We start from the raw sequence: 66,794 nt of genomic DNA, 5'->3' as shown, positions 1-66,794 counted from the left end.
AATGTTTAAAAGAGCTAAGAATCCTGCTAACATTGATGAATAGTATGGCTAAGCATATTAATAATGGAAAGAATTAATAATAGAGCTAAGAATCCTAATAATATTGAGTAATGGGGCTAATAACCCTGTGAATAATTAATAACAGAGCTAATACTCCTCTTAACAACTAATTACACAGTGAACAGTAATACTAATACTTAGAAGAGCTAATAATAATTAATGCACCTAATAGTCCTGCTAATACTGATAAATAATGTGCCTAATAGTCTTAATAAGATAATAAATAATAGAGCTAAAAGACTTCCTAATAATAACTAAGAGAGATAATTACTAATAGAGCTAACAGTCCTGCTAGGGGTTAATTATAGAGCTATACTCCTAATAGTGGTAATAATTAAGAACAGAGCTGGTAGTAGCTACGGAAAACAATTGACAGAGCTAATAACCCAACTCATAAAAATAGATAATGAGGCTAATAATCCTGCTAATAATGATAAACAATGTGGCTAACAGTTATAGTCTCAGTAGCAGGAGTAATATTTAATAATGATAATGATAATGATAATGATAATGATAATGATAATAATAAAGCAGATAACAGCGATGTTAATGACAATAGGGCTAATAATTCTGCTAATAATTAATATCAGGGGATTCCCCCCAGAGCACCTCACAGCCACCCAGAGCTGTCTCCAGACCAAGCCCTGGCCAAACCCTTCCCAAAACCTCCCAAAGTCCTAGGGAGGGCTCAGCCAAAGCAGAACAAATCTTGCCCCAAACCTCCCAAATCCTCAGCTGAACCTCACCAAATCCTGACCAAAACTCCCAAAACCTTCTGAACCCTTCCCCAGTCCCCCAGAACCTGACCCGAACCTCCGAACCTCAAACCAAGACCTCCCAAACCTGGCCACAACCTGACCAATTCCTGACAAATTCCCCCCAAAACCTCCCAAATCCTGCACCAACCCCCACAACCTGACCCAAACCTTCCGAAGTCCCAGGGACGAAATTGACCAAATAATAATTAATAGAGCTAATAATCCTGCTAATCCCTATAAATAATATGGCTAATAATCTTAATTATGAGTATAATTACTAATAGAGCTAATTATCCTTGTAATAATAATTAAAGGAGCTAATAATCTGGCTAATAATCTTAACTATGGCAATAATTAATAAGAGAGCTAATAATACTGCTAATAATTATTAATAGATCTAAAAATCCTGCTAATAGCTATAAAATATATGGCTAATAATCATAACTATGGCAATAACTAATAATAGAGCTCATCATCGTATTACTACTAATACCTAATATTGCTAAGAGTAGGAATTATAATTAATGGAGCTAATAATTCTGCTAACAGCAATTCATGGAGCTAATAAACCTGCTAATAATGATAAATAATATGGCTAAGAGTCTTAATACTACTACTACTAATTATAATACTAATAACTAAGAGAGCTAAAAGTCCTCCTAATAATAACTAATAGAGCTAACATTCCTGCTGGGGATTAATACTAGAGCTAGAATCAGGCTAAGAAAAACAATATGGCTAAGAGCCTGAGAAATATTAATAAGAACAAAGAATAGTTAATAATAGACCTAATAACACCACTGATGCTAATGTTTAAAAGAGTTAAGAATCCTGCTAACATTTTTAGTAATGGTGCTAACAATCCTGTTAATAATTAATAACAGAGCTAATACTCCTCTTAATAACTAATAATACAGCTAATAGTAATACTAATAGTAATACTTTAAAGAGATAATAATAATTAAAGCAACTCAAATTCCTACTAATACTGATAAATAATGTGGCTAACAATCTTAGTAAGAATAATAAATAATAAAGCTAAAAGTATTCTAAATAATAACCAATACAGCTAATAACTAATAGAGCTAATAGTCCTGCTAGGGATTAATTCTAGAGCTATAGTCCGAAAAATGGTAATAATTAATAATAGAGGTGGTAGTCCTGCTGAAAGTAATTGCTAGAGATAATAACCCTGCTAATAATGATAAATAATTAGGCCAATAATCCTAATACTAATGATAAACAATGTGGCTAATAGTGATAGTAATAATAACAACAACAACAACAAAGCAGCTAATTGTGCTGCTAATAACCATAGGACTAATAATCCTGCCAATAAGAAACATCAGGGGATCCCCACAGAGGACCTCACAGCCTCCCAGAGCTGTCTCCTGACCAAGCCCTGACCAAAACCTTCCAAATATTGAGCAGAACCTGACCCAAGCCAGACCAAAACCTCCCAAATCCTTCCCAAACCCTTCCCAAAGTCCCAGGGAAGAACTTGGCCAAATCCTCACCAATTCCCCCCAACACTTCCTCAATCCTGCCCCAACCCCCCACAACCTCACCAAAACCTCCCAAATCCTCAGCTCAACCTCACCAAACCCTCACCCAATCCACACCAAAACCTCCCAAAACCTCCTCAAGCCTTTCCCAACCTCCCAGCCCCTCACCAAAAGTATCAAACACTTCCCAAAGCCTCAGCACAACTTGCCCAAGTCCTGGCCCAAGCCTTACCACAGCCTGCACAAAACCTCCCAAATCCTCACCTCAGCCTAACCTAATCCTGACCCAAGCCAGACCCAAACCTCCCAAATCCTTCTCAAACCCTTCCCAAAACCTCCCAAAGTCCTAGGGAGGAACTTGGCCAAAGCCTGGCCCAATGCAGAGCAAATCTTGCCCCAAACCTCCCAAATCCTCAGCTGAACCTCATGAAATCCTGACCAAAACTCCCAAAACCTTCTGAACCCTTCCCCAGTCCCCCAGAACCTGACCTGAACCTCCCAACCTCTAACCAAGATCTCCCAAACCTGGCCACAACCTGACCCAAACCTTCCAAAGTCCCAGGGAGGAACTTGGCCAAATAATAATTAATAGAGCTAATAATCCTGCTAATAGTAATAAATAATATGGCTAATAATCTTAACTATGGCAATAACTAATAATAGAGCTTATAATTCTATTACTACTAAGACCTTATAGTGCTAAGAGTAGTAATTATAATTAATGGAGCCAATAATCCTGCTAATAGTGATAAATAATATGGCTAAGAGTCTTCATACTACTACTACTACTACTCATACTTATAACTAGGAGAGCTGAAAGTCCTCCTAATAATAACTAATAGAGCTAACATTCCTGCTGGGGATTAATACTAGAGCTAGAATCAGGCTAAGAAAAACAATATGGCTAAGAGTCTGACAAATATTAATAAGAACAAAGAATAGTTAATAATAGACCTAATAACACCACTGATGCTAATGTTTAAAAGAGCAAACAATCCTGCTAACATTGATGAATAATATAGCTAAGCATCTTAATAATGGAAATAATTCATAACAGAGCTAAGAATCCTACTAACATTGAGTAATGGTGCTAATAACCCTGTTAATAATTAATAACAGAGCTAATACTCCTCTTAATAACTAATAATACAGCTAATAGTAATACTAATGGTAATACTTTAAAGAGCTAATAATAATTAAAGCAACTCAAATTCCTGCTAATACTGATAACTAATGTGGCTAACAATCTTAATAAGAATAATAAATAATAGAGCTAAAAGACTTCCAAATAATAACTAATAGAGCTAATAGTCCTGCTAGGGATTAATTATAGAGCTATAGTCCTAAAAATGGTAATAATTAATAATAGAGGTGGTAGTCCTGCTGAAAGTAATTGATACAGCTAATAACCCTGCTAATAATGATAAATAATTAGGCCAATAATCCTACTACTAATGGTAAACAATGTGGCTAATAGTGATAGTAATAATAACAACAACAACAACAAAGCAGCTAATTGTGCTGCTAATAACCATAGGGCTAATAATCCTGCTAATAATAAATATCAAGAGATCCCTGCAGAGGACCTCACAGCCTCCCAGAGCTGTCTCCAGACCAAGCCCTGACCAAAACCTTCCAAATCCTGACCAAAACCTCCCAAACCTTGGGCAAGACTTGGACAAATCCTGCTCCAACCCACAACGTATCCTGACCAAATCCATCCCCAAACCTCCCAAAGTCCCAGAGAGGAAGTTGGCCAAATCCTCAACAAATTTTCCCCAAAGCTTCCTCAATCCTGTCCCACCCCCCCAAAACCCCCCAAGCTCTAACCAAAACCTCCCAAACCTGGCCACAAACTCATCCAATCCTGACAAATTCCCCCCAAAACCTCCCAAATCCTGACCCAAACCTCCCAAAGTCCCAGCGAGGAACTTGGCCAAATCCTGACCAATTCCCCCCAACACTTCCTCAATCCTTTCCCAACCCTCCACAACCTGACCACAACCTCCCAGACCCTGGGCACGGAGTCCTCCAAATCCTTCTTCCTGGAGCTGAGAGTCCTGCTAAGGATTACTAAAGCTAATAGCCCTGCTGCTGAGAATGAATGCTGCTAATGATCCTGCTGGGAGGCATCAACACCATGGCTGGATGATGATGATGATGATGATGATGATGATGATGATTATTTTGAGCTAAAAGTCTTCCTAATAATAACTAATACAACTAACAGTCCTGCTGATGATCAATTCTGGAGCTATAACCAACTAATAGAGCTAACAATCCTGCTAATATTGATAAATAACACGACTAACAATCCAAATATGGCTAACAATTAATAGTAGAGCTAAGAGCCCTGATAATCATAGCTAATAGAGCTAAAAGTCCTGCTGATGGTTAATAGAGTTAAGAGTCCTGGGAATAAAAATCAATATAGCTAATAATCCTGTTCATAATTAATAAGAGAGCTGATACACCTGCTAAGAATAATTAATAGAGCTAATAATACTGCTAATAATCAAAATTAAAAGAGTTAATAATCCTGCTAAAATATATAAATAATATGGCTAATAATCTTAGCTATGGGAATAATAGTTAATCAAGCTAATAATCCTGCTAATACCTATAACTAAGGTGGCTAATAGTCATAACTATGGCAATAATTAATAATCGACCTAACAATCCAATTATCCTGGCAATAATAATTAATGGAGCTAATAAACCTGCTAATACCTGTAATGACATTGGCTAATACTCTTAACTATGGAAATAATTAATAATAGAGCTAATACCACTGTAAAAATAATTAATGGAGCTAATAATCCCGCCAATACCTATAACATGGCTAATAATCTTCATTATGGTAATAATTAATAATAGAGTTTATAGTCCTATTACTACTAATAACTAATAGTGCTAGTAATAATATGGAGCTAATAGTTCTGCTAACAGTAATTAATGGAGTTAATAATCAAAAGAGCTAATAATCCTGCTAATACCGATAAATAATATGTCTAACAATCTTAACTATGGCAATAATAAATAACAGAGCTAATGATGCTGCTGATAATAATTAAGAGAGCTAATAATCCGGCAAATACCTATAAATAATGTGGCTAATAATCTTAACTATGCAAGAATTAATAAGAGCACTAATAATAGAGCTAATAATAATTAATGGAGCTAATAATCCTGCTAATACCTATAAATATTATGGCTAATAATCTTAACTATGTCAATACTTACTAGGAGAGCTAATAATCCTGCTAAAAATAATTAGTAGAGCTAATAATACTCCTAACACTAATAATATGTCTAATAATATTAATTATGGTAATAATTAATAATAGATCTTATAGTCCTATTACTACTAATAACTAATAGTGCTAAGAATACCAATTATAATTAATGGAGCTAACAATTCTGCTAACAGTAATTAATGGAGTTAATAATGTTGCTAATAGTGATAAATAATATGGCTAAGAGACTTACAACTACTACTACTACTAATAGTACCAATAACTAACAGAGCTAAAAGTCCTCCTAATAATAACTAATAGAGCTAACATTCCTGCTGGGGATGAATGCTAGAGCTATAATCAGGCTAAGAATGAGAAACAATATGGCTAAGAGTCTGAGAAATAAGAACAAAGAATTAGAGCTAATATTCCTGCTAATAAGAAGTAATGGAGTTAATGTTCCTGCTAATACTGATAAATACTATGGCTAATAATCTGACCTATGGTAATGGTTAATAACAGACCTAATAACACCCCTAATGCTAATGTTTAAAAGAGCTAAGAATCCTGCTAACATTGATGACTAATATGGCTAAGCATCTTAATAATGGAAATAACTAAAAATAGAGCTAAGAATCCCACAAACATTGAGTAATGGTGCTAATAATGCTGTTAATAATTAATAACAGAGCTAATACTTCTCTTAATAACTAATAATACAGATAATAGTAATACTAATAGTAATACTTTAAAGAGCTAATAATAATTAATGCACCTAATAGTCCTGCTAATACTGATAAATAATGTGGCTGATAGTCTTAATAAGAATAATAAATAATAGAGCTAAAAGTCTTCCTAATAATAACTAACACAGCTAATAACTAATAGAGCTAACAGTCCTGATAGTGATTAATTATAGAGCAACAGCCCTAATAATGGCAATAATTAATAATAGAGCTGGTAGTTCTGCTGGAAATAACTGATAGAGCTAATAACCCTGCTAATAATTATAAATAATGTGGCTAATAATCCTGCTAATAATGACAAACAATGTGGCTAATAATAAACAACCAGCTAATTGTGCTGCTAATAACAATAGGGCTAATAATCCTGCTGATAATTAATATCAGGGGATGCCCACAGAGGACCTCACAGCCTCCCAGAGCTGTCTCCAGACCAAGCCCTGACCAAAACCTTCCAAATATTGAGCAGAACCTGACCCAAGCCAGACCAAAACCTCCCAAATCCTTCCCAAACCCTTCCCAAAGTCCTAAGGAGGAACTTGGCCAAGTCCTGCCCCAAGCCAGAACAACTCCTGACCAGATCCTGCCCAAAACCTCCCAAAGTCCCAGGGAAGAATTTGGCCAAAGCCTGACAACTTCCCCCCCAAACCTACTAAATGCTGTACAGAACTTGGCCAAATCCTGGCCCAAACGAGACCAAAACCTCCCAAATCCTACCCAAAACCTCCCAAAGTCCCAAAGAGGAACTTGGCCAAATCCTTACCAAATCCACCCAAAACCTCCAGAATCCTGCCCCAAATCTCCCAAAGACCCAGGCAGGAACTTGGCCAAATCCTGACCAAATCCTTCCCAAAACTTCCTCAAATCCTGCCCCAACTCCCCATAATGTGAACAAAACCTCACAGAGCCCAAGCAGAACTTGGCCAAATCCTGGCCCAACCCACACCAAAACCTCCAAAACCCTCCCAAATCCTTCCCAAATCCTCCCAAATTGTGGCCAGGATTTGACCCAAGCCTGCTTCAATCCAGAGACCAAATCCACACCAAATCCCCCCAAAACCTCCCAGAGTCCTAAGGAAGAACTTGCCCAAGTCCTTGCCCAGTTCAGAACAAGTCCTGACCAAAACTGGGCACAGTCTGGCAGAATCCTGCCCAAATCCCACCAAAACTTCCCAATTCTGCCCAAACCCCACCAAAACCTCTCAATTCTGCCCAAATCCCACCAAAACCTCCCAATTCTGACCAAACCCCACCCTAATCCCACCCAATTCCAGCCCCAATGCTGCTCCAATTCCATCCCAAATCCTGCTCCAATCCCACCCAATCCCACCCCAATCCTGTCCCAATCCCACCCCAATCCAGCTGCATTCCCAGACCATCCCCAGCCCTTTCCAGCAGCTGCCCTCCCCCCTGCCCATGCCCTGCCTGCCCCCAGCCCAGCTCTCTGTCCTTGCCCCCTGCTCTGGGGGGCCTCAGGGGGTGTCCGCTGGCAGCCGGCAGGGCCCTGCAGCTCTGTCCCCGCCGAAGGGCAGCTGGCAGCTGGCACAGGGCACCAAGGCTGGCCCAAGGGCTTCTTCCCCACGGCTGGAAGCGTGGCTGGGCAGCAGCTCCGGGCTGAAGGTGCCTGTGGGAAGGAGAGGTGCCAGGCTGTGGCCTCCCTCAAGGTCCCCATGGCAGGCTGGCACCTCAGGAGGGCACCTCCCTGGCTCCAGCTGCAACCATGACCCCAGCTGGAGGCCACCTTGCAGCTGTGGTGGCTTCATGTCCTGCTGCCACCCCATGCTGTCCCTCCCTGGCTCCAGCCCCAGCCATGGGACCAGCTGGAGGCCACCTTGCAGCTGTGGTGGCTTCATGTCCTGCTGCCACCCCATGCTGTCCCTCCCTGGCCTCCAGCCCCAACCATGACCCCAGCTTGGGGCCACCCTGCAGCTGTGGTGGCCTGGCTTGATGCTTGGCTGGACAGACACAGCTCCAGAGCTGAGCTCCAGGAGCTTGCCTGGTGCTGGGGTGCCAGCCAGAAGGACCTACCTGAGCAGCTGGCACACAGCCTCATGTCCCTGCTGGCCCCTCTGCTGGCCTCTCTCCTGGCCTCTTTGCTTTGGGGGATGAAGGTTCTTCTGCCTCTCCTTCCTGCCCTGGAGGGAGCTGGCAGGGCCCTGCAGCAGGGCTGCTGCAGCTCGGGGGAGGCTCTGCTGGTTCTTCTTCTCAGCCACTAGGCAGAAGGAGCAAGCCCCAGGTGAGGACTGGGCTTGGCACGGGGCAGGCAGAGCCCTAGGCATCAGGTGGGAGGAGGTTGGCAAGCTGAGGGAGATGCCTGCTGGGGGAGCTGGAGGCTCTCTGCCTGCTGCCCAGCTGCTGGCAGCCTCCTGGGGCTGGGGGGACATCTCCAGTGGCACCTGGGGAGGGGGGCACAAGGAATGCTCCTGCCCTCGGGCCAGAGCCTGCCAGGGGCAGGGGACAGCTGGCAGTGGCATGGGCAGCAGGACATCTGCCTGGCACCAAGCAACCAGCCCCAGCCCCAGCTGGGGGCAGCAGACTCCTGCAGCCAGGGGATGGCTTGCAAGAGACCCTGGAGATGCTGCTGGCCGACCCAGCACCCCCCCAGCACCCCCAAGCTGTGGCCCTCAGCACCACAGCTCCAGGGCTTGGAGACCCCCCCAGGCCTGGAGCCTTCCCGGGCTGCTTCTGAGCCCAGGGCAGGTCCCAAGGCTTGAGCTGGCTGCCCCTTGGGGAGCAAACCTCACAGGAGGCTTGGTGGGGAGCAAACCTCACAGGAGGCTTGGTGGGGAGCCCTCCTTGCACCTCAGCATGGCCTCCAGCTGCCTCCCCTGCTTCTGTGGCACCTCCTGGCTCCTCAGCTGCCTCACTCCAGGGGCCTGTGCCAGGCTGGGGCCTCCGTGCCCAGCTGCGTGCCGCCGGCAGCAGCAGCTGAGAAGGCCTCCAGCTGCCTGCTTCCAGCTGCTGCAGGAGGTTCTTCAGCTGCTCCTCCTCCAGGGAGCTCCTGCAGACAGGGATCCTCAGCTGCACATCAACCAAGCCCATGGGGATCAACCAAGCCCCTGGGGAGATGAGCCCGTGGGCACCTCAGCAGCCCCCCAGGGAAGCTCAAGCAGGCAGCCAGGGACTTGGGGACACCACCTGGAGCTGTCTCCAGGCCTGCAGACGGAGCCCAGCAGCCTACTCACCAGTGTGCTTCTGGAGCAGGCAGGGCTGGAGCTCCAGGGCTTCTCCATGGGCTTCACATCCTCCCGTGGGGCAGGGCAAGCTCAAGGAGAAGACAGCCCAGGACTCCGTGCCCCCAGCCACGGCCACGGCCCCCTGGGGGCTCTGCATGGGGCAGAGGAGAAGCCACAGCAGCTGTGGGGAGGAGAAGACAAAGAGTGGTGGGGAGAGGAACCTCCCAGGCTTGGCAGGGAGGGTGAGGACCTCCGGGGGGACCTCTGGGGGTCTGCAGGAGGTTCAAGCCCCCCTGGCTGTGCTGCTGGAAGGCTTGGCTGCAGCTCCCCCCCAGGCAGTCCCTCCTCTGCCCCACCCCCAGCGCTGGGAAGTCCTCTGTGGGGAGGGGACCTCGCTGCCCCCTCTGCTCTTCACCTGCCAAGCCCCTCCACGCCAGCTCTCCTCCAAGCCCCTCCATCCCAGCACCTCCACCCCAAGCCCATCTTTCCCTTCCTTGCCCACTCAGGAGCGGGGAAGGGGCGGCTGAGGCGCGGGGTTGGGCGGAGGGAGCGCTGGGGGCTCGGTGGGAGAGGGAGCGGGGGGCAGCGGCAGGCCCTGGGGGGCGCTGGGACTGGGGGGGGGCACAGGAGTCGGGGTGGGCGCTGGGGGGGCTCCGGAGCTCCTGGAGCAAGGGAAGGCAGCGGCCGAGGCGCCGGCAGTTGGCGGACGTTTGGGCTCCGGGGAGCGTTAGGGCTGAGGCTCCCTGGGCTAGGAGGACTTCGGGGGGGGTCCCTGTGGCAGGGGGGTCCTGGGAGCTGCCGAAGGCCTTTGGGGGAGAGGCAGAGAGGCGGCCCCGGGCCAGGAGGCTGCTGGCAGCTGGCGAAGGGGCCGGGGGCAGGGGGACGTGGGGGGTCCCTGGGGCGGGGGGAGCCTGCAGCTCCCTGGGGCTGGAGAGCTCTGGGGGCTTGCGAAGGGGCCGGGGGCAGGGGGACCTTGAGGGGCCCTGGCAGAAGGAGTGCTGGGGGGCTGGAGGGTCCCCGGGAGGGCTTGGGAGGCCCTGGGCAAGGGCAGGAGGAGCTGGGCTGTACCGGCAGGAGGGGTCCCGCAGAGCCTGCAGCGGTGGCCTGGCAGCTGCTGAGCACAGGGAGATGCTTTCGCTGCTTCCCCTCCCGACTCGCTGCCTTCGGCTTCCCAGCCGCTTGGCCTCGGAGCTTGCCTTGGAGCAAGTTGGCTGGCTGGAGCCGCTGGAGCTCCCTGCAGGCAGGGCTGAGGGAGAGGAGGGCAGCTGGGACGCTTGGCTGGCAGTTGCTAGGGGCCAGGGAGGTGACCTCACCAACCGCTGCCCCCTGCCCCCCGGCTGCCTGCCTGCCCCCGGCTGCTGCTTGCTCTCCAAGCTGCTCTCGCAGCTCTTCTCAGCTCTTGCACTTGCTGCTTTCCTCCCCAGCCTTGGCAGGACCCTCAGCAGCTGCTGGGGGACCTGCTTCCAGTCCCCCCTGAAGGAGAGCTTTAGCTTGAGGCTGGGGAGAGCCCAGCCCAGGTTTGCTCACAGAGGTGGAGCTGCTCCCATGCTGGGGGGCAGGGGCCGGCAGGGGCCAGGCAGCCCAGCCCCTTCCTCTCCAGCCTGATGCTCCTGGGGCTTGCTGGACACAGCTCAGAGCCCTCTGGCCACCAGCTGGAGGTTAGGCTCAAGCTTGCAATGGACATCTTCAGCTGCTTCTCCTCCTCCTCCATCAGCCCTGGCCAGGTTGTCTTCCTCCTCCTCCAGCACCCCTGGCCAAGTTGTCTTCCTCCTCCTCCACCCTGGCACCACACTGGTGTCCTCCTCCTCCTCCACCACTCTGACCCCCCCTTGGTGTCCTCCTCCTCCTCCACCACCCCTGGCCCCACTCTGGCCACCCTGGCCACCCTCTCCAGGTGTTCCAGGCCAAGCCATGTTTGTTGTCCTCCTAGCAGGGGATGCTTCCTCTTGGCCATGCCCCTGGTGGCCATCACTGGGCTGAGGTCAGGGTAGGGCTGGAAGCTGGGCACCTCCTCACCCTGTCTGGTGATGCTCAACTGTTTCAGGCCTCTCCCTGAGTGCAGCAGCAGCAGCTTGGCCTCCTAGCCACCCAGGCTGGCCGGCAGGGCCCCATCCCCCTCCCACCAAAAGCCGAAGCTCGGCCCCCAGGGGTGGGAATCGGAGGCTGAATGTTGAGGAGCAGCAACTTGTGGCTTGCTTTGGGCCACAGGTGGTCACAAAAGGACCTCCAGAACCACAGATGGGTGGCTGGGGGCAGCCCCCCAGGAACTGCTTGGGGTGGGAGCATTCCCTCCAGGAGGAGCTGCTTGGGCTGGGAGCCCCCCAGGAGCTGCTTGCTGAAGGCCTTGGTGCATGAGGGGGGAGGAGGTTGTGTCAAGGTTGTGATTGAGGAGAAGACAAAAAGGCCAACTCCAAATCAAAGCTTTAGATATTTTCTGTCTATTGGAGGAGAACAAGGAAAAAAACCAAGAAAAATACAAAGTTGATAGAATTTGGAGCTTCTCTGCCTCTGCTTCAGGGCCTGGGTAGGGGAGGAGTCATAGAAGATGAAAAAAACCAAACCACCTCCCAAAAGCAGAAGCTCATCCCCCAGGAGTGGGAATCAGAGGCTGAAGGTTGAGGAGCAGCAACTTGTGCCTGGGGCAGGGCCAGAGAAGGGCAAGGAAGCTGGGGAGGGGTCTGGGGAAGGAGGAGAAGGCTGTGGAGAAGTTGTGAGGAGCAGCTGAGGGCCCTGGGGGGGTTGAGGCTGCAGCAGAGGAGGCTGAGGGGAGACCTTGTGGCTCTCTGCAGCTCCCTGAGAGCAGCTTGCAGCCAGCTGGGGCTCCAGGGCTGCTCCTGAGGGCTGGGCCAAGAGGAGATGGCCTCAGGTTGTGGCAGGGGAGGTTGAGCTTGGCCCTGAGGAGCAATTTGTGCCCCTTGAGGGGTGCCCAGGCCTGTGGCAGGCTGCCCAGGGCAGTGGTGGAGTCCCCATGGCTGGAGGGGTTGGGAAGGTGTGGTGCTGTGGTGCTGAGGGCCATGGGGTGGTGGTGCCCTTGGGCCATGCTTGGCCTCCATCCCCTTGGAGCTCTCTCCCAAGCCATTCCCTGACCACCCCTCAGCATCCTGGGGACATTGTGGTTACCCCAGTGCCAGGCTGGAGACTCCCAGGAAGGACAGAAGGTGACTGAGGTTGGGCTCCAAGCTCTGTGATGGAGTCTCCTGGGCTTGCCTTTGGGAGTTTGGAGCTGCTCCAGCCCTGGAACCATTCCAGGTCATTCCAGAACCCCACTGGGGGCTCTGAGTAACCTGCTCTGGTTGAAGGTCCAGATGTGACCTTTGGAGTTCCTTTCCAACCCAGATGTGACCTTTGAAGGTCCTTCCCAATCCCTTCCACGCTGCCCTCCCCAGGCACCACCCCACCCCCACACCACTGCCCCCCAGGGCTGCCAATTGTCCAGGGGAAGGGCTGGGTAGTGGTGGCCTTGGCAGCAAGGTCCTGCTCCTGGGGAAGTCTCCTTGGGAGACATCTTGGGAGGCTTCCAGAAGGTTTCCTGGAGGGAGAGGGAGGGAGGTGTGGTGGAGGGGGAGGGAGAGGGAGGGAGGTGTGGTGGAGGGAGAGGGAGGGAGGTGTGGTGGAGGGGGAGGGAGGGAGGTGTGGTGGAGGGAGAGGGAGGGAGGTGTGGTGGAGGGAGAGGGAGGGAGGTGTGGTGGAGGGAGAGGGAGGGAGGTGTGGTGGAGGGAGAGGGAGGGAGGTGTGGTGGAGGGAGAGGGGTGAATTCAACCCCAGCTGTGGGATCAGTGGTCCCCAGCCCCTGGCCCCAGTGGGCAGCTGGGTAGTGCTGGTGGCACAGCTGGAGCCCCATCCAGCCGGGGGGCTCTAGCTTCAGCTCCATCCTGTTGTTTGGACCTGAGCTTCTGCTGGCCGGGCCTCAGGCCTCGCTGCTGCTGTGGGCTGGGCTGGGGAAGTCCCTGCTGGCCATGGTGATGGTGAAGGGGCTGGTGGTGACCTCCCTGGCCGTGCCCTGGCTCCTGGCTGTCCTCCAGGAGCGCAGGGGCCTGGAGGCCTTCTGGAAGCGCTGGAGAGGAAGGGCTGAGGGTGAGCTCCAGGAGGTGACCCCCTGAGCCTCCTTGGGCTGAGGGCAAGGCGGTGGGGGTGGGAAGAGGCATCCCTGGGCATGGCTGTGCCAGGCTCCAAACCAAACCTCTCCTCCCCCACCCCCATGGCTTCAGCTCTGCTTCTCTCTTGAGGGCCTCCAGCACCTTTGCTCCAGCCTTGGTGTCTCCCACAGGTTACCTTCTGGCCCCTTGTCCCCATCCCTGTCTCCTTCTCCCCATCCCTGGCCCCCTGCCCCCATCCTGTACCCTTATCCCCATCCCTGGCCCCCTGCCCCCATCCTGTACCCTTATCCCCATCCCTGCCCCCATCCCCCTCCATGCTCCCCCTCCCTGTCCCCATCCCTGTCCCACTCCTTCCCCCCCTGTCCCCACCCCACCTCCCACACTCACCTGGCTCAGGGTCCCTGACTGTTGGCCCAGGGCCAGGGTGGCCCAGAGGGGGAGCTGCAGGCAGGTGAGGAGGTTGATGCAGATCCCCAGGCTGGTGGCCCAGGCTGGTTCCTCAGAGCTGCCATAGCCCAAGGCCAGGCTGGGCAGGTCCAGGAGGATGTAGATCAGGGCAAACTAGTGGGCAGAGGGGACAGGACCCAGGTGGTACCACCACACCCCCCTGGCCTGACCAGAGGTGGGGCTTGGCCACCTTGGGCACCACAAGGACATTCAAGGCCACCTCAAAGTCCCTTCAGCAACCATAGGGAAGCTTGGGAGGGCAGCAGGAACAGGGAAGTCCTCTGGGAGGAGAAGGAGAGGTGGTGGTGGGACAGGAGAGTTTTTGCCCTCCACCCCCAGCCCCAGGTGGGTGCTTGGTGCTCACCAGGAGGGTGCAGGGAGTGAGGAAGGCCCAGCAGAGCCTGAAGTAGGCCAAGATGTGGCTGCACCAAGGAGGACATCTGCAGATCATGGCTCTGATGTCCTGGCAGAACTCAGTGACACCTGCAGGGAGGCCAAGGGGAAGTGAAAACCACAGCCAGGGGTAGAGCCAGGGGGGTGTGAAAGGGATGGAGCCATGGTGGGATGGGGATGGAGCCAAGGTGGGACAGGGATGGAGTCAAGGTGGGGCAGAGATGGAGTCAAGGTGGTGGGACAGGAATGGAGCCAAGGTGGGACAGGGATGGAGTCAAGGTGGGACAGGGATGTCCTCATGGCTCACTCCTGCCCCACCCCAACTCCAAGCTCTGGAGGAGGAGCTTGGCCACGAGTCCCAGGAGCACCAAACCTTGGCCTGGTGGCAACCAAGAGTTTTTCTGGGCCACATCCACCCCACTGGTGGTAAGGTCCCAGTACCCCCAGGGGTGGCTCCAAGTTAGTCCAGGCCCCCCCAGCTCCACTCACCATAGCAGAAGGCAATTCCCAAGCACATGGAGATGGTGACCAGGAGCAGCCCAAAGCTGGTGCTGAAGGTGTCCAGCAGGGTCAGCCAGAAGATCCCACCCTGGGTGGGGGGCAGGGACAAGGTCACCATGGCTCAGGCCAGGGGTGGACATCACCATCAGCTCCAGGGTCCACTCAACCTCCCCTCCAGCCTTGGGTAGAGGCTGGGTGGCAGAGGAAGCAGGTCCAGGTCATGCCAGCAGGGTTCAGAAGAACCTTCCATACCTGGGTGACCAGCAGGAGCCCCAGGAGGTAGAAGCAGGAGCAGAGAGCAGCCAGCAGCAGAATCTTCCTCCTCCAGCCCCGCAGGGCTGGGAGCTGCTCCAGGATGGAGGTGGTGATGACATCAATGGTCCTCAGCTGAGGGAGAGCAGATAGCAGGGGGGGTGTCACAAGTCCATCCCTCTCCTTCCACCCTGGCTCCATCCCTCTCCCTCCACCTTGACTCCATCCCTGTTCCTCCACCCTGGCTCCATCCCTCTCCCTCCACCTTGACTCCATCCCTCTCCCTCCACCTTGGCTCCATCCCTGTCCCCCCACCATGGCTCCATCCCTCTCCCTCCACCTTAGCTCCATCCCTGTCCCCCCACCATGGCTCCATCCCTCTTCCTTCCACCTTGGCTCCATGCCTCTCCTTCCACCTTGGCTCCATCCCTGTCTCCCCACCATGGCTCCATCCCTCTTCCTTCCACCTTGACTCCATCCCTCTCCTTCCACCTTGGCTCCATCCATCCCTGTCTCCCCACCATGGCTCCATCCCTCTTCCTTCCACCTTGGCTCCATCCCTCTTCTTCCACCCTGGCTCCATCCCTCTCCCTCCACCTTGACTCCATCCATCTCCTTCCACCTTGGCTCCATCCCTGTCCCCCCACCATGGCTTCATCTCTGTCCCATCTCCTTCAGCCCAGCTCCATCCTGGTCCATGCCCATGGTGCCACCTTCCTGCCCAGGCCAGGGGACTTGGAGTTGCCCAAGGTGACACTCACCAAGGTTTCCACTCCCAGCATGAGGAACATCAAGAAGAAGATGATGGCCCAGAAAGGGGAGCCTGGCAGCATGGAGAGGACCTCAGGGTACACCACAAACACCAACCCAGGACCTGTGACAGGGGTGGGGAGGAAGGTCCTGGTGAGATGAAGGTCTGCAGAAGGTCCTGGTGGGCCAGGTGGAGCCCAGCAGGGTGGTGGCCAAGCTTGGCTGTGAGCTTGGCTGAAGCTCTGTGGTCTGATGTCCTCCACCAGGACACCACTGACCTCCTGCCCAGGGCCACACCTGAGTCAAGGACACTGCCCACAGGGACCTCCTTCCTCCAGGCCATGTGGCCCAGCACAGAGAAGATGGCAAAGCCTGAGAAGAAGCTGCTGCAGAAGCTCCCCAGGGTGATGGCCAAGGTGTCCCTGTCGAGGAGAGCAGCACAGACCCACAGCCAGGGGTTAAGGATGGAGATTGAGACATCTCCATGGGGGTTAGACCTCCCTAGGATCATTCTGATCCTCTCCAGGTCCACCTTGGGATGTCCCAGTTGAGGACAACCTCACATCCATGGGGTGAGGATGGAGATGGAGACATCTCCACGGGGTTTAGACCTCCCCATGATCACCTTGATACTCTCCAGACCTCAAATCCATGAGGTGAGGATGGAGATGGAGACATATCCATGGGGGTTAGACCTCTCCATCATCTCCTTGCTCCTCCCCAGATCCATCTTGGGGTGCCTCTCTTGAAGAGATCTTCACAACCATGGGATGAGGATGGAGATGCAGACATCTCCATGGAGGTCAGACCTCCCCATGATCATCTTGCTCCTCCCCAGATCCATCTTGGGTTGTCCCTCTTGAGGAGATCTTCACATCCATGGGGTGGGTATGGAGATGGAGACATCTCCATGGGGTGGGGATGGAGATGGAGACATCTCCATGGAGACTAGAGCTCCTCATCATCACCTTGCTCCTCCCCAGCTCTAACTTGGAGTGCCCCTGTCCAGGACAACTTCACATCCATGAGGTGAGGATGGAGATGGAGACATCTCCATGGAGATTAGACCTTTCCATCACCACCTTGCTCCTCCTAGACCCAACCTGGGGTGTCCCAGGTGCCCCATGTCCTGCCCCCTGCTCACCTGATGACATTGGTGTTCAAGTGGTTGTAGGATGCCATGGAGAGGAGTCCCCCAAAGCCAATGCCCAAGGAGTAGAAGACCTGAGAGGCTGCATCGCTCCACACCTGCAGGACAACAGTCTGGGACTGGCTCAGGGCTGAAGGGCTCCTCCAAGCCAAGGCTGAAGGTCTTCTCCCACTCAGGGCTGAAGGGCTCCTCCAAGCCAAGGCTGAAGGTCTTCTCCAACCCACTCCCTCTGCTCCCCCATGCCCACTTCAGAGGGTTGCCCTCATGGAACCCTCCCACCACAGGGTTGGAGCTACCTGAGCCCTCTGCAGCCTGCTCCAGTCTGAGGAGAGGTAGAAGTGGACCCCACCAAGAGATCCCTCCAAGGTGGCTGCTCGGATGGTGAGGATGAGGAGGAGCAGGTAGGGGAAGGTGGCTGTGAAGTAAAGCACCTGGAAGAGACACAGTGGGGCTCAGCCTGGCTCCAGCACCCTGGAAGCCCTTTGGTTGTCCCCATGGGGGTTGCTCCTCACCTTGCCTGAGGTTCTGATGCCCTTCAGTGTGCAGAAGAAGACCAGGACCCAGGCCCCCAGCAGGCACAGGGCCAGAGGCCACTGCACAGGGCCAGGGGAACCGAGGCCAGAGCTGGGAGTCACCCCCAGGACCTCCTGGCTGAGATGTGGGCGACAGTGGTCAGGAGCTCAGCGACCTTTGGCCACCTCCACAAGGTCCTCTCCCAAACTTTCTGACCCTGGAGGTCACCCAAGGAGGCCACCAGCAGCCTGGGCTGGAGCAGCAGTGGTGGTGGGCAGCAGGAGCAGGGCAGGGATTGTCCACCCTGGACCACCTCAAGTCCTGGGGGCAGGGTTGGGCCCTCCCTGCCAGAAGGATGTTGAGGGCTGGGGCAGGGCCAGAGAAGGGCAAGGAAGCTGGGGAGGGGTCTGGGGAAGGAGGAGAAGGCTGTGGAGAAGTTGTGAGGAGCAGCTGAGGGCCCTGGGGGGGTTGAGGCTGCAGCAGAGGAGGCTGAGGGGAGACCTTGTGGCTCTCTGCAGCTCCCTGAGAGCAGCTTGCAGCCAGCTGGGGCTCAAGGGCTGCTCCTGAGGGCTGGGCCAAGAGGAGATGGCCTCAGGTTGTGGCAGGGGAGGTTGAGCTTGGCCCTGAGGAACAATTTGTGCCCCTTGAGGGGTGCCCAGGCCTGTGGCAGGCTGCCCAGGGCAGTGGTGGAGTCCCCATGGCTGGAGGGGCTGGGAAGGTGTGGAGCTGTGGTGCTGAGGGCCATGGGGTGGTGATGCTCTGGGGCCATGCTTGGCCTCCATCCCCTTGGAGCTCTCTCCCAAGCCATTCCCTGACCACCCCTCAGCATCCTGGGGACATTGTGGTCACCCCACCCAGTGCCAGGCTGGAGACTCCCAGGAAGGACAGAAGGTGACTGAGGTTGGGCTCCAAGCAATTTGATGGAGTCTCCTGGGCTTGCCCTTGGGAGGTTGGAGCTGCTCCAGCCCTGGAACCATTCCAGGTCATTCCAGAGCCCCACTGGGGGCTCTGAGTAACCTGCTCTGGTTGAAGGTCCAGATGTGACCTTTGGAGTTCCTTCCCAACCCAGCTGTGAGCTTTGGATGTTCTTCCCAACCCAGCTGTGAGCTCTGACAGGGACCTGGGGAGCTAGAGCCTGGTTGGGCCTCCAGCCACAGCCCAAGGGTCCCACCCAGGGACTTACCTCCAGAAGACCTGACTGGTGCTGGGCCCTGCTGTCCTCTCCGAGGCGTTCTGCAGCACAACAACCCCTGGCAGGTCACCACCTCCACCACTGCCACCAGCCCTGGGGGCCCTCATGGCCACCAGCTCCACCCAGCCCCCTCCCATCCCCTGCAGGCCATCCTCCCCAGGATCATCTTGATCCTCTCCAGATCCACCTTGGGGTGTCCCTGTTGAGGACAACCTCACAGTCATGAGGTGAGGATGGAGATGGAGACATCTCCATGGGGGTTAGACCTCCCCAGGATCATCTTGATCCTTCCCAGACCCCAGCCTGCTCCTCCTGGGGTGAGGTCCTCCCCTCCAGACCAGGTTCCACAAGGCTGGGGGAGGTCCAAACACCAACCTGGCAGCTGTCCACGGCCCCTGGAGCACCACAGGCCCAGGGCAGAGGGTTCTGGAAGGAGGAGCCCAGGTAGAAGAGAGCCCAAGCCAGGATGACATTGGAGTAGAGGGACACCAAGGAGGCCACCACCAGCATGGCCACACCAACGCCTGCAGCAGGAGGAGGGGGGGTCAGAAAGGGGTCAACCCCACATGGACCTCTGGTCCTGGCCTACCACCACAATCAACCTACCAACCACCATGATTAACCTACCAATCCCCATGGCCAACCTTCCACCATGCCCATCTTCATCCATGGCCAACCTTCCACCATGCCCATCTTGCACCATGGCCAACCTTCCACCACGACCATCTTGCACCATGGCCAACCTTCCACCATGACCAACCTTCTACCATGACCAACCTTCCACCATGGCCAACCTTCCACCATGATCATCTTGCACCATGGCCAACCTTCCACCATGACCAACCTTCTACCATGACCAACCTTCCACCATGGCCAACCTTCCACCATGACCATCTTGCACCATGGCCAACCTTCCACCATGCCCAACCTTCCACCATGGCCAAGCTTCCACCATGGCCAACTAACCACAATGACCATCTTCAACCATGCCCAACCTTCCACCATAACCATCTTCCCCCATGGCCAACCTTCTATCATGACCAACCTTCCACCATGACCATTTTGCACCATGGCCAACCTTCCACCATGACCAACCTTCCACCACGACCATCTTGCACCATGGCCAAGCTTCCACCATGACCAACTAACCACAATGACCATCTTCAACCATGCCCAACCTTCCACCATAACCATTTTCCACCATGGCCAACCTTCTACCATGACCAACCTTCCACCAAGACCATCTTCCATCATGACCAACCAACCACCACAGGTGGCCCCAGGTAGCCCAGGCTCCTGGTGGCCCCAGCAGCTGCAGGACCAAGCAGGAGAAGTGTTCCCAACCCTACCTTTCAGGAGAGGACAACACTTCCAGACTGTGATGGGTCCAGCAGCTCCATAGTGTCCCAAGCTCAGCTCCATCAGGAACAGAGGCAACCCCACCAGGAGCAGCAGCAGGAGGTAAGGGATGAAGAAGACTCCTTGGGAGGAAGGAAGGAGAAGTCAAGTTGAGCAGCACCACCTTCTGGAGCTCACATCTTCAGGGCTTAGAGCCATGGGTGGGGGATGGGTGGCCAAGGAGGATACCAAGCAGAATAGGAGAGGTTGCAGCCATCCAAGGAGGACCTTCCCCGTGGAGGAGGAGGAGGCCAAGGGTGGGAGGTTGAGGTGGGAGCTGCTGGGATCTCAGGGGCTTGGGGGTGGGGTGGGTGGAGATGCTGAGAGGTCCTCAGGGATTTGGGAAGGTCACAGGCAGGGGATCCTCATTCCATGGGTTGGTTGTGGATGAGAGAATCTCATGCCAGGGGATGGTCATGGATGAAGGATCTTCAGCCCATGGGGTACTCAGGGATCTGGGGTCCTCATCCCTTCTGGCAGGGAGGGCCCAACCCTGCCCCCAGGCTTGCAGCTGTGGGCTCCCCAGTGCCCAGCCCAGGGGCACAATCCCTGCCCTGCTCCTGCTGCCCACACCATTGCTGCTCCAGCCCAGGCTGCTGCTGCCCTCCTTGGTCCCTGCTGGAGCTGTTCCAAGGCTCTCTGCTGGCTCCCATCCATAGGACCTTTGAGCAGTTCTGGGAAGCTCCTGGATGGGAAGTCCCTGGGCAGGGCTCTGCTGAGCTTTGTCCCTTGGGTCAGAGCTAGGTTGGGTGCTGGAGATGCTATGTTCTGAGGTGGGGCTGCCTCAGGACCCTCCTGGGGAGGCCTCTCCTCCATCCTGAGGAGCAGACAGGGGAGGAGAAGTGAGGTCCTTCCTCCAAGAAGGACCTTGAGGGCTGGAGCAGGGCCAGAGCAGGGCAAGGAAGCTGGGGAGAGGTCTGGGGAAGGAGGAGAAGGCTGTGGAGAAGTTGTGAGGAGCAGCTGAGGGCCCTGGGGGGGTTGAGGCTGCAGCAGAGGAGGCTGAGGGGAGACCTTGTGGCTCTCTGCAGCTCCCTGAGAGCAGCTTGCAGCCAGCTGGGGCTCAAGGGCTGCTCCTGAGGGCTGGGCCAAGAGGAGATGGCCTCAGGTTGTGGCAGGGGAGGTTGAGCTTGGCCCTGCGGAGCAATTTGTGCCCCTTGAGGGGTGCCCAGGCCTGTGGCAGCTGCCCAGGGCAGTGGTGGAGTCCCCATGGCTGGAGGGGCTGGGAAGCTGTGGAGCTGTGGTGCTGAGGGCCATGGGGTGGTGGTGCTGGGGCAGTGCTGGGCTCATGCTTGGCCTCCATCACCTTGGAGCTCTTCTCCAACCCAACCTATCCCAACTCATTCCATGACTCTACAAAACCACCCAGGCTGGAGCTGAAGGCTGCTCCAACTTGCCTGGGGAGGTGGTGGAGTCGCCATCATTGAAGGTGTTCAGAAGGAGACTTGATGGGGTGCTTGGTGCCATGGGTTAGCTGTTTGGGTGGGTTGGATTGGTTGATGGGTTGGACACGATGATCTTGAAGGTCTCTTCCAACCTGGTTTGGTTTATTCTAATATTCTAATAACTTTACCCTAGAGCCAACCACACCTCTGGCCTGCATGGCCCAACCCCAGAAGACATCCCCTGGAAGCCCCAGGGGAGGTTGCAACCTTCTCTGTGGTTTTCATGGTGGAATTCAGGTAGTGGTCACCAGCTGAGCACCACAAGACCCCCACCCCAAATCCCACCCAGCTCTTGGAGAAGACAACCCCTTAGGCACCACCACTTTGTCCCTCCCCATCTCCTCGTGCTCTTGGCCTGCCCTCAGGAGGTTGGAGCAGTTCCTAGAGGTCCTCCTCCACCCACCTGGACCTCCAGCAGGGTCTCACCTCCTCCATTGCGGTAGCACAGGTAGGGGAAGCGCCAGATGGTGCCCAGCCCCAGGAGGTGGCCCAGGGTGGTGACCAGCACCTGACATCTTCCAGCCCTGGTCTCCTGTGGTGGGCTGGAGGCCAAGATCTCATCAGCTTGGGGTTGTGGTCCTGGCCAGGGCTGGTTGGTGGGGCCAGCAGTAGGACCTTCCAGCTGGGAGATGTGGAGTGGTGGAGAGGTGGTTGGACCATCCAGATGGAAGATGTTGACCTCTGGAGATGTGGTTGGACCATCCAGATGGAAGATGTTGACCTCTGGAGATGTGGTTGGACCATCTAGCTGGAAGATGTTGACCCCTGGAGAGGTGGTTGGAGCATCCAGCTGGAAGATGTTGACCCCAGGAGGGGTGGTTGGACCTTCCAGCTGGAAGATGTTCACCTCAGGAGAGGTCTTTGGACCATCCATCTGGACCTGTGGATGGAAGGAAGTCATCAGGAACCATTTGGTTGCATCCTCAAAACCCCTTCAAGGTTCCTTGTCCAAGGTGGCCATGAAAAACCATCTTGGTTCCTCAATGGCCTTTGGAACTCTTCCAGAATCCTGCCCAGAGGAAGCCCATGGTGGGCCCATGGTGGTGCAGAGCTCCATGGTCCTCTCTAGGCTCCAGCTTTGGGTGGATTAATCCAGGAGGTCCTCTCATAGTGTGGAAGTGTCCAGCTGGCCTTCCCCCACCCCTCCTGGTGGGTGATGGACACAGGAGAACCTAAAGCCTGCACCAGGTAGATCATGGAACAGGTTGGATTGGAGAAGACCTTGAAGATGATGGAGGCCAAGCATGGCCCCAGCAGAGCCCCAGGGCACCAGCACCCCATAGCCCTCAGCACCACAGCTCCACACCTTCCCAACCCCTCCAGCCATGGGGACTCCACCACTGCCCTGGGCAGCCTGCCACAGGCCTGGGCACCCCTCAAGGGGCACAAATTGTTCCTCAGGGCCAAGCTCAACCTTCCCTGAGGCCAACTTAAGTCCATCTCCTCTTGGGCCAAGATGTCCACCTGAGAGGACATCTGCCCATGATGAGAGGTTGCCAGCAGAACCATACCTGGTTGAGAAGACTCAAAGATTCCTCCTCATCTTGATGTGTTGGTGGTCAAGGGGGAAGCCCTGTGAGATCCTACAGTACCTCCCAGGCCCAGCATGGGAGGGGTGGGAAGGAGGACCTCTGGACCCAGGAGCAGCTGGAGAAGCTCTGCTGACCCAGAACCCCTTGGAGAGGCTCTGGTGACCCGAAAGCACCTGGAGAAGCCCTGATGACCCAGAACCCCTTGGAGAGGCTCTGGTGACCCAAAAGCACCTGGAGAAGCTCTGATGACCCAGAAGCAGTTGGAGAAGCTGTGGTGACCCAGAAACCCTTGAAGAAGCTCTGGTGTCCCCCACCCACCACACCCATGGCTCCCTGCAAGTGGCTTCCTGGCTGGAATGGGGCTGGGAATGATGACCTCCAGATGGGAGGTCCTGCAGCATGGGGGACAAGCAAGGTCAGGGAGATAAAAGTCCCTCAGGTCCTACCTGGGCCTCTGTTGGGGTGCTGCTGGTGGTGGTTGGTGGCCCTGGCATGCAGAGTTGCCCTGAGCCTGGCATTTCCTGCTGGATGGCATCAGGAAGAGGGAGGGACAGAAAGTGACAAACTTTGCTCCCCTGTGCCACCTGCAGCTCCACCCCAAGGCAAGGTCTGGGAGCTGCTGAAAGGAGATCCTCAAAAGGCCTCCCAGAAGCCACAGCTTCAGACCTGATGGTTCAAGGAGAAGGAGAGAAGGAGGAGGAGAGAAAGAGGAAAAGAAGGAGAATGGGAAGGAGAAAAAGGAGAAAGGAGGAAAAAGAGAAAGAAGGAGAAGGAGAAAAAGGAGAAGAAGGAGGAGAAGGAGAAGTTCAAAGGACGGGGCAAGCTTGATCTGTTGGTCAACCCAGAGCTAAGGGTCCTGCAGTGGGGTGGTCCTGGTCAGCACCAAGCTTCTGGTGGGACCTGATTTCATGGAGTTATGGAAAGGGTTGGGTGGGAATGACCTTCAAAGATGATGGAGTCATGGAAGGGTTTGGGTGGGAAGGGACCTTCAGAGGTCATGATATCATGGAATAGGCTGGATTGAAGGCACATTCCAAGGTCATGGAATGTGTTGGGTTGGGAGGACCTTCAAAAGTCATGGAGTCTTGGGATGGGTTGGGTTAAAGGCATCTTCCAAGGTCATGGAGAAGTTCTTCACCAGAAGGCTGGGGAGAGCCTCAAGTACACCTTGGTGTCCTTCTGAGCCCTGTCCCTAGCTCTTCACCCTCAAGTTCTCCTTGGTGTCCTTCTGAGCCCTGTCCATAGCTCTTCAGCCTCAAGTTCTCATTGGTGTCCTTCTGAGCCCTGTCCATAGCTCTTCAGCCTCAAGTTCTCATTGGTGTCCTTCTGAGCCCTGTCCCTAGCTCTTCAGCCTCAAGTTCTTCTTCTTGGTGTCCTTCTGAGCCCTGTCCATAGCTCTTCAGCCTCAAGTTCTCCTTGGTGTACTTCTGAGTCCTGGTCCCCAGGACTTGGCCCTGGAGAAGCTGAGCTGTGAGCAGCCACCTTGGGCCACCACATCTGCTTTGGGCCCTTCTGGAGCCCAAAGTCTTGGTTGCTGATTCAGCTCTCAGGGTGCTTCCGTTGCGTTTCCTCAGCTGCCTCAGCTGTATTGGTCCATACTGGGATGTACAGGGCTGTACTGAGCCATAGTGTGTTGTACTGGGCTGTACTGAGCCATACTGGGCTGTACAGGGCTGTACTGAGCCATAGTGTGTTGTACAAAGTGTCGTGGGACAAAGCCCTGGAGGGGAGAGGGAGCCAGGACAGCTGGTCAGTATTCAAGGACCACCTCCTCTGTGTCCAGGAGCTCTGTATACCAACGAAGAGAAAAGCAGGTAAGAATGCTAGGAGGCCTGCCTGGATGGGCAAGGAGCTACTGGACACACTATTACTTAAAAGGGAACTCTACAGGAAGTGGAGGGAAGGACAGGTAGAACAGGGGGAATATAAGGAAGCTGCCCGAGCAGCAAGAGTCCTGGTCAGGAAAGCCAAAGCAGAGTTTGAGTTGAATCTAGCCAGGGAGATTAAAGGAAACACTAAGAACTTTTACAGGTATATTAATGGGAAGAAGAAGACTAGGGAAGGTGTGGGCCCCCTCAGAAAGGAAAATGGTGACATGGTCACCTGTGATGAGGAAAAGGCTGAGGTACTTAATAACTTCTTTACCTCAGTCTTCACTGCAAGGGCCTCTAGCCACACTCCTGATGTTATGGAAGTCAAAGCCAGGGACGGGGAGGAAGAACTGCCCATTGTAGGTGCAGATCAGGTTCGTGATCATCTGAAGAACCTGAAAGTGTTCAAGTCCATGGGACCCGACGGGTTACACCCACGGGTACTGAGAGAATTGGCAGATGAGGTTGCTGAACCCCTCTCTATTATATTTCAAAAGTCATGGCAGTCTGGGGAAGTCCCCACAGACTGGAAAAGGGGAAACATTGCCCCCATCTTCAAAAAGGGTAAGAAGGAGGAGCCAGGGAACTACAGGCCAGTCAGTCTCACCTCTGTGCCTGGAAAGATCATGGAGCAGATCCTCCTGGAGTCACTACTCGCTCAAAAGAATAGTGAAGAGGTGATTGGGAACAGTCAGCATGGCTTTGCCAAGGGCAAATCCTGCCTGACCAACCTGGTGGCCTTCTATGAGCAGGTGACAAAATTAATAGATGAGGGGCGAGCAACTGATGTCATTTACCTGGACCTGAGCAAAGCCTTCGACACTGTCCCGCACCACATCCTGGTCTCCAAACTGGTGACACATGGGTTTGATTGGTGGACCACTAGATGGATAAGGAACTGGCTTGATGGCCGCACCCAAAGAGTGGCTGTCAATGGCTCCATGTCCCAGTGGAGGCCAGTGACAAGCGGAGTCCCTCAGGGATCAGTCCTGGGACCTGTCTTATTCAACATCTTTGTGGGGGACATGGACAGTGGCATTGAGTGCACCCTCAGCAAGTTTGCTGATGACACCAAGCTGTGTGGTGCAGCAGACATGCTGGAGGGAAGGGAGGCCATCCAGAGGGACCTTGACAGGCTGGAGAGGTGGGCACAAGCCGACCTCATGAAGTTCAATAAGAGCAAGTGCAGGGTCCTGCATCTGGGTCGAGGCAATCCCAGGCACAAATACAGGCTGGGCAGTGACTGGCTGGAAAGTAGCCCTGAGGAGAGAGACTTGGGGGTGCTGGTGGACAAAAAGCTCAACATGAGCTCTCAGTGTGCACTTGCAGCCCGCAAAGCCAATCAGATCCTGGGCTGCATCAGGAGAAGTGTGGCCAGCAGGTCGAGGGAGGTGATCCTCCCCCTCTACTCAGCCCTGGTGAGACCCCACCTGGAGTACTGTGTCCAGTTCTGGAGCCCCTATTACAAGAGGGATGTGGAGGTGCTGGAAGGTGTCCAGAGAAGGGCCACGAGGATGATCAGAGGGCTGGAGCACCTCTCCTGTGAGGACAGACTGAAGGAGTTGGGGCTGTTCAGTCTGCAGAAGAGAAGGCTCCGAGGTGACCTAATTGTGGCCTTCCAGTATCTGAAGGGGGCCTACAGGAAGGCTGGGGAAGGACTTCTCAGGATATCAGGTAGTGATAGGACTAGGGGGAATGGAATGAAGCTGGAGGTGGGGAGATTCAGGCTAGATGTGAGGAGGAGGTTCTTCACCATGAGAGTGGTGAAACCCTGGAATGTGTTGTCCAGGGAGGTGGTCGAGGCCCCATCCCTGGGGGTGTTTAAGAGCAGGCTGGATGAGGCTCTGTCCAGCCTGATCTAGTGTGGGGTGTCCCTGCCCATGGCAGGGGGGTTGGAACTAGATGATCCTTGTGGTCCCTTCCAACCCTGAATGAAACTATGAAACTATGAAACTATGTACTGGGCTGTACTGAGCCATACTGGGCTGTACAGGGCTGTACTGGGCTGTACTGTGTTGTACTGGGCTGTACTGAGCCATACTGGGATGTACAGGGCTGTACTGGTCCGTACTGTGTTGTACTGGGCTGTACAGGGCTGTACTGAGCCATACTGGGCTGTACAGGGCTGTACTGAGCCATAGTGTGTTGTACTGGGCTCTACTGAGCCATACTGGGCTGTTCAAGGCTGTACTGGTCCATACTGTGTTGTACTGGGCTGTACTGGTCCATACTGGGCTGTACTGGGCTGTACTGGTCCATACTGGGCTGTACTGGTCCATAGTGGGATGTACTGGGCTGTGCTCCACTGGACCGTCCTGGACGTGCCTCATTTCACTGCATTATACTCGGCTCCACTGAGCCAGTTGGTACTGTCCTGTTTCTGTTATCGAGGACAGGGATGCTTTGTCCCAGCTCGGCCGCCGTACGCCGCTCCCGCCAGCCGCTCCGCGCGCTCCTTCCCGCCCTGCACTGCATTCCTGTCAGCCGCCGGCCGCCATTTTGGAAGTGGGCAAACGGTTTGGTCCTTCCCGTGCGAGCTGCTGTTCGCCGGGAGGAGAAATGGGGAGATGTGGGGAAGGAGGAAGGGCACAGCTTCAACTTACAGCGAAAGGCAGCGCCGGACTCGCGGCGGTGTGGGAAGAGGAAGGGAAGAAACAGGGAACGAGGTGCCCGGAAGCAAGATGGCGCCCGCAGCGTCACGGGGGTGGATAAAAGCGCTACGGCGGCGCGCCGGGGTCAGGACGGTTGGCGGGAGCGGGAAGCGGTGAAAGGAGCTGTGGAGAGAGGCCGGCCGGAGCCATGCACGTCGTGAAGAGAGGTGAGGGAGAAGCCCTAGGCTCCGGGGAGGGCATCAGCCGGGCATGGGGGAAGGTGTCCCCTGGCACCGGGGGGGAGGGGAGGGGAAGAGTGGGGTCACCTCTTTGAGGGGGGGGAAATGTCCCTTCATGGCAACGGGGCTGGGGCTGACCCCTGTGATCTGGGGGGTTGGGGGCCCTCTCGTGGGCACTACGGGACCCCCTCTGCTTTGCGGGTTCCTTCTTGGGGTACCTGGTGCGAGGGGATGAGAGCCCTCTGCTTTGGGGAGGGGTCCTCTCATGGCACCTGGGTCCTCTCTGCTTTGGGGGTCCCTAAAGTGGCATCTGGACCCCCTCTGCTTTTGGGGGTCCCTAAAATGCCCCTTGTGCCCCTTCTGCTTTGGGGTGGGGGTCCCTAAAGTGGCCCTTGTGCCCCTTCTGCTTCGGGGGGAGGGGGCCCCTCTCATGGTGCCTAAGGTGGGGACCCTCCTCTGCTCTGGGGAAGGTTGGGTGGGGGTCCCCCTAGTTTGATTTAAGAGACCCTCCCCCCCCAAACCCTTTGTGCTTCCTCCTCCCCCCTTGGCCAGAAGAGAGGTCTCCATCCTCTGGGGGGCCGCTGAGGTGGCCCTCGAGTGGCTTCTCTTCCCCTCAGGGTGGGGGAAGAAGCGGGCTGCTGGGGGGCAGGGCAGGCTGCTGGGGTCCCCTGGGACTGCAGGGGCAGTGACCTGGTCCCCCTCTCGCCCCCCAGATGGGCGCCAGGAGAGGGTCATGTTTGACAAGATCACCTCCCGCATCCAGAAGCTCTGCTACGGCCTCAACGCCGACTTCGTGGACCCGGTGAGTGCCCCCTGGGGCCTCCCAGAGCCTCTGGAGGCCTCCCCCATAGCCACAGCAGGGGGGCAGAGGAGGCTGCTGGATGGGGGCTCCACCTTCTTCTCCCTGGCCTGGGGAGGACGGTTTGCCCTCCGTGGTTTGCCCACCTGGATTGGCCTCCATAAATTGGCCTCCCTGAAGTGGCCTCCGTAACTTGGCCTCCTCCTTGCCCAGAGAAGCTGTGGACATCTCATCCCTGGAGGTCCTCCAGGTGAGGTTGGAGAGGGCCTTCACCAACCTCTTAGTGGGAGGGGTCCATGCCTGTGGCATGGGGGTTGGAGCTGGAGGGCCTTAAAGGTCCCTTCCAACCTGTTGTAGGATCCTCCTGAGTCTTTGGTGATGATGAGGAGCAGGAAGGTTCCTGCTCCTCCTGATGGTGCAGAGTGAGGCTGGCAGAAGGTCAAGGGAGGTTCTGCTGCCCCTCTGCTCTGCCCTGGGGAGGACACAGCTGCAGGGCTGGGGCCAGGGCTGGGCTGCCCAGGTCAGAGCCTGGGAGCTGCTGGAGAGGGTCCAGGGGAGGCTGGGGAGAGGCTGAGGGTCAGAGAGGAGCAAAGAAGCTGGGGAAAGGTCTGGGGAGGTTGTGAGGAGCAGCTTGAGGGCCCTGGGGGGGTTGAGGCTGCAGCAGAGGAGGCTGAGGGGAGACCTTGTGGCTCTCTGCAGCTCCCTGAGAGCAGCTTGCAGCCAGCTGGGGCTCAAGGGCTGCTCCTGAGGGCTGGGCCAAGAGGAGATGGCCTCAGGTTGTGGCAGGGGAGGTTGAGCTTGGCCCTGAGGAGCAATTTGTGCCCCTTGAGGGGTGCCCAGCTTGACCTGGGGGAGTCTGCTGGGGCTGGAGTAGAGCAGCCCCAGAGGGGATCTGAGCAATGCTCAGCAAGAGCTCAAGGAGCTGTGGGGGGCAAGAGCCTGGGGCTGGCATCTGCTGAGGAGTGCCCAGGGCCCAAGGGGCACCAAGTGGCAGCCAGGAGGTGCCAGCAGGAGCAACTTGTTTGGGGTGAGGCTGCTGGAGAGGCCTGGAGCAGGCTGCCCAGAGAGGTTGTGGAGTCTCCTTGTGTGGAGAGCTTCCAACCCCCCCTGGCCATGGTGCCCCTGGGGCAAAGCTGCTGGGGGGGTGGTTGATCCTCATCCCATTGGTCTCTGCCTTGGCTCCAGCCTGCTCAGGTCCCCCCTGTAGCTGCTCAGGTCCCCCCTGTAGCTGCTCAGGTCCCCCCTGTAGCTGCTCAGGTCCCCCCTGTAGCTGCTCAGGTCCCCCCTGTAGCTGCTCCACCCTGCAGCAGATCCACATTCTTTGCCCCCCTCCCACCCCCAAAGCCAGAGAACTCACCTGGAGGCCTTCCCCTTCTCAGGCCCAGATCACCATGAAGGTCATCCAGGGGTTGTACAGTGGAGTCACCACGGTGGAGCTGGACACCTTGGCTGCTGAGACAGCTGCCACCCTGACCACCAAGCACCCAGACTATGCCATCCTGGCTGCCAGGATTGCTGTCTCCAACCTGCACAAGGAGACCAAGAAGGTCTTCAGTGGTGAGTCCCCCGGGGAGGGCAGGAGGGAGAGGTTCAGGAGGGGAGATGGAGATGTCCTTCAGAAGAAGCCACTCAGTGCCCACTGAGTCCAGACCAAGGTCGTGGTGGTCTGCAGGGGTCAGCATTTGGGTCAGGTCTTGGCTGACATCTGCATCAGCAGCCTGGGTGAAGGCACAGAGTGCAGCCTCAGCCAGTTTGCTGATGGGAGCAGAGCTGACAGCCCTCAGGCTGTGCTGGCAGCCAGGGAGCCCTGGGCAGGCTGAGAGCTGGGGGAGAGGAACCTCCTGAAGGCCAAGCAGGGCAAGGGCAGGGTCCTGCCCCTGGGCAAGGACAACCTCCTGCAGCAGCACAGCCTGGGGGGGAGCTGCTGGGGAGCAGCTGGCAGGAGAAGGAGCTGGGGGTGCTGGGGGGCAAGGAGGTGCCCAGCAGCCAGCAAGGTGCCCTGGGGGCCAAGGAGGTGTCCTGAGGGGCATGGAGCAGAGTGTGGGCAGCAGCAGGGGCAGGGAGGTTCAGCTGCCCCTCTGCTTTGCCCTGGGGTGGGGCACAGCTGCAGGGCTGGGGCCAGGGCTGGGGCCAGGGCTGGGCTGCCCAGGTCAGAGCCAAGGAAGTGCTGGGGAGAGGCTGAGGGCCAGAAGAGGACAACAAAGGTGGGGCAGGGCCTGGAGAAGGCTGTGGAGAAGTTGTGAGGAACAGCTGAGGGCCCTGGGGGGGTTGAGGCTGCAGCAGAGGAGGCTGAGGGGAGACCTTGTGGCTCTCTGCAGCTCCCTGAGAGCAGCTTGCAGCCAGCTGGGGCTCAAGGGCTGCTCCTGAGGGCTGGACCAAGAGGAGATGGCCTCAGGTTGTGTCAGGGGAGGTTGAGCTTGGCCCTGAGGAGCAATTTGTGCCCCTTGAGGGGTGCCCAGGCCTGTGGCAGGCTGCCCAGGGCAGTGGTGGAGTCCCCATGGCTGGAGGGGCTGGGAAGATGTGGAGCTGTGGTGCTGAGGGCCATGGGGTGGTGGTGCTGGGGCAGTGCTGAGGCCATGGTTGGACTCCATCCCCTTGGAGCTCTTCTCCAACCCAACCCCACTCTCTGATTCAAGCCATAAGAGGCTTTTTTCCCCCTGCATGGACATCTGGTGGGAAGCTCCAAACCTCCTGAGACCCAGTCTTAGCCCTTGGGACAGGAGGAGCTGGTGAGGAAGGCTGAGGCTGGGTGAAAGGGACTTGGGTAGAAGCCACCCTGAGAGGTTCAAGATGTGGTGGGAACCCATCTCTACCTTCCCCCCCAAGGGATGTAGCTGTGGGTAGCTCAACCAGTCCTTTGGGAAAGGTTGAGCCATGGTGGAGGACCTCCCTCAGAGCTGAGGTTGGCTTTGCTCTCTGGAACCCCTTGGGGAGCTCCATCCCGTGGTTGGTCACCACTTCATCCACTCCACCTTCTCCAAGCCAACCAAGATTCAGACCTGGGTTGATTCCATGGAGGGATCAAGGATCCAGAGGGCATTCTGAGGTGTTTGGGAGGCCCTCCCTGGAGGGAGGCCTCTGGGAGGTCCTCCTTGGAGCCCTTTTTCTGCTGCTGTAGATGTGATGGATGACCTCTACCACTACATCAACCCTCACAACGGGAAGCACTCCCCCATGATCTCCAAAGAGACCTTGGACATCGTGGTGGCCAACAAAGATGTGAGTGAAGTGACCTGGGGCTGGGGGGAAGGGCTTGGGACCTCCAAGGGTTCAGTGGGGGGCAGAAAAATGAACTTTCTTCCTCCTCTTCATCCAACCATGGATGGTTGAGAAGAAGGAGGTGGAGAAAGCAGAGAACTTCTTGGTCATGGAGATGGAGGGATGGAGGCTACCCTGGTGGTTGGGTTACAGGCTGTGGGTGGAGTTTCTTCTCAACCATCTTCTGGTGGAGCTTCAGTGGAAGAAAGGACCCAAAAGTGGTCATTTTAGTTGGGCAAAAACCACTTCAACCCTTGAGTGGCCCTCAGGAGACCTTCCCATCACCATCTCCAAGCTGTGAGTGGCCTCAAGAGACCTTCTCATCACCATCTCCCAGCTGTGAGTGGCCTCCAGAGACCTTCTCATCACCATCTCCAAGCTGTGAGTGGCCTCCAGAGACCTTCCCATCACCATCTCCAAGCTGTGAGTGTACTCAAGAGACCTTCCCATCACCATCTCCAAGCTGTGAGTGGCCTCCAGAGACCTTCCCATCACCATCTCCAAGCTGTGAGTGGCCTCAAGAGACCTTCCCATCACCATCTCCCAGCTGTGAGTGTACTCAAGAGACCTTCCCATCACCATCTCCAAGCTGTGAGTGGCCTCCAGAGACCTTCCCATCACCATCTCCAAGCTGTGAGTGGCCTCCAGAGACCTTCTCATCACCATCTCCCAGCTGTGAGTGGCCTCCAGAGACCTTCCCATCACCATCTCCCAGCTGTGAGTGGCCTCAAGAGACCTTCTCATCACCATCTCCCAGCTGTGAGTGGCCTCAAGAGACCTTCTCATCACCATCTTCAACCCTTGAGTGCCTCCAAGAGGCCTTCTCATCACCATCTTCAACCCTTGAGTGCCTCCAAGAGACCTTCCCATCACCATCTCCAAGCTGTGAGTGGCCTCAAGAGACCTTCCCATCACCATCTCCAAGCTGTGAGTGGCCTCAAGAGACCTTCCCATCACCATCTCCAAGCTGTGAGTGGCCTCAAGAGACCTTCCCATCACCATCTCCAAGCTGTGAGTGGCCTCAAGAGACCTTCCCATCACCATCTCCAAGCTGTGAGTGGCCTCCAGAGACCTTCCCATCACCATCTCCCAGCTGTGAGTGGCCTCAAGAGGCCTTCCCATCACCATCTCCAAGCTGTGAGTGGCCTCCAGAGACCTTCCCATCACCATCTCCCAGCTGTGAGTGGCCTCAAGAGGCCTTCTCATCACCATCTTCAACCCTTGAGTGCCTCCAAGAGGCCTTCTCATCACCATCTTCAACCCTTGAGTGCCTCCAAGAGACCTTCTCATCACCATCTTCAACCCTTGAGTGCCTCCAAGAGGCCTTCTCATCACCATCTTCAACCCTTGAGTGCCTCCAAGAGACCTTCTCATCACCATCTTCAACCCTTGAGTGCCTCCAAGAGACCTTCCCATCACCATCTCCAAGCTGTGAGTGGCCTCAAGAGACCTTCTCATCACCACCTGCAACCCTTGAGTGGCCTCTGAGAAACTTTCTCCACGCCATCTTCACACCTTGAGTGGCCTTCAAGAGAGCTTCTGATTGCCACATTGATCCTTCTGGTAGACCTTTAATGTTGAAATAGTTCCACCAGAAGATCTTTGTGGACCCTCAGCTTGAGGGACTGCAAAATAAGACCCACTCAATTTTCCTCTTTTTGTCTCTTGCCAGCGTCTGAACTCAGCCATCATCTATGACAGAGACTTCTCCTACAACTACTTTGGCTTCAAGGTAACCACCAGGAAGGATCTCCACAGCCTTCTGGGATGAGGCCTTTTGGGATGGAAGGAGATCTGTGGAATGGGTTGGGTTGAAGGCACCTTCCAAGGGTATGGAGGGGTTGGGTTGAAGGCACCTTCCCTGGACTCTCTCCAGCAGATCCTCTCTAGGCCTGCTCTGCTGCAGCCTCAACTCCCCCCCAGGGCCCTCAGCTGCTCCTCACAACTTCTCCAGACCCTTTCCCCCCTTCCCCAGACTCTTTCCCACCTTCTTTGCCCTTCTCTGGCCCTCAGCCTCTCCCCAGCCTCCCCTGGACTCTCTCCAGCACTTCCTTGGCTCTGACCTGGACAGCCCAGCCCTGGCCCCAGCCCTGCAGCTGTGCCCCACCCCAGGGCAGAGCAGAGGGACAGCAGAACCTCCCTGCCCCTGCTGCTGCTCACACTCTGCTCCATGCCCCCCAAGGACACCTTTGACCTCCTTGGCCCCAGGACACCTTGCTGGCTGCTGGGCACCTCCTTGACCCCCATCTCCTTCTCCTGGCAGCTGCTCCCCAGCAGCTCCCCCCTGGGCTGTGCTGCTGCAGGAGGTTGTCCCTGCCCAGGAGCAGGACCCTGCCCTTGCCCTGCTTGGCCTGCAGGAGGTTCCTCTGCCCCAGCTCTCAGCCTGCCCAGGGCTCCCTGGCTGCCAGAACAGCCTCAGGGCTGTCAGCACTGCTCCCAGTCTGGTCCCATCAGCAAACTGGTTGTAGGGTCCCCTCTGTGCCTTCATCCAGGCTGCTGATGGAGATGTTGGCCAAGTGGTGGGCCACTGTTGTGATACAGATGCTGTGTTGACCCCCAGCACAGCTTGCAGGGCAGGATGTAAGCAGGAGCAGATGGTTACTAGGTTACACAGCACAGCATGTGTGTCCCATCTTCACTGGCTGTTTTCTGCTGGCATCTGTGTAATGAAGGCCTACCATAGGTCAAAATAACAAAACAGTATTTTAACACATCCAACCAAATTCTGCCCACTTCCTCTCCTTCTGTTCCAAGGTGTTCACCACCTTCTCTGAGTCACAGACCAAACAGAGCCTGCTCTAATTGGAGCAAAGGCAAATCTTCCCCATGGCCTGCCAAAGCTATCCACACCCAACCCTTCTCTTACATCTCCCCCTCTTTTCTTTTTCTGATAGAACAACACTTTTGATTGACCTTTCAAACATTCTTTGCATACATAGAAGGAAGCAGGAGTCCAACAGGATGCCATTCAACAAGTCCAAGTGCCAGGTGCTGCACATTGGCCACAACAACCCCAGGCAGTGCTCCAGGCTGGGGTCAGAGTGGCTGAGAGCAGCCAGGCAGAGAGGGACCTGGGGGTACTGGTTGAGAGGAGGCTGAACATGAGCCTGCAGTGTGCCCAGGGGGCCCAGAAGGCCAAGGGCATCCTGGCCTGGATCAGGAAGAGTGTGGCCAGCAGGAGCAGGGAGGTCATCCTGCCCTGTACTTAGCACTGGTTAGGCCACACCTTGAGTGCTGTGTCCAGTTCTGGGCCCCTCAGGTTAAGAAGGACATTGAGATGCTGGAAGGTGTCCAGAGAAGGGCAACAGAGCTGGGGAGGGGTCTGGAGCACAGCCCTGTGAGGAGAGGCTGAGGGAGCTGGGCTTGCTTAGCCTGGAGAGGAGGAGGCTCAGGGGAGACCTTCTTGCTCTCTCCAACTATCTGAAAGGAAAGTGTAGACAGGCAGAGGTTGGTCTCTTCTGCCAGGCATCCAGCACCAGAACAAGAGGACACAGTCTCAAGCTGTACCAGGGGAGGTTTAGGCTGCAGGTTAGGAAGAAGTTCTACACAGAGTGATTGCCCATTGGAATGGGCTGCCCAAGGAGGTGGTGGAGTCCCCATCCCTGAAGGTGTTCAGGAGGAGACTTGCTGGGGTGCTTGGTGCCATGGGTTAGTTGATTAGGTGGTGTTGGATGATAGGTTGGACTCGATGATCTTGAGGGTCTCTTCCAACCTGGTTTATTCTATCCTATAGGCTTGCTGGACAGGGAGAGGGAGTGGAACAGACTGACTCAGTTTCCCAGGGGGAAAACCTCCTGCAGGGAGGGCAATGTTCTCACAAACCCTCCCCACCATGCTTCCAGGATGGGCATTAACCCATCATACTTTTGTAGACAAGAGACTCTTATCAGCAAGAGAAGGGGGGGAGGGAGAGCTGAGAGGCTCAGCAAAGCCATGGTAGCTACAGAGGGGAGGTGGGGTGGTGGGGGGCAGAATGCTGCTGAATTGGCAGCAGCTGCCCTTCCAGGCAGCCTCCAGGTGAAATGCAGGATCTCTCCATGGCACAGAGAGTCCCATGGGGGGGTGATAGCAGCGATTTTGAGCTTCATTGATGCCTTTGAGCCTGAAACTTGAGTAAAGTAGACACCACTGTTTGTTCCCCACTCCGTGTCGCTGGATGGTAGTGCACACAATTCACAGCAGCATTTCTTAAAGTACACTGAAGTGTCTGGCAGTCAGTGTTTGTGTTCTCCTCTAAGGTAGGCATTGGTGGTGGAGTTTGGGGGGGGAAGGTTGTTGAACACCTCAGACCTTCAGCTCTTCTCAACCACCTTAGACTCAACCACAGTGGACTTAGATGACCTTGAAGGTCCCTTCCAACCCAACCCATTCCATGATCTTAGGACTCCTTAGGTCTTGTTTTAAGTCATTTATCACCACATGAGTCATGAAGAGGAGGAGGAGAAATAGAGTTGGTGTTTGGTGCTGCTTCTCCTGAATCTTGGGGTGAGGACCATGAAGGTGGTGGAGTGTGGTGGGGAGGTTGTAGACCACCTCAGACCTTCAGCTCTTCTCAACCACCTTTCTTCTCTCTCTTTTCAAGACCCTGGAACGTTCCTACCTGCTGAAGATCAACTCCAAAGGTAAGAAGTTTCCATGTCCATCTCAAGTCTTCTTTGAAAGTCAAGATGGTAGCTCAGAAGAAAGGGTTGAGGAGGCCAAGAAGCTTCCTCCAATCTTTCCAGTGAAACCACTATGGCCTGGGCTGGGGAGCCAGCAGAAGCTTCTCAGTTGGTGGTCTTCTGGAGAAGTCTTCTTAGGCTAAGAAGTTCAGGGTTGGTTTGGTGGCAACCTTGTGCTGGAATGGAGAAGAGAAGTGAGACCAGGTGGACCTCATGAGGGTCAGCAAGGCCAAGGGCCAGGTCCTGCAGCTGGATTGGGACAACTCCTGGGGTCCATGGAGGCTGGGGACGGGGGAAGGGCTGGAGAGCAGCCCTGGAGTGTTGCCACCCACAGTACTGGGGCAGCTCTGGAGGCCTCAGCACAGGCAGGGATCCGCTGGAGCAGGGCCAGAGGAAAGCTGGAAGGGCTCTGCTGGGAGGTTAGGCTGGGAGAGTTGGTGTTCAGCCTGGAGAAGAGAAGGCTCCAGGGAGACCTTCTGATGGAGGAGGTTGCCCAGGGAGGCGCTGGAGAAGGTTATGAATGGAGTTCTGGAGTCCATATCCTTGAGTTTTTCCCTCTGAGTGGGTCACATCCTGACCAAAGTGATCTGATTCTCCTTCTTGAGGAGAAGATTGGGATGGGGATCTCTAGAGGTTCTTCAGAGCTGGATCCCTCTGGGTTTCTATGCAGACCATGGCTGGGAGGTGGTTGGTTGCACACTGCCTGTGCTCCCCAGGAGCCTGGGCAGGGATGGAGCAGAAGTAGAAGTGGGGACATCCAGAGTGGATGTCAGGAGGAAGTTCTTGCCCATGAGGGTGGTGAGAGCCTGGCACAGGTTGCCCAGGGAGGTGGTGGAAGCCTCATGCCTGGAGGTGTTTGCAGCCAGGCTGGAGGTGGCTGTGAGCAGCCTGCTCTGGTGTGAGGTGTCCCTGGCCATGGGCAGGGGGGTTGGAACTGGCTGAGCCTTGAGGTCCCTTCCCCACCTACCAATTGTTCTCTGGTTCTTTGCCGCTCCTGGGCAGTGGCTGAGCGTCCCCAGCACATGCTGATGAGGGTGGCTGTGGGAATCCACAAGGAGGACATCGAGGCAGCCATCGAGACCTACAACCTGCTGTCGGAGCGCTGGTTCACCCACGCCTCCCCCACGCTCTTCAACGCCGGCACCAACCGCCCCCAGCTCTCCAGGTACCTCCTGCAGGCCAGCCTGCTGCCGCCCCAGTGCTCTAAGAGCAAAGGTTGGAGGTGGGGACTCTGCAGATAAAATGTTTGAAGCCTTGAGCCAACCCAACCCAACTCATCTCTGAGCCATCCCAACTCAAACAAGCCCAGCTCTGAGCTAACCCAACTCTACCCAACCCTAACTCAACCCAACTGTGACTGAACCTTGACTCAACCCAACCCAGCTCTGAGCCAGCCTGACTCAACTTTGACCCAAGTCTGACCCAGCTCAATCCTGCCCCAAGTCTGACTCAACCCAACCCAGCTCTGCTCCAAGCCATCCCAATATCTGCCACCAAACCCAACCCAACCCAACCAGAGCCCTCCCCAAGCCAAGCCCGCCCTGACCCAATCCAAGCTCTCCCTAACCCAACCCAAGCGGAACCCTCCCCGACCCAAGCTGAGCCTTCCCTGACCAGACCTAACCCAAGCTGAGCCCTCCCTGACCCAAGCCAAGTCCTCCTCAACACAACCCAAGCCCAGGCAAGCCCTTCCCAATCCAAGCGGAGCCCTCCCCTCCCCCACCCGACCTGACCGGAGCCCTCCCTGATGCAGCCCAGCCCAAGCCCTCCCTATTGCACCCCAGGTCTCCCCCAGTCCTCTCCTCCTCCTCCCCCCTACTCCTGAACATCAACTACAGAGTGATCCTTGGCTGTCAAGGAGCTCTGGGCTGCCCCAGCCCCCGCTGAGTGCCTTTTGGGGTTGTCCTTTGGCCTCTGAAGCTGTTTGTTGCCCCGCAGCTGCTTCCTGCTGTGCATGAAGGACGACAGCATCGAAGGCATCTACGACACCCTCAAGCAGTGTGCCCTCATCTCCAAGTCTGCCGGCGGCATCGGCCTGGCCGTCAGCTGCATCCGGGCCACCGGCAGCTACATCGCTGGGGTGAGCCTGGGGCTCGGCTTCCCGCCGCAGCTGGGGAGCTCTGCAGCCCTGCAGAGGATGCAGAGCACAGAATGAAGCGGGTTGGAAAGGGCCTGGGAGATCAGCCAGCCCAGCCTCTCCCCCAGCAGCATCCCATCAACTCAGCCGTGGCATCGAGGGCCCCATCCAGGCTGTTCTTAGACACTTCCAGGGGTGGTGACTCCACCACCTCCCTGGGCAGCCTGAGCACAGAAATCTGTCCTCCTCTCCAACCTGAACCTCCCCTGCTGCAGCTTGAGGTCCATACAGAATACAGAAGAATTTACCAGGTTGGAAAAGACCTCAGAGATCATCCAGTCCAACTTCTCCCCCAGCACCATCCAATCAGCCATGGCACAGAGGGCTTCATCCAGGCTCTGTTTAAACACTTCCAGAGGTGGTGACTCCACCACCTCCCTGGGCAGCCCATCCCAAGGGTCAGTGTCTTTCTGGGTGATTCAGGCAACAAGGCCAAGTGGCCAGGTCCTGCCCTTGGGTCACAACAACCCCAAGCAAGGGTCCAGGCTTGGGGCAGTGTGGCTGGAAAGCTGCTGGCAGAAAGGGACCTGGGGGATGGTAATGGACAAGCAGCTGAAGAGGAGCCAGCAGTGTGCCCAGGTGGCCAAGAAAGCCAAAGGCCTCCTGGCTGGAATCAGAGATGCTGTGGCCAGCAGGAGCAGGGAGGGGATTGTCCTACAGAATGAACCAGGTTGGAAGAGACCTTTGAGATCATCGAGTCCAACTTCTCACCCAACAGCATCCAATCAACTCAACCATGGCACTGAGGGCCTCATCCAGGCTGTTCTTAAACAATTTCTTGCCCTTCTCTGGCCCTGCACCAGCCCTCAGTGTCCTTCTGGCAGGAAGGGCCCAACCCTGCCCCCAGGATTTGAGGTGGTCCAGGGTGGACAATCCCTGCCCTGCTCCTGCTGCCCACACCATTGCTGCTCCAGCCCAGGCTGCTGCTGCCCTCCTTGCCCACCTGGGCACCCCCTGCCTCCTCTCCAGCCTCTGACACCAACCCCCCCAGGGCCTTTCCCCCCAGCACTTCCCAGCCCCTCTGCCCCCAGCCTGGAGCCTTCCTGGGGCTGCTGTGCCCCAGGGGCAGGTCCCAGCCCTTGCCCTTGGTGCCCCTTATGCCTGTGGTCTTGTGCCATCAATCCCCCTGTGGATCCTCAACCCTCCAGCAGGGGATGAAGGGCTGGGAGAGCAGCCCTGGGAGGAAGGACCTGGGGGAGCTGGTGGCTGAAGGACAGAGCCAAGGAGGTCCAGATTAGGTCCCCAGCTGGCTGCTCTCCAGCCTATGCCACCGACCACCACCTCCCCCTCTGTGTCCTTTCCCCCGGGCACTTTCCCAACCACTCTGCCCCAGGCTTTTAAGCAGCAGAACTTTGCAGCCCCTTGCTGCAGGACCTCCAGGAGGTACAGCTCCAGCTCCTGAGGGAGAGGTCCTTGAGTGGTTCCTCTTTGTCTCTGCAGACCAATGGCAACTCCAACGGCCTGGTGCCCATGCTGAGGGTCTACAACAACACCGCTCGCTACGTGGACCAGGGGGGCAACAAGGTACCGACCCCACAGCCCCCCCTGGGGGTCCCTCAGCTCCCAGGGACAGCTTCCACCCCTGCCCAAAGTGACCCCTAGGAAGTCCTTGAGCTGATGGAGGGCTTGGTGGGGACCCAAAAACCACAGCAGGGTTTTTGCCAAGCACTTTTCTGGGGCAGCTGGGGGGTTTGGGGATCTTCTCCACGAGATGGAGGTGGGAGAGGAGCTGCTTGGCCTGGGTCTTAGTCTCTCTTGCATGGCCTGGAGTGATTTAAGGTTGGAAGCCTTTAGATCCTTCGTCTTCAGGTGGTCCAGAGGATATCTTTTGGCCACTCAATAAGTTCTGGAGAAGTTGTGAGGAACAGCAGCAAGTCCCAAACCCACCCAGAGATGAAGAGGAATCCCAAAACCCCAAGGCCAAAGGCTCTCAAGCTGAGCTCTGGGTAGCTCAGGCTGTTGAGTGCCCTCAGAAGCTGGGCAGATGTCACCTCCCTGACCTTGCTCTCCTCACCTTGCTGCTCTTTGCTGTCCCAGAGGCCTGGAGCCTTTGCCATCTACCTGGAGCCTTGGCACTTGGACATCTTTGAGTTCCTTGACCTGAAGAAGAACACTGGGAAGGAGGAGCAAAGAGCCAGGGACCTCTTCTTTGCCCTCTGGATCCCAGACCTCTTCATGAAGAGAGTTGAAAGCAACCAGGTGAGAAGCTTGGGAAGGTTGGGAAGTGGAGGGGGGAGGTGATGAGCAGCCATGGGATGGAGCTCCCCAAGGGTTCCAGGCAGTAAAGGAACTTCCTGGTGGACAACCAAGAACCCTCCTGGCTGGAGGAAAGTGGAGCTGGAGATGCTTTGGGGCTTCACCTTCCAGCCTTTGGCTGATGGTTGCTGATGGCCTTGGGTTACAATGTGGACTTTGGAGGTTCCTCAGCAGATCAAAACTTTGAAGGTGGCTTCAAGGTGGCTTCTTCTCTTGGCTTACAGCTTGAGGAGCAACCATTTCACTGAGCTCCAGCATGGTGCTGCTGGTGGGAAGGGACCTCTGGAGCTCAGCCAGGGCCAGGGCCACCCCCAGCAGCTTGCCCTAGGGGCATCATGGCCAGGGGGGTTTGGAAGCTCTCCACACAAGGACACTCCACAACTCCTCTGGGCAGCCTGGGCCAGGCCTTGGTCACCTTCAAGCCAAGAAGTTTCTCCTCATCTTCAGCTGGAGGCCTTCCTTGGACTCTCTCCAATAGATCCCCTCTGGCTGCACTGCTGCAGCCTCAACTCCCCTCAGCTGTTCCTCACAACTTCTCCAGACCCTTCTCCTCCTTCCCCAGACCCTTCCCTACCTTTGTTGTCCTCCTCTGGCCCTCAGCCTCTCCCCAGCCTCCCCTGGACTCTCTCCAGGACTTCCCAGGCTCTGACCTGGGCAGCCTAGCTCTGGCCCCAGCCCTGCAGCTATGTCCTCCCCAGGGCAGAGCAGAGGGGCAGCAGAACCTCCCTGCCCCTGCTGCTGCTCACACTCTGCTCTATGCCCCCCCGGACACCTCCTTGGCCCCCAGAGCACCTTGCTGACTGCTGGGCACTTGCCCCCCAGCACCCCCAGCTCCTTCTCCTGCCAGCTGCTCCCCAGCAGCTCCCCCTGGGCTGTGCTGCTGCAGGAGGTTGTCCCTGCCCAGGGGCAGGACCCTGCCCTTGCCCTGGTGGACCTTCAGGAGGTTCCTCTGCTGGCAGAGGTGGTTCCTAGGTCCTCAGGAGCAGAAGCAGAGGGGTTAGGACCTGCAGAAGAAGTTGAAGGTGGCTACAGGTTGTTCCTGCTTGCAGGACTGGTCCTTGATGTGCCCCAATGAATGTCCTGGGCTGGATGAAGTCTGGGGGGAAGAATTTGAGAAGCTCTATGAGAGGTAAGAAGACCCCAAGAGGGGAGAGGTTGGACCCCTAGTGGGGAGAGGTTGGACCCCAAGGGAGGCGAGGCTGGACCCAAGAGGGGCGAAGTTGGACCCAAGGGAGGTGAGGTTGGATCCAGGGGAGGCAAGGTGGAGCCAAGAGGTGAAGTTAGACCCAAGAGGGGAGGGGTGGGCTCGAGAGAAGGGTAGTGGAGCCAAGGGAGATGATGTTAGACCCAAGAGGGGCAAGGGTGGACTCAAGAGGGGTGAGGAGGAGCCAAGGAAGGAGACATTAGACCCAAGAAGGGTGAGGTTAGACCCAAGAGAAGCAAGGTGGAGCCAAGAGGTGAGGTTAGGCCTAGGAGGGAAGAGGTGGACCCAAGAGAAGGGTGGCAGAACTAAAGGAGGTGAGGTTGGACCCAGGAGAGGTGAGGTGGACTCAGTGGGAGTGAGGTGGACCCAAGGGAGAGGTTAGGTTAGACCCAAGAGGGTCAAGGTGGAGCCAAGAGGTGAGGTTAGACCTAAGAGGGAAGAGGTGGCCCCAAGGGAGGGGGAGTGGACCTATGAGAGGTGAGGTGAGCTCAAGGGGGGTGAGGTGGACCCAAGAGGGGTGAGGAGGATCCAGGGGAGGTGAGGTTAGACCTGAGAGGGACAAGGTTAGCCCCAGGAGGGGCAAGGTGGACCCAAGAGGGATGAGATGAACCCAAGGGAGGTGAGGTTGGACCCAAGAGGGGCAAGGTCAGCCCCAGGAGGGGCAAGGTGGACCCAAGAGGGGTGAGATGGACCCAAGAGGTCAAGTGGTCCTAAGAGGTGAGGTACCCCATGAGATCTCCTAGACTGAAGGCCTTGCCTAGCTGAGAACTTGGCTTGGCCTTCACCATGGTTCTTCTGAGGCCCATTCTTGAGGGTCTGTGGCCACCTTCCCTGGCAGCTACGAGAGGCAGGGCCGGGTGCGGCGCGTGGTGAAGGCTCAGCAGCTCTGGTACTCCATCATCGAGTCCCAGACAGAGACTGGCACCCCCTACATGCTCTACAAGGACTCCTGCAACAGGAAGAGCAACCAGCAGAACCTGGGCACCATCAAGTGCAGCAACCTCTGCACTGAGATCGTGGAGTACACCAGCAAAGAGGAGGTGAGGGGAGAGAGGGCTCCTGGAGAAGCTTGGGAGAGGAGTGGCTGCTCCTCCAAAAGCTTCCTTGGAAGGTCATGGAAGGGGTTGGGAAAGATCTTCCAAGGTGATGGAGTCCAAGCATGGCCCCAGCACCACCACCCCATGGCCCTCAGCACCACAGCTCCACACCTTCCCAACCCCTCCAGCCATGGGGACTCCACCACTGCCCTGGGCAGTCTGCCACAGGCCTGGGCACCCCTCAAGGGGAATACATTGTGCCTCAGGGCCAAGCTCAACCTCCCCTGCCACAACCTGAGGCCATCTTGGCCCAGCCCTCAGGAGCAGCCCTTGAGCCCCAGCTGGCTGCAAGCTGCTCTCCGGGAGCTGCAGAGGGCCACAAGGTCTCCCCTCAGCCTCCTCTGCTGCAGCCTCAACCCCCCCAGGGCCCTCAGCTGCTCCTCACAACTTCTCCACAGCCTTCTCCTCCTTCCCCAGCTTCCTTGCCCTGCTCTGGCCCTGCCCCAGCCCTCAAGGTCCTTCTGGCAGGGAGGGCCCAATCCTGCCCCCAGGCTTGCAGCTGTGGGCTCCCCAGTGCCCAGCCCAGGGGCACAATCCCTGCCCTGCTCCTGCTGCCCACACCATTGCTGCTCCAGTCCAGGCTGCTGCTGCCCTCCTTGCCCAGCTGGGCACCCCCTGCCTCCTCTCCAGCCTCTACCACTAACCCCCTTGGGACCTTTCCCCCCCAGGCACTTCCCAGCCCCTCTGCCCCCAGCCTGGAGCCTTCCTGGGCTTGCTGTGCCCCAGGGGCAGGTCCCAGCCCTTGCCCTTGGTGCTCTCATCCCATTGGCCTTCCCCATGGTTCCAAACCCCTCTGTAGCTCCCTCCTGCCCCTCCAGCAGCTCAATTCCAACCTGCCTGAGGTCTCTTCCACCCCACACCCAGCTCAGCTCTGGAGCCACAAAGAAGATGAGGATTCCATATCCCCAGCTTTAGCTCTTCCTTGGCCCTCTGCCTCTAACTCCTTTGGATGGAGCCTGATGGAGGCCTAGAGCAGAACTGCTGAGGGTTTGGAGAGGCTTTTGCTGCCCTTTTTCACCCCCATTTTTGTCCTCCCCCCTCCTCTCCAGGTTGCAGTCTGTAACTTGGCCTCCATCGCCCTCAACATGTACGTCACCCCTGAGCACAGCTACGACTTCAAGAAGCTGGCTGAAGTCACCAAGGTCATTGTGAGGAACCTCAACAAGATCATTGACATCAACTACTACCCAGTGCCAGAGGTGAGGCCTCCCCTCAGCTTGAATGCTGCTTAGGATCATCACAGAACAGTCAGGGTTTGGAAGGGACCTCAATGCTCAGCCAGTCCCAACCCCACCCCACGGACACCTCACACCAGAGCAGGCTGCTCACAGCCACCTCCAGCCTGGCCTTCAACACCTCCAGGGATGAGGCTTCCACCACCTCCCTGGGCAACCTGTGCCAGGCTCTCACCACCCTCATGGGGAAGAGCTTCTTCCTAAGGACTAATCCCAAGCTGCTCTCCTCTAGCTTGGATCCATTTCCCCCTCCCTTGGATCCATTCCCCCCCCAGTCCTATCTCTCCCTGACACCCTCAAAAGTCCCTCCCCAGCTTTCCTGGAGCCCCCTGCAGATCCTGGAAGGCCACAAGAAGGTCTCCTGGGAGCCTTCTCCTCTCCAGACTGCACAACCCCAACTCCCTCAGTCTGTCTCCAGCCCTTTGCTCACCCTTATGGCCCTTTATGGACACCTTCCAGCACCAGATCCTTCCTGGAACAGAGGCTCCAGAGCTGGATGCAGTCCTCCAGCTGCTTGCCTGACCCAAGGGTTGCTCACCAAGGACCTCAGCTCCTCCACTCTGGCCTTGGGGCAGCCACACAATGGCCCCAGGGATCCTGAGGGTTGATGGTGGGATGGGTTGGAAGAGATCCTCCAAAGTGGTGGAGTGCAAGCATGGCCCTGGCACTGCCCCAGGACCGCCACCCCTTGAGCTTCAATGACTTGAGAGCTCCAATGTCCTCATGGACCTCTTCTCCACCAAGCTCTTGATCTTCCCCCCTGAGTCCTGGCTCCTTGGTCACTAAGAGCGACCACCACCAGCAATGACTTCTCAGAGCCTTCCCCTTGGTACCCAAAGTCCTTCCAACAGGGAGGAACTGTGCAAAACAGGGGAGGAGGCTTCTTGCAACCCTGGAGTTGGGTCCTTCCTGGAGATCCTTCCCAGCCAACCTTCTGAGCTGACCTGTTTGCTTCCACCCCCGCCCAGGCCGAACGCTCCAACCGGCGCCACCGGCCCATCGGCATCGGCGTGCAAGGCCTGGCAGATGCCTTCATCCTGATGAGGTTCCCATTTGAGAGCCCTGAGGCCCAGCTCCTCAACCAGCAGATCTTTGAGACCATTTATTATGGAGCTCTGGAAGCCAGCTGTGAGCTTGCCAAGGAGCAGGGACCCTACGAGACCTACCAAGGCTCTCCAGTCAGCAAAGGAGTAAGTAGCAGCAGACACTCAGCGGGGAGGGTGAGGAGGGTGATGAAGCTCTGGGCCCAGAGGAGGAGGTGGAACTCTGGGCCAGGAGGGGGATGATGGAACTCTGGGCCATGAGGAGTTGTGGGATGGGGAACACCTTGGGCTGGTGGTGGTAGAAGGGTGGAAATGGAGCTTGAGTTGTCCTCCCTTGGCTTCTAGCACCATGGAACAGTTTGGGTTGGAAGAGAGCTTGAAGATGATCCAAGTCCAACCATGAGCCCAGCACTGCCCCAGCACCACCACCCCATGGCCCTCAGCACCACAGCTCCACAGCTTCCCAACCCCTCCAGCCATGGGGACTCCACCACTGCCCTGGGCAGCCTGCCACAGGCCTGGGCACCCCTCAAGGGGCACCAATTGCTCCTCAGGGCCAAGCTCAACCTCCCCTGCCACAACCTGAGGCCATCTCCTCTTGGCCCAGCCCTCAGGAGCAGCCCTTGAGCCCCAGCTGGCTGCAAGCTGCTCTCAGGGAGCTGCAGAGAGCCACAAGGTCTCCCCTCAGCCTCCTCTGCTGCAGCCTCAACCCCCTCAGCTCCCTCAGCTGCTCCTCACAACTTCTCCAGACCCTTCTCCTCCTTCCCCAGACCCCTCCCCAGCTTTGTTGACCTTCTCTGGCCCTGCCCCAGCCCTCAAGCTCCTCCTGGCAGGGAGAGCCCAACCCTGCCCCCAGGCTTGCAGCTGTGGGCTCCCCAGTGCCCAGCCCAGGGGCACAATCCCTGCCCACCACCATCGCTGCCCATTGGTTCTTGGCCGATGGCAGAGAAGCTTCGCTCAGGTCAGGAGCAGGAAAGGAGAGCTCAGCTGAGAACATGAGGGCCAAAACTGGAGAAGAGGTTGTTCTGTCTCATTTGTCCCATGCTTGGTGTTCTCCTCTCTCATGTGGGCCATGCTTGGTGTTCCTCAGGTCCTGCAGTACGACATGTGGGATGTTACCCCCACCCAGCTCTGGGACTGGAAGACCTTGAAGGAGAAGATTGCCAAGTGAGTAAGGCTCAGGGAAGGGATTTGGTGGCTTCAGGGGTTTGGTGCAGGATGTCTGTGGGCTCCTGTCTGGAGAGGTCTTCTTGGGATCTTGGTATTGAGATCTCTTGATCCTGGCATCTTGATCTTGGGATCTTGATCATGGGATCTTCATGAGATCTTGAGGTCTTGATTCTGGGATCTCCATCCTGGGAGCTTCTTGGGATCTTCATGAGATCTTGAGGTCTTGATTCTGGGATCTCCATCCTGGGAGCTTCTTGGGATCTTGATCTTGAGGTCTTGATTCTGGGATCTCCATCCTGGGAGCTTCTTGGGATCTTGATCTTGAGGTCTTGATCATGGGATCTTCATGAGATTTTGATCATAGGATCTTGACCCTGAGAACTTGATCATCGATCTTCATGAGATCTTGATCTTGAGGTCTTTCATAATGGGATCATCTTGAGGTCTTGATTGTGGGATCTTCATGAGATTTTGATCATGGGAGCTTCCTGAGATCTTGATCTTGAGGTCTTGATTCTGGGATCTTGATCATGAGATCTTGGGATCTTCTTGGGATCTTGATCTTGGGGTCTTCATGGGATCTTCTTGAGATCTTGATCATGAGTCCAGTGGAGCTTCCCAATAGCAAAGACTTGGCTGGGCTTCCATGGTGACCTCCTGAGTCCAGTGGAGCTTCTCTTGTGTCCCTCAAGGTGACCTCCTGAGGGTTTTGCAGGTCAGCCTGAGAAGCTCCTGACCATCTTGAGCTGAGCTCTTCCTACTGCTCCTCTATCCTCTGCTCTTTCTGGCTCTCTCCTGTCCTCTCCACCCTCAGTTGAACCTCTCCTTCTGCTCCACAGGTATGGGGTGAGGAACAGCCTCCTGATCTCCCCCATGCCCACGGCCTCCACGGCTCAGATCCTGGGCAACAACGAATCCATCGAGCCCTACACCAGCAACATCTACACCCGCAGGGTCCTCTCCGGGGAGTTCCAGGTGAGGCAACCACCTGGGGCCACAGCATGCACCCCAGTACCACCCCCCCATGGCCCTCAGCACCACAGCTCCACACCTTCCCAACCCCTCCAGCCATGTGGACTCCACCACTGCCCTGGGCAGCCTGCCACAGGCCTGGACAAGCCTCACGGGGAAGCCCTTTGGGCCACCCAATCCCCTTGGGCCACCCATCCTTTAGACCACCCAACCCCTTGGGCCACCCAATCTTTAGATCACTCAAGCCTTGGTCCCCCCACCCTGCATTGGTCCCCCCAGCCCCCTGGGCTACCCACCCAATTCCCTTGGGCCACCCAATTCCCTTGGGCCACCCAATTCCCTTGGGCCACCCAATTCCCTTGGGCCACCCAATTCCCTTGGGCCACCCAATTCCCTTGGGCCACCCAATTCCCTTGGGCCACCCAATTCCCTTGGGCCACCCAGCCTTTAGATCACTCAGGCCTTGGCTCCCCCCAGCCCCTTGGCTCCCCCCAGCCTTTAGATCACTCAGGCCTTGGGCCACCCAACCTTTATATCACTCAACACCTTTGGTCCCCCTCAACCCTTTGGTGCCCCCAACCCTTTCCTTCTCTGCCCCTTTCAGGTGGTCAACCCTCACCTGTTGAAAGATCTGACAGAGAGAGGCCTGTGGAGTGAGGAGATGAAGAACCAAATCATTGCCCACAATGGCTCCATCCAGGTAGGGCTGGAGGTCCAGGGGGAAGAGGCTTGGACAGTTCTGGATCTCCTGGGGGTTGGTGGGGAGACCTCAGAGTTCCTGAGGACAGGGGTGGGTTGCAAAGAGCTGCTCTTCTCAGGGCCACCAGGAAAAGATCTCTTGCTTCACCTGGGAGCTTTCTCCATGCCTGGGTGGCTTCAGCATAGAGGATTCTCCATGCCTGGGTGGTTTCAGAAGCAGGATGCTGAGGTTCAGGGAAACTTTGACCACCACAAACCTTCTCAGACCCACCAGGAGAAGATCTCCTGCTTCACCTGGGAAGTTTCTGCATGCCTGGGTATCTTCAGAAGCAGGATGCTGAGGTTCAAGGAGACCTTGGAGACCATAAACCTTCTTTCTAACCCCAACTTCTTGAAGCCTCCTCAACTGCTGAGCCTCTTGGATGACCTTTTGGGAAGGTCCTCATTGCTTAGCCTCCAACTTGGCCAACACTTCCTGTTTGGTTTTTTCCCTTCTCAGAACATCCCTGAGATCCCTGAGGACCTGAAGCAGCTCTACAAGACGGTGTGGGAGATCTCCCAGAAGACCATCCTGAAGATGGCAGCTGCCAGAGGAGCTTTCATCGACCAGAGCCAGTCCCTCAACATCCACATTGCAGAGCCCAACTATGGGAAGCTCACCAGCATGCACTTCTATGGCTGGAAGCAGGTCATTGGGAGCACTGGGAAGCTCTGGGAAGCACTGGGCAGGGGCCAGCAGTTGAGGTGGAGATGTTCCTCTATCAAGAGATTGGATTGGTTGGGTGTCAGAAGGAAGTAAAGATGTTCCTCCATCAGGACTGGACTTGGTTAGGTCTCAGAAGGAGGTCACTGGGAAGCATTGGGAGCACTGGGCAGGGGCCAGCAGTTGAGGTGGAGATGTTCCCACATCAAGAGGTTGAATTGGTTGGGTGTCAGAAGGAGGTCACAGAGAGCAATGGGAAGCACTGGGAGCACTGGGCAGGGGACCAGCAGTTGAGGTGGAGATGTTCCTCCAACAGGAGGCTGACTTGGTTGGGTCACAGAAGGAGGTAAGATGTACCTCCATCAAGAGTTGACTTGGTTGGGTCACAGAAGGAGGTCACAGGGAGCACTGGGAAGCACTGGGCAGGGGCCAGCATTTGAGGTGGAGATGTTCCTCTATCAAGAGGTTGACTTGGTTGGGTCTCAGGAGGAGGTGGAGATGTTCCTCTATCAAGAGGTTGGATTGGTTGGGCCTCAGGAGGAGGTTACTGGGTGCACTGTGAGTGCTGGGCAGGGGCACAGCAGTTGAGGTTGAGATGTTCCTCCATCAAGAGGTTGGCTTGGTTGGGTCTCAGAAGGAGATGGAGATGTTCCTCCAACAAGATTGGACTTGGTTGGGTGTCAGAAGGAGGTGGAGATGTTCTTCCATCAAGAGTTGACTTGGCTGGGTCACAGAAGAAGGTCACAGAGAGCACTGGGAGCACTGGGCAGGGGCCAGCAGTTGAGGTGGAGATGTTCCTCTATCAAGAGGTTGACTTGGTTGGGTCTCAGGAGGAGGTGGAGATGTTCCTCCATCAAGAGTTGGTTGGGTCTCAGAAGGAGGTTACTGGGAAGCACTGGAAGCGGTGGGAGCACTGGGCAAGGGGCCAGCAGTTGAGGTGGAGATGTTCCTCTATCAAGAGTTGACTTGGTTGGGTCTCAGAAGGGTTAGAAAGTTCTCCAATGGCACAGAGGTGGTTGATGCCCCAGGGCTGGCACCAGTCCAGCATAGATTGTTTGGGGCTCTCAGCAGCCTGCTCTGGTTGGGGATGCCCTCTGTAGGGGGTTTGACCAGATGGGCTTGGAAGGTGCCTCCAACCCAACCCATTCCATGACCTTTGAAAGTCCTTCCAACCCAACCCATTCCTTCACCTTGAAGGTGACCTCAACCCAACCCATTCCATGACCTTGGAAGGTGCCTCCAGCCCAACCCCTTCCATGATTCCATGACCTTTGAAAGTCCTTCCAACCCAACCCATTCCTTGACCTTGAAGGTGACATCAACTGAACCCATTCCATGGCCTTGGAAGGTTCAACCCAATCCATTCCATGACTCGATGACCTTATAAGGTCCTTCCAACCCATTCCATGACCTTGGAAGCTCCTTCCAACCCAACCCATTCCGTGACTCAATGACCTTATAAGGTCCTTCCAACCCATTCCTTGACCTTGGAAGGTGCCTTCAACCCAACCCATTCCATGCTTCCATGACCTCTGAAGGTGGTCTTCTCACTCTCCTTGCTCTCCAGGGCCTGAAGACTGGGATGTACTACCTGAGGACCAAACCAGCTGCCAACCCCATCCAGTTCACCCTCAACAAGGAGAAGCTGAGGGAGAAGGAGAAGACCTCCAAGGAGGAAGAAGAGAAGGAGAGGAACAAAGCAGCCATGGTCTGCTCCTTGGAGAACCGAGAGGAGTGTCTCATGTGTGGCTCCTAGAAGAGGTCTACCCAAGACCTTGGGGTGGAGTCCTCCTGAGCTGTGACCTTGGGAAGGGCTTGAGCCTAGTGGGCCAGGGTGGTCCCAGCTGGGTTCTGGACCTTCTCCAGGTGGTTTGGGGGTTGGACCACAGGTGGCTCATGAGAAGCTTTGTGGTAGTGGTTTGGTAGCTTGGGGACTTCCTCCAAACATCTTCTGGGAGTAGTCTTCATGTTGAAGTCTTCTGGGGTGAGATGGGGATTAAAGATCTGTTCTGAGGACTTCAGAGGTTCTGCTCAATCTCTTCTGGTGGCCCCAGAGGAAGAGATGGACCTGAGGGACTGGCAGCAGTCCAGGGGTGCTGGAGGCTCGCTCTGGTGGGGACAACTTGGCTTCTAGCTTGGAGGACTCCACCACTGCCAGGGAGACCTTCCCTCATCACTTCCAACACCTTGTTCTACCTCAAGACCTTTCCTCACCATATCTTCCTCCTTGCCCCACCACCAGGAGAGCCTTCCTCACCATTTCCTCCTCCTACCTCAAGAACCTTCCTCACCATCTCCTCCTCCTCCTCTCACCTCAAGACCTTTCCTCACCATCTGCTACTCCTTGTCCCGCCTCAAGACCTTTCCTCACTATTTCCTCCTCCTTGTCCAGGGAGGTCTGAAGCTTCTCCCTCTCTCTGAAGGTTCTTCTCCAAAAGGAGACCTTCCTAAAGCAGAGTTCTGAGGAGCTTTTGGGGGTCCACCATGGGGATCTGCTGCTGTGGGTCCCCAGATCTCAAAGGTCTTTGCTGAAGGTTCCTCTCTAAACTGAAGTCTTAGTTGAGAGGGTTTGGACTTGATGGATCTCAAAGGACTTCTCCAGAGACCTTTCTCTGAAGGTTCCACTATAAAAGGAGACCTCTCCCTTCAGCCTCCTCTGCTGCAGCCTCAACCCTACCCCCAGCTCCCTCAGCTTCTCCTCACAACTTCTCCAGACCCTTCTCCTCCTCCAGACCCCTCCCCACCTTTGTTGTCCTCCTCTGGCCCTCAGCCTCTCCCCAGCCTCCCCTGGACACTTCCCAGGCTCTGCCCTGGGCAGACCAGGGCAGAGCAGAGAGGCAGCAGAACCTCCCTGCCCCTGCTGCTGCTCACACTCTGCTCCATGCCCCCCAAGGACACCTTTGACCTCCTTGGCCCCAGGACACCTTGCTGGCTGCTGGGCACCTCCTTGCCCCCCAGCACCCCCAGCTCCTTCTCCTGGCAGCTGCTCCCCAGCAGCTCCCCCCTGGGCTGTGCTGCTGCAGGAGGTTGTCCCTGCCCAGGAGCAGGACCCTGCCCTTGCCCTGTGGAGCTGTGGTGCTGAGGGCCATGGGGTGGTGGTGCTGGGGCAGTGCTGGGGCCATGCTTGGACTCCCATCACCTTCAAGGTCTTCTCCAGCCCAAAGGATTCTGTGACCCCCCCAGCAGCCCCTTGGTGGGTGAGGACGCTCAGGAGGGCTTTTTTTCCCCCTCCTGGTAGATCCCCAAGGCTGCCCTGGCCAGGAGAGGACCAAGGGTGCACCACAGGCTGGAGGAAGCCACCAAACATCACCCCCAGGGTGAGACCAGGACCACGAGGACATCCTGCAGTGACAACCCCAACCCCCCCAGCCCTCTCAGACCAGAAGCAACCAGACCCCAGTGGTGGTGCCAGAAGACCTTTATTGGGTAGTTCAGAGCTCCAGCAGGAGCCAAAGGGACATCTCCAAGGTGCTGGTGGTGGAGCAGGGACCTTCTCCTCAGGCAGGAGGGGGCTCAGTGGTACCTGCGGGCCAGGGCGTGTGCCACCACCGTCACCAGCTTCTGCCACACCGCCTGGCAGGCAGGGCTGAAGTCCTTGGTGAAGTGGGCAGCCAGGACAATGATCAGGATGTCCCCAAGGAGCTGCAGGAGCACAAGGGAGAAGGGTTAGAGGCTGCTGCTCCACCAGCCCATGGGGCAGCCTGGGGTAGGGCTGAGCTGGGGGACCTCCTGAAGGGACCTCCTGAGGTGGGGCTGGGGGATCTCTGGAAGGGATCTCCTGAAGGGACCTCCTGAGGTGAGGCTGGGGGATCTCTGGAAGGGATCTCCTGAAGGGACCTCCTGAGGGGGGGCTGGGGGATCTCTGGAAGGGATCTCCTGAAGGGACCTCCTGAGGTGAGGCTGGGGGATCTCTGGAAGGGACCTCCTGAAGGGACCTCCTGAGGTGGGGCTGGGGGATCTCTGGAAGGGACCTCCTGAAGGGACCTCCTGAGGTGGGACTGGGGACCTCCTGAAGGGACCTCCTGAGGGGAGGCTGGGGGATCTCTGGAAAGGACCTCCTGAGCTGAGGAACCTCTTGGAGGGTTTGTGTTCATGCTCACAGCTTCCCCAACCTCTCCATCCTTCCCATCTCACCAACCCACCCCTGTCCTGTCTTCACCCCCTCAGCACCTTCTTCTTCTCTGAGGGCTTCTGCACTCATGGAAGTTCTCCAGCTCCTTGGTCTCCTTGCCTCCAGGTCTTCCTCCTCCTTCTCCCCCATTCCACCCACAGGCTGAGTTTCCCTGACCTGCCTTCTCCTGACCCACCCTTCTCCTCCTGGAAGGACTTCACCCTTCTCCTCCTCAAGTGGCTTTGGAGCTCCAGGGCTGGAGATTTCTCCACCTCCACCATTCCCTGGAGTGGCCTCCCCAGGGGCTTCTCCCTAGCTGGAGGCTCCATGACCTCCTCCTCAACGCTTCCTTCCCCATCCCTCTTCCTCTTCCAGTTCCTGCTGGACCTTCCTCTGGCCTTGTTTCTTCTGTCTCCCGCCCAGACCTCCTCCCAGCACTTTCTCCTCCCTGCTGCTCTCCTCCAAATGAGACCTTTGCAGGGTGGAAGTCCCAAAGACTCCCCAAACTCTCCTGCAGGAGCCACCATCTCCCCTCCACCAGCCAAAGGAAGTACCCCCAGATGCTGCTGGTGGAGGAGACCCCAAGGAAGGAGCTCCAGAGGCTCCAGGCAGGACTCACCCTGAAGTTCTCGGGGTCCACGTGGAGCTTCTCACAGTGCAGCTCTGACAGCTTGGAGTAGGTGGCCTTGATGTTGTCCAGGTTCTTGATGGCTTCCCCAAAGGAGGTGAGGACCTTCTTGCCATGGGCACGGACCTTGGGGTTGCCAATGATGGCAGTGGGGCTGGAGAGGTTCCCAAAGGAGGAGAAGAACCTCTGGGTCCAGGGGTAGACAATCAGCAACCTGCAGGGAGGTGACCACAAAGGAGAGAGGGAGGGGTTAGAGGCTGCCAGGAGTGGTCCTCCTGGTTCCTCTGTCCCCATGGTGGAGCTGAGGAGATGCCCACAAAGGAGAGAGGGAGAGGTTAGAGGCTGCCAGGGGTGGACCCCCTGGTCCCTCTGCCCCCATGGTGGAGCTGAGGAGATGCCCAGAGCAGCCTGGAGCTCACCTGGCCAGGGCCTCAGCACCACATTCCTCCACGTTGACCTTGGCCCAGACGCTGGTGATGAGCTGCTTCTCCTCGGCTGTCCAGTGCACCATGCTGGCTGCTGGCTGGGCTGCTGGCTTCCTCAGGAGCTTGCAGGAGGACACAGAAGGCTGGAGCTGAGCTGCAGACCCCCAGGCTGCAGCTGGTGGCTTTTTTATCCCCCCCCTCCAGCAGCTCCTCCCCCGTCCCACCCCCAGGGGCCATTGGCTGGGGACCCCTTGGTAGAGGGTCCCCCGCTGGAGGAGGGGGAGCAGGAGGAGGTGGTCAGGGTGTGGCAGCTTGAGATGAGGCCTCTGGTCCTGCTGAGGGCAGGAGATTGGTCTCAGCCCTGCTCAGGGCAGGGGCAGGTCTCCATCTGACCTGCCAGATATGGACCTTGCTGTGGAGAAAGGGTGGCAAGAGTCACCATGGCAATGTCCAGCACCAGCCTCCCCAGCCCCACCAGCCTGGGGGATGTGGGGCAGGCTGTGGCTGTGGTCTGCCTGGACTTCAGCAAGGCCTTTGCCACCGTCCCCCACAGCAAACTCCTGGCCAAGCTGTCAGCCCCTGGCTTGGACAGCAGCACTCTGTGCTGGCTGAGGAACTGGCTGGAGGCTGAGCCCAGAGAGTGGTGGTGAATGGTGCCACAGCCAGCTGGCAGCCAGGCACTAGTGGTGTGCCCCAGGGATCAGTGCTGGGCCCCAGCCTGCTCAATCTCTTTATTGATGATCTGGAGGAGGGCACTGAGTCCATCATCAGTCAGTGTGCAGATGACAGCAAGCTGGGGGCAGGAGTTGAGCTGTTAGAGGGTGGGAGAGCTCTGCAGAGGCACCTTGCCAGGCTGGGCAGATGGGCAGAGTCCAAGGGCATCAGATTGAACACATCCAAGTGCCAGGTGCTGCACATTGGCCACAACAACCCCAGGCAGTGTTGCAGGCTGGGGTCAGAGTGGCTGAGAGCAGCCAGGCAGAGAGGGACCTGGGGGTACTGGTTGAGAGGAGGCTGAACATGAGCCTGCAGTGTGCCCAGGGGGCCCAGAAGGCCAAGGGCATCCTGGCCTGCATCAGGAAGAGTGTGGGCAGCAGGAGCAGGGAGGTCATTGTGCCCTGTACTCAGCACTGGTTAGGCCACACCTTGAGTGCTGTGTCCAGTTCTGGGCCCCTCAGGTTAAGAAGGACATTGAGATGCTGGAAGGTGTCCAGAGAAGGGCAAGAAAGCTGGGGAGGGGTCTGGAGCACAGCCCTGTGAGGAGAGGCTGAGGGAGCTGGGCTTGCTTAGCCTGGAGAGGAGGAGGCTCAGGGGAGACCTTCTTGCTCTCTCCAACTCCCTGAAGGGAGGCTGTAGCCAGCTGGGAGTTGGTCTCTTCTGCCAGGCAACCAGCACCAGAACAAGAGGACACAGTCTCAAGCTGTGCCAGGGGAGGTTTAGGCTGGAGGTGAGGAGAAAGTTCTTCCCAGCAAGAGAGATTGGCCATAGGGATGTGCTGCCCATGGAGGTGGTGGAGTCCCCATCCCTGGAGGTGTTCAAGAGGGGACTGGATGTGGCCCTTGGAGCCATGGGTTAGTTGATTAGATGGTGTTGGGTGATAGGTTGGACTCAGTGATCTTAAAGGTCTTTTCCATTCTATTCTATTCTATTCTATTCTATTCTATTCTATTCTATTCTATTCTATTCTATTCTATTCTATTCTATTCTATTCACCACAAAGTACCCTCCCCAACCCCACCAGCTCTCCAACCCCTTCTTGCTCACCAGTTCCCCACACCCACCAACCTCTCCATCCTCCCCAACCTCTCCACCTCCCCCACCTCTCCACCTCCCCCCAGCCTTTCCATCTCCCCACAACCTCTCCACCCTTTCCATCTCTCCAACCTCACCATCTCTCCAACCTCTCCACCTCCCCAGCTTCTCCAACCTCCATCTTGTTGAGGTTGGATGAGACCTTCAAGTCCAACCACTCACCCATTTTCTCCTGCCTCTACCCAAGCTGGTTGCTCTCGCCCTTCAGCCTCACTGGAGGTCTTCATCTCATCACCTGTGGGAGGACAACAGAGTCCTGGCAAGAGGCTCCAGGCTGTGGTCTCCTGCCAGAAGCTCAGCCCTGGGCTGGCGAGTGGCTGGAGAGGACACCTGAGTGGGAGAGCTGGAGTGAGGGACAGGGCTGGGGGAGAACTTGTAGGGTGCAGAGAAGAGCCATGGAATGGTTTGGGTTGTAGAAGGCCTTGAAGGTGAGAGAGGGCAACCATCAACCCAGCTCTGCCCCAGGGCACCACCACCCCATGGCCCTCAGCACCACAGCTCCACACCTTCCCAACCCTTCCAGCCATGGGGACTCCACCACTGCCCTGGGCAGCCTGCCACAGGCCTGGGCACCCCTCAAGGGGCACAAATTGCTCCTAGGGCCAAGCTCAACCTCCCCTGCCACAACCTGAGGCCATCTCCTCTTGGCCCAGCCCTCAGGAGCAGCCCTTGAGCCCCAGCTGGCTGCAAGCTGCTCTCAGGGAGCTGCAGAGAGCCACAAGGTCTCCCCTCAGCCTCCTCTGCTGCACCCTCAACCTCCCCCCCAATATTAATTATTAGCAGTACTATTAGCTCTATTATTAGCAGGCTTATTAGGTATTATTATTATTATTATTAGTCATATTATTTATCATTATTGGCAGGATTATTAGCACCATTAACTATTATTAGCAGGATTATTAGCTCTATTCTTTGTTATTATTACCAGGACTTTTAGCTCTATTCTTTATTATTAAGAGGCCTCTTAGCTCTATTATTAATTATTGTTATCATTAAGGCTCTTAGCCATCTTATTTATCATTACCATGACTCAGCTCTATTGTTGATCATTATTAACAGGACTATTAGCTCTATTATTAATCATGAACAGGTCTATTAGCTCTTATTTATTATTAGGAGGCCTCTTAGCTCTATTAATGTTATTATTATTACTACTGCTATTACTCTTAGCTGTATTATTTGATATTGGCATGACTCAGCTCTATTATTAATCATTAGCAGGACCATTGGCTCTATTAGTAATTATTAGGAGGACTCCCACCTCTATTGTTAATTATTAGGAGGGCTAATAGCCATATGATTAATTATTAGCAGCACTATCAGCCCTATTAGCTCTCATTGGGAGGACTCCTATCTCAATCACTAATCATTAGCAGCATTATTAGCTCCGTTATTAATTGCCATCAGGGCAATTAGCTCCATTATTAATTAGTAGCTCTATTATTTATCATCAGCAGGTCTTGTGTCCCCCTTCCCTACCCCTCTCTGCCCCCCCCAGCTGCAGGTTGGGACCTCCCAGGGCACAGCAGGAGCTGACAAACAAGGTCTGGCCAGGGCCTGATAGCAAATGTCCTTATCTGGAGCCTCCTCCACCCAGCAGCTGCTTGCCCACCATGACTCAGCTGCTAGCTCAGAGCCTTCACTTGGCTTCTTCTCCCCCCCAGGAAAACCCCCAAACCATCTCAGTCCTCCCCCAAAATACCCCAAATCATCTCAGGACTCCCCATAACTTCACCAAACCATCTCAAGCCTCCCCAAACCATCTCAAGCCTCCCCCAGATCCTCCCCCAACCATCTCAAGCCAACCATGACTCAGCTGTTAGCTCAGAGCCTTCCTCCAGCAGCCTTCTCTTGGCTTCTTCTCCCCCCACCAAGAAAACTCCCAAACCATCCCAAGCCTCCCCAACACCTCCCAAAATCATCTCAATTATGCCCCAAACCTCCCAACATAATCTCAAGCCTCCCCCAAATCCCTCAGGATCATCTCCAGCCTCCCCCAAGACCCCCAAAATTATCTAAAGTCTTCCCCAAATCATCTCAATCCTTCCCCCAAAACCTCCAAATATCATCTCAAGCCTCCCCAAAATCATCTCAAGCCTCCCCAAAACTTCCCAAAATCACCTCAAGCTAACCCCAAATCATCTCAAGCCAACCATGACTCAGCTGCTAGCTCAGAGCCTTCCTCCAGCAGCCTTCACTTGGCTTCTCCTCCCTCCCCCCAAGAAAACCCCAAAACCATCTTAAGCCTCCCCAACACCTCCCAAAATCATCTCAAGCCTCCCCCCAAAATCCCCAATGTCAACTCAATTATCCCCCAAACCTCCCCAGACCATCTCAGGACTCCCCCAAACCCCTCAAGATCATCTCCAGCCTCCCCCAAACTTCCTAAGATCATTGCAATCCTCCCCACCCCCCCCACCCCCTGCCCAAAATCCTCTCAAGCTCCTCCAAAGCCCCCAAATCATTTCAGTCCTCACCCAAAGTCTCCCAAAATCATCTCAGGCCTACCGCCCACCAAATTAAATTGTCTCAAGACTCCTCAAAATCTCTCAAACCCCTCCCAAGTCCTCCCCTCAACCCCCCCAAATCATCTCAACTAGCCCCAAAAATCATCTCAAGCCACCCCCAAACCCCTCCAGATCATCTCAATTATCCCCAACCCTCCCCAAATCATGTCAAGGCTCCCAAGATTATCTCCAGCCTCCCCCAAAACCTCCCAAACCATCTTCACCCCTCCCAAAAAACTTCCACCAAATCATCTCAGTTATCCCCAAAACCTCCCCCAATGACCTCAAGCCTCCCCCAAACCCCTCAAGATCATCTCAATCCTTCCCCCAGACCTCCCAAAAATCATCTCAGGACTCCCCAAAACCTCCCAAACCATCTCAACCCCCCCTCCCAAACCCCCCCAAATCATCTGAATTATTCCCAAACCACTTCAAGCCTCCCCAAAACCTCTTAAAATCATCTCAAACCTCCCCAGCCCCTCCCAAATCATCTCAATTATCCCCAAACCACCTCAAGCCTCCCTCAAAAGCCTCCAAAACCCCCTCAGTTATCCCCAGGATGCCCCAAAACCATCTCCAGCCTCCTCAAAACCGCCCCAAATCATCTCAAGCCTCCCCAAAGAACCTCCAAAGCATCTCAGTTGTCCCCAAAACCTCCCAGGATCATCCCAAGCCTCCACCAAATCATCTCTATTATCCCCCAAAAACATCTCAAGACTCCCCCAAAACCTCCCAAACCCTTGCAATTATCCTCAAAACCTCCCAAACCATCTCAAGCCTCCCCCCAAAAGCCTCAAACCCATCTCAGTTATCCCCCAAACCATCTCAATCATCCCCAAAACCTCCCAAGCCATCTCATGCCTCCCCCCAAACCCATCTCAGTTATCCCCCAAACCATCTCAATCATCCCCAAAACCTCCCAAGCCATCTCATGCCTCCCCTCAAACCCATCTCAGTTATCCCCCAAACCATCTCAGTCACCCCCAAAACCTTCCCAAACCATCTCGAGACCACCCCCAAACAACCCCAAACCATCTCAAGCCTCCCCCAAACTCTCTCAACACCCCAAAACCATCTCAGTTGTCCCCAAAATCATCTCAAGCTTCCCCACAGGATAACCACAGAACCTACAACACCTCCCTCCCCCCAGGACCTTCTCAAGCCTCCTCCCAAACCCCCAAATCATCTCAGTCCTCCCCACCCATGCCCCCAGGATCCCCCCAAGCCTCCTCCAATTCTCCTGGCCTGCAAGCAGAGGAGGTTCTCAGAGTGGCATCTCAAGGGCTCCCTCCTCATGTGGCTCCCCACAGAAGGAGGGGGGGGTTGGGGCCACCCCCAACCTTCTCCAGATGACCTCCAAAGGCAAACCTCACCCGAAATGAAAGGACCCAACAGCACCCAGGCTTCACCCTCGGCCACCAAGCCCCCACCACGGCCACCCCCCACCCCAACCCTCTTCCAGCCTCCCATGGACACAGAGGACTCAGTGGAGGCTTCACAAGGCTGAGCTTTATTTGGCTGTTAGAGGCTGTGGGCTCCAGAGGAACATCTCAGGGAGGTGCTGGAGGGCCTTGGCCACCACCTCTTGGTGGATCTAGTGGTACTTGCGGGCCAGGGCGTGGGCCACAGCACGGACCAGCTTCTGCCAGGCGGCCTGGGCCTCAGGGGTGAAGTCCTTGCCGAAGTGGGCAGCCAGGACGATGATCAGGATGTCACCCAGGAGCTGGGGGCACACACAAGAGGAGGAGAGGTGGATGAGCGAGGAGGAGGAGAGGTGGTGGAGGGGAGCGAGGAGGAGGAGGAGAGGAGCGAGGAGGAGGAGGAGCAGGAGAGGTGGTGGAGGGGAGCGAGGAGGAGGAGCAGGAGAGGTGGTGGAGGGGAGCGAGGAGGAGGAGAGGTGGTGGAGGGGAGCGAGGAGGAGGAGAGGTGGTGGAGGGGAGCGAGGAGGAGGAGAGGTGGTGGAGGGGAGCGAGGAGGAGGAGAGGTGGTGGAGGGGAGCGAGGAGGAGGAGAGGTGGTGGAGGGGAGCGAGGAGGAGGAGAGGTGGTGGAGGGGAGCGAGGAGGAGGAGAGGTGGTGGAGGGGAGCGAGGAGGAGGAGAGGTGGTGGAGGGGAGCGAGGAGGAGGAGAGGTGGTGGAGGGGAGCGAGGAGGAGGAGAGGTGGTGGAGGGGAGCGAGGAGGAGGAGAGGTGGTGGAGGGGAGCGAGGAGGAGGAGAGGTGGTGGAGGGGAGCGAGGAGGAGGAGAGGTGGTGGAGGGGAGCGAGGAGGAGGAGAGGTGGTGGAGGGGAGCGAGGAGGAGGAGAGGTGGTGGAGGGGAGCGAGGAGGAGGAGAGGTGGTGGAGGGGAGCGAGGAGGAGGAGAGGTGGTGGAGGGGAGCGAGGAGGAGGAGGAGGAGAGGTGGTGGAGGGGAGCGAGGAGGAGGAGGAGGAGAGGTGGTGGAGGGGAGCGAGGAGGAGGAGGAGGAGAGGTGGAGCTCCAGCATGGCCAAGCTGGTGGCGACCATGCAGGGGGAATCTCCACTGATGTCCCTCTAGATGCTGCCCTTCACCCACAGCATCTTCTGCTCCCTTCCCCTTCATCCTGGCTTTCACCCTCCAGATGTCCTCTCCAGAACCACTACCATCCCCCACCCTCCTAGGGGCTTCCTCCCCAAGCTGCAGGTTCCTTCCTTGACCCTTCTGTGTCTTCCTCTGTGCCCCAGCCACCAGCTCCTCTTCCTCTCCCACCCCTCTCCTCCATCTCCTCAACCTCCAACCCCTCAACCTCCAACCCCTCATCCTCCTTCTTGTCCTTCTCCTTCATCCCTTCACCCTGCAGCTCCTCTCCTCCTCCTCTTTCTCCTTCATCCCCTCACCCCACAGCTCCTCTCCTCCTCCTCTTTCTCCTTCATCCCCTCACCCCCCATCACCTCTCCCACCCTTCTCCTTCATCCCCTTGTTCCCCAGCTCCTCTCCCATTCCTCTCCTCCATCCCCTCACCAACAGCTCCACTCCTCCTCCTCCTTCTTGTGCTCCACCCCCACACCTCCAGCTCCATTACCACCCCTCTCCTTCATCCCCTCACCCACCAACCCCTCTTCCTCTTCTTCCTCCCACCCCAACACATCCAAGCTGAATTCCTCCTGTGGGTGGTGGGGTAGAAGCTGCCCCACAAGGCCAGAAGGAGGAGGAGGAGGAGGAGGAGGAAGAGGAGAAGGATGTTCCCCGGGTGAGGAGCAGGACTCACCCTGAAGTTCTCGGGGTCCACGTGCAGCTTGTCACAGTGCAGCTCAGACAGCTGAGCAAAGGTGCTCTTGATGTTGTCCAGGTTCTTCACAGCATCTCCAAAGGAGGTCAGCACCTTCTTGCCATGGGCTTTGACCATGGGGTTGCCAGAGATGGCAGTGGCACCAGACAGGTTCCCGAAGGAGGCAAAGAACCTCTGGGTCCAGGGGTAGACAATCAGCAGCCTGGGGGGGCAAGAAGAGGATGGATTGGAGGAGATGGGTGGATGGGAGAGGAAGGTAGATGGGAGGAGATGTGTGATGGAGCCCAAGGGGACGGCTCAGTGGTGCCAGGAGCGGTTCCTCCTGCCCCCGTGGTGCGGGCTGAGGGGATGCCCCCAGCAGCTCGGAGCTCACCTGGCCAGGGCCTCGGCGCCGCACTCGGCCACGTTGACCTTGCCCCAGATGCCGGTGATGAGCTGCTTCTCCTCGGCTGTCCAGTGCACCATGGTGGCAGTGGTGGTGCTGGGCGGTGGGCAGAAGGTGGCTGCTGGCAGGGACGGAGCGACTCTGAGCTCTGGCTCCCCAGGAGATGGCAGCTCGGCCCCCCGGGGACCTCCTTTTATCCTCTCCCTTCGGCCCCTCCTCTCCCTCAGCCACCTCCCCATTGGCTGGGCCGCCCAAGGGGGGGAAGGGTGGATGTGGCATCAGGGTGGGGTTCCAGGGCAAGGTGCCCAGATCCACCAGCAGCAGGCTCAGCTGGCCGGCTGCCCTCCTCCTGCCTTTGATTTCCAGCTGCAGGGGGGATTTATCTCCTCCTCTGCTCTCCAGGAAGCCCTCAGGGGAAGCTTTTGACCCAGGATCATGGAAGGGTTTGGGCCATGGCATGCCAGGTGGTCCATGGATGGCCATGGAGCAGCCTGATTGCATTGGCCATGGAGTGCCAGGAGGTCCAGCAGGGTCTAGGTGGCCATGGAGCAGCCTGATTGCATAGACCATGGAAGGTCAGGAGGTCCAGCAGGGTTGTGGGTGACCATGGAGCAGCCTGATTGCATTGACCATGGAAGGTCAGGAGGTCCAGCAGGGTTGTGGGTGACCATGGAGCAACCTGATTGCATTGGCCATGGAGTGCCAGGAGGTCCAGCAGGGTCTAGGTGACCATGGAGCAGCCTGATTGCATTGACTATGGAGTGCCAGGAGGTCCAGCAGGGTTGTAGGTGACCATGGAGCAGCCTGATTGCATTGACCATGGAGTGCCAGGAGGTCCAGCAGGGTTGTGGGTGACCATGGAACAGCCTGATTGCATTGGCCATGGAGTGCCAAGAGGTCCAGCAGGGTCTAGGTGGCCATGGAGCAACCTGATTGCATTGACTATGGAGTGCCAAGAGGTCCAGCAGGGTTGTGGGTGACCATGGAGCAGCCTGATTGCATTGGCCATGGAGTGCCAGGAGGTCCAGCAGGGTCTAGGTGACCATGGAGCAGCCTGATTGCATTGGCCATGGAGTGCCAGGAGGTCCAGCAGGGTTGTGGGTGACCATGGAGCAGCCTGATTGCATTGACCATGAAGTGCCAGGAGGTCCAGCAGGGTTGTGGGTGACCATGGAGCAGCCTGATTGCATTGACCATAAAGTGCCAAGAGGTCCAGCAGGGTTGTGAGTGACCATGGAGCAGCCTGATTGCATTGACCATGAAGTGCCAGGAGGTCCAGCAGGGTCTAGGTGGCCATGGAGCAGCCTGATTGCATAGACCATGGAAGGTCAGGAGGTCCAGCAGGGTTGTGGGTGACCATGGAGCAGCCTGATTGCATTGACCATGGAGTGCCAGGTGGCCACCTGCCCTCCTCCTATCTTTGCTGTCCAGCTGCAGGGTGGATTGATCTCCACCTCTGGCTTCCAGGAAGCCCTCAGAGGAAGCTTTGGTGGCTCTCAGCTTAGACCAAAGCCTCATGGCTGCAAGGCTGAGGACTTGGACTTCAAAGGATGGGTTGGCTTGGAAGGGACCTTGAAGATGCTCCAGTGCCAACCCCACTGCCCATGGGTAGGGAGAGCTCCTACTTAGGCCAGGTTGCTTAAGAACTCATCCAGCTTGGTCTTGTGTGCCTCCAGAGATGAGGTGCCCACAGCTTCTGTGGCCAAGCCCCCAGGGGCTCAGCACCATCAGAGAGCTTGGAGCTGTTTGGTCTTATGAGTTCCCCAGGGGGTGTCCCAGGTGTCCTCTTCTTGCAGGACCTGCCAGGCTGTGGCTTCTCCTGGGTCTTTCCCAGCTTTGAGGGGAGCTCAAAGCCAACCACGGGCGCCTCAACCCCAACTCTGTATGGAGAGTGAGGATGGTCCCAGCCCAGGGGCAGGATGTGGGATGGGAGAACAAAGGACAATATCCTGTGGCCTCTCTCTGGGATGAACTCTCAGCTCCCTTTGGGTCCATCCAGACCTCTGGAGGAATTTATGGTAGGGCACTTAGTGCTGAACCTACAACACCTCCCTCCCCCCAGGACCTTCTCAAGCGTCCTCCCAAACCCCCAAATCATCTCAGTCCTCCCCACCCATGCCCCCAGGATCCCCCCAAGCCTCCTCCAATTCTCCTGGCCTGCAAGCAGAGGAGGTTCTCAGAGTGGCATCTCAAGGGCTCCCTCCTCATGTGGCTCCCCACAGAAGGAGGGGGGGGTTGGGGCCACCCCCAACCTTCTCCAGATGACCTCCAAAGGCAAACCTCACCCGAAATGAAAGGACCCAACAGCACCCAGGCTTCACCCTCGGCCACCAAGCCCCCACCACGGCCACCCCCCACCCCAACCCTCTTCCAGCCTCCCATTGACACAGAGGACTCAGTGGAGGCTTCACAAGGCTGAGCTTTATTTGGCTGTTAGAGGCTGTGGGCTCCAGAGGAACATCTCAGGGAGGTGCTGGAGGGCCTTGGCCACCACCTCTTGGTGGATCTAGTGGTACTTGCGGGCCAGGGCGTGGGCCACAGCACGGACCAGCTTCTGCCAGGCGGCCTGGGCCTCAGGGGTGAAGTCCTTGCCGAAGTGGGCAGCCAGGACGATGATCAGGATGTCACCCAGGAGCTGGGGGCACACACAAGAGGAGGAGAGGTGGATGAGCAAGGAGGAGGAGGAGGAGAGGTGGAGGGGAGCGAGGAGGAGGAGGAGGAGAGGTGGAGGGGAGCGAGGAGGAGGAGAAGGAGAGGAGGAGGGGGAGAGGAGTGTAAGATGTGATTGAGAACATGAAGTAGAAGATGTGGTAGAGGAGGCAGGAGAGGTGGATGAGAGCAAGGAGCAGGAGAGGTGGATGAGAGCAAGGAGCAGGAGAGGTGGATGAGAGCAAGGAGCAGGAGAGGTGGAGCTCAGCACTGCCAAGCTGGTGGTGAGGGAGGGAACTCCACAAAGCTCTCCAGATGTTGCTCCTCACCCAAATCCCTCCTGTGCCTTCCTCTGTGCCCTAACCACCAACTCCTCTTCCTCTTCCACCCTTCTCTTTCCCATGGAGGAGAGGAGCCTGAGAGGTGACCTCATTGATATTGATCAAGATATGCAGGGGCAGTGCCCAGAAGATGGAGGCAGGCTCAGTGCCAGACCAGGGGGCACTGGGTGGAGGGTGAGGCAGAGCAGTTCCATGGGAAGAGGAGGAAGACTTTTTCCCCTCTGAGGGTGACAGAGGCCTGGAGCAGGCTGCCCAGGGGAGCTGTGGAGTCTCCCTCTCTGCAGAGATTCCAGACACCCCTGGATGTGTTCCCGTGTGCCCTGCTCTAGGAGCTCCTGCTCCGGCAGCGGGGTTGCACTGGATGAGGCCTTGAGATCCCTTCCAGCCCCTAACACTCTGTGATTGTGACCTTGCATCAGCCACCAGCCGCCCTTCCAGCCCTCTCCTTCCCCTCCTCAACCACCAACCCTTCCTCCTCCTCTTCCTTCTCCTTCACCTCCCCAACCCCCAGCTCACCCTGAAGTTCTCGGGGTCCACGTGCAGCTTGTCACAGTGCAGCTCAGACAGCTGAGCAAAGGTGCTCTTGATGTTGTCCAGGTTCTTCACAGCATCTCCAAAGGAGGTCAGCACCTTCTTGCCATGGGCTTTGACCATGGGGTTGCCAGAGATGGCAGTGGCACCAGACAGGTTCCCGAAGGAGGCAAAGAACCTCTGGGTCCAGGGGTAGACAATCAGCAGCCTGGGGGGGCAAGAAGAGGATGGATTGGAGGAGATGGGTGGATGGGAGAGGAAGGTAGATGGGAGGAGATGTGTGATGGAGCCCAAGGGGACGGCTCAGTGGTGCCAGGAGCGGTTCCTCCTGCCCCCGTGGTGCGGGCTGAGGGGATGCCCCCAGCAGCTCGGAGCTCACCTGGCCAGGGCCTCGGCGCCGCACTCGGCCACGTTGACCTTGCCCCAGATGCCGGTGATGAGCTGCTTCTCCTCGGCTGTCCAGTGCACCATGGTGGCAGTGGTGGTGCTGGGCGGTGGGCAGAAGGTGGCTGCTGGCAGGGACGGAGCGACTCTGAGCTCTGGCTCCCCAGGAGATGGCAGCTCGGCCCCCCGGGGACCTCCTTTTATCCTCTCCCTTCGGCCCCTCCTCTCCCTCAGCCACCTCCCCATTGGCTGGGCCGCCCAAGGGGGGGAAGGGTGGATGTGGCATCAGGGTGGGGTTCCAGGGCAAGGTGCCCAGATCCACCAGCAGCAGGCTCAGCTGGCCGGCTGCCCTCCTCCTGCCTTTGATTTCCAGCTGCAGGGGGGATTTATCTCCTCCTCTGCTCTCCAGGAAGCCCTCAGGGGAAGCTTTTGACCCAGGATCATGGAAGGGTTTGGGCCATGGCATGCCAGGTGGTCCATGGATGGCCATGGAGCAGCCTGATTGCATTGGCCATGGAGTGCCAGGAGGTCCAGCAGGGTCTAGGTGACCATGGAGCAGCCTGATTGCATTGACCATGGAGTGCCAAGAGGTCCAGCAGGGTCTAGGTGACCATGGAGCAGCCTGATTGCATTGGCCATGGAGTGCCAAGAGGTCCAGCAGGGTCTAGGTGACCATGGAGCAGCCTGATTGCATTG

General features: G+C 56.4%; 5 protein-coding genes across 13 annotated transcripts; 1 reads left to right on the top strand and 4 right to left on the bottom strand.

Moving 5' to 3' along the window:
- Positions 1-13,119: 13,119 nt before the first annotated feature.
- On the bottom strand, positions 13,120-23,630 carry LOC137442088 (sodium-dependent proline transporter-like). The gene is made up of 15 exons (XM_068140384.1): positions 23,592-23,630; positions 22,040-22,493; positions 20,123-20,254; positions 19,149-19,297; positions 18,765-18,814; positions 17,581-17,719; positions 17,365-17,499; positions 17,063-17,166; positions 16,216-16,340; positions 15,930-16,042; positions 15,169-15,303; positions 14,905-15,004; positions 14,387-14,505; positions 13,963-14,136; positions 13,120-13,532 (listed from the first exon to the last, which is right to left on the bottom strand). Exons 2-15 carry the CDS (start codon positions 22,485-22,487, stop codon positions 13,386-13,388), a joined length of 2,070 nt encoding a protein of 689 aa, XP_067996485.1. The 5' UTR covers positions 22,488-22,493; positions 23,592-23,630; the 3' UTR covers positions 13,120-13,385.
- A 4,059-nt stretch (positions 23,631-27,689) lies between these two features.
- On the top strand, positions 27,690-51,101 carry RRM1 (ribonucleotide reductase catalytic subunit M1). Its single transcript, XM_068142294.1, has 19 exons — positions 27,690-27,834; positions 28,560-28,648; positions 30,025-30,202; positions 31,764-31,864; positions 33,576-33,635; positions 36,486-36,525; positions 37,567-37,729; positions 38,503-38,644; positions 40,142-40,225; positions 40,739-40,900; positions 42,007-42,086; positions 43,000-43,201; positions 44,308-44,457; positions 45,462-45,683; positions 46,627-46,703; positions 47,546-47,681; positions 48,283-48,378; positions 48,877-49,065; positions 50,648-51,101. The coding sequence occupies exons 1-19, from the start codon at positions 27,816-27,818 to the stop codon at positions 50,834-50,836; spliced, it is 2,379 nt and encodes a 792-aa protein (XP_067998395.1). The 5' UTR covers positions 27,690-27,815; the 3' UTR covers positions 50,837-51,101.
- Positions 51,102-52,480: 1,379 nt separating this feature from the next.
- LOC137442974 (hemoglobin subunit rho-like) lies at positions 52,481-58,619 on the bottom strand. 8 transcript variants are annotated; one of them, XM_068142262.1, is made up of 5 exons: positions 58,534-58,619; positions 56,219-56,291; positions 54,239-54,366; positions 53,811-54,033; positions 52,481-52,722 (listed from the first exon to the last, which is right to left on the bottom strand). In XM_068142262.1, exons 3-5 carry the CDS (start codon positions 54,328-54,330, stop codon positions 52,594-52,596), a joined length of 444 nt encoding a protein of 147 aa, XP_067998363.1. In that variant the 5' UTR covers positions 54,331-54,366; positions 56,219-56,291; positions 58,534-58,619; the 3' UTR covers positions 52,481-52,593. The 8 variants fall into 8 exon arrangements, with proteins under 8 accessions (XP_067998363.1, XP_067998317.1, XP_067998325.1 ...); XM_068142216.1 differs by lacking the exon at positions 58,534-58,619 and adding an exon at positions 57,863-58,286; XM_068142224.1 differs by lacking the exon at positions 58,534-58,619 and adding an exon at positions 57,874-58,286.
- Positions 58,620-60,050: 1,431 nt separating this feature from the next.
- LOC137442956 (hemoglobin subunit beta) lies at positions 60,051-62,370 on the bottom strand. 2 transcript variants are annotated; one of them, XM_068142190.1, is made up of 3 exons: positions 62,182-62,368; positions 61,788-62,010; positions 60,051-60,286 (listed from the first exon to the last, which is right to left on the bottom strand). In XM_068142190.1, exons 1-3 carry the CDS (start codon positions 62,271-62,273, stop codon positions 60,158-60,160), a joined length of 444 nt encoding a protein of 147 aa, XP_067998291.1. In that variant the 5' UTR covers positions 62,274-62,368; the 3' UTR covers positions 60,051-60,157. The 2 variants fall into 2 exon arrangements, with proteins under 2 accessions (XP_067998291.1, XP_067998282.1); XM_068142181.1 differs by lacking the exon at positions 60,051-60,286 and having other exon boundaries at positions 61,599-62,010; positions 62,182-62,370.
- A 2,222-nt stretch (positions 62,371-64,592) lies between these two features.
- Positions 64,593-66,279, bottom strand: LOC137442966 (hemoglobin subunit beta). The gene is made up of 3 exons (XM_068142203.1): positions 66,094-66,279; positions 65,700-65,922; positions 64,593-64,828 (listed from the first exon to the last, which is right to left on the bottom strand). Exons 1-3 carry the CDS (start codon positions 66,183-66,185, stop codon positions 64,700-64,702), a joined length of 444 nt encoding a protein of 147 aa, XP_067998304.1. The 5' UTR covers positions 66,186-66,279; the 3' UTR covers positions 64,593-64,699.
- Between the last annotated feature and the right edge of the window lie 515 nt (positions 66,280-66,794).

This window comes from Melanerpes formicivorus, unplaced genomic scaffold, assembly GCF_026170545.1.
Source record: "Melanerpes formicivorus ecotype bairdi unplaced genomic scaffold, bMelFor1.0.p_v2 SCAF_1, whole genome shotgun sequence".
In the NCBI taxonomy this organism is placed as follows: Eukaryota; Metazoa; Chordata; class Aves; order Piciformes; family Picidae; genus Melanerpes; species Melanerpes formicivorus.
The sequence above is the reverse complement of the archived record's forward strand: the minus strand, read 5'-3'. Positions and strand labels throughout refer to the sequence as shown.

Bases quoted from the DNA above. Each gene is read 5' to 3' on its own strand.
- LOC137442088 (XM_068140384.1), bottom strand. From the start codon at position 22,487: ATGGATGGTCCAAAGACCTCTCCTGAGGTGAACATCTTCCAGCTGGAA. The intron at 15,304-15,929 runs GTGAGTGTCACC...GCTCTCCCTCAG, and splicing joins TGCTGGGAGTGGAAACCTTG to CTGAGGACCATTGATGTCAT. The intron at 15,005-15,168 runs GTATGGAAGGTT...CCCCCCACCCAG, and splicing joins GGCTCCTGCTGGTCACCCAG to GGTGGGATCTTCTGGCTGAC.
- RRM1 (XM_068142294.1), top strand. The intron at 33,636-36,485 runs GTAACCACCAGG...TCTCTTTTCAAG, and splicing joins ACAACTACTTTGGCTTCAAG to ACCCTGGAACGTTCCTACCT. The intron at 37,730-38,502 runs GTACCTCCTGCA...GTTGCCCCGCAG, and splicing joins AACCGCCCCCAGCTCTCCAG to CTGCTTCCTGCTGTGCATGA.
- LOC137442974 (XM_068142262.1), bottom strand. From the start codon at position 54,330: ATGGTGCACTGGACAGCCGAGGAGAAGCAGCTCATCACCAGCGTCTGG. The intron at 54,034-54,238 runs GTGAGCTCCAGG...ACCTCCCTGCAG, and splicing joins GGTGCTGAGGCCCTGGCCAG to GTTGCTGATTGTCTACCCCT. The intron at 52,723-53,810 runs GTGAGTCCTGCC...GTGCTCCTGCAG, and splicing joins TGGACCCCGAGAACTTCAGG to CTCCTTGGGGACATCCTGAT.
- LOC137442956 (XM_068142181.1), bottom strand. From the start codon at position 62,273: ATGGTGCACTGGACAGCCGAGGAGAAGCAGCTCATCACCGGCATCTGG. The intron at 62,011-62,181 runs GTGAGCTCCGAG...TTGCCCCCCCAG, and splicing joins GGCGCCGAGGCCCTGGCCAG to GCTGCTGATTGTCTACCCCT.
- LOC137442966 (XM_068142203.1), bottom strand. From the start codon at position 66,185: ATGGTGCACTGGACAGCCGAGGAGAAGCAGCTCATCACCGGCATCTGG. The intron at 65,923-66,093 runs GTGAGCTCCGAG...TTGCCCCCCCAG, and splicing joins GGCGCCGAGGCCCTGGCCAG to GCTGCTGATTGTCTACCCCT. The intron at 64,829-65,699 runs GTGAGCTGGGGG...GTGTGCCCCCAG, and splicing joins TGGACCCCGAGAACTTCAGG to CTCCTGGGTGACATCCTGAT.